At 36.9% G+C, this 72,089-nt stretch overlaps 3 protein-coding genes, 1 long non-coding RNA gene and 1 pseudogene across 4 annotated transcripts; 4 read left to right on the top strand and 1 right to left on the bottom strand.

Moving 5' to 3' along the window:
• The first annotated feature begins 855 nt into the window (after positions 1-855).
• LOC147497275 (small nucleolar RNA R71) lies at positions 856-949 on the top strand (annotated as a pseudogene).
• A 27,917-nt stretch (positions 950-28,866) lies between these two features.
• LOC147497276 (uncharacterized) lies at positions 28,867-29,229 on the top strand. The gene has a single exon (XM_086562825.1). The coding sequence runs from the start codon at positions 28,867-28,869 to the stop codon at positions 29,227-29,229; it is 363 nt and encodes a 120-aa protein (XP_086418951.1).
• A 4,569-nt stretch (positions 29,230-33,798) lies between these two features.
• On the top strand, positions 33,799-34,164 carry LOC147497277 (uncharacterized). The gene has a single exon (XM_086562826.1). It carries the CDS (start codon positions 33,799-33,801, stop codon positions 34,162-34,164), a length of 366 nt encoding a protein of 121 aa, XP_086418952.1.
• Positions 34,165-38,820: 4,656 nt separating this feature from the next.
• LOC147497278 (uncharacterized) lies at positions 38,821-39,887 on the bottom strand. Its single transcript, XR_015196837.1, has 3 exons — positions 39,771-39,887; positions 39,030-39,128; positions 38,821-38,910 (listed from the first exon to the last, which is right to left on the bottom strand). It is a non-coding gene; the product is annotated as an uncharacterized LOC147497278 (long non-coding RNA).
• A 4,542-nt stretch (positions 39,888-44,429) lies between these two features.
• On the top strand, positions 44,430-44,858 carry LOC147497279 (uncharacterized). The gene has a single exon (XM_086562827.1). The coding sequence runs from the start codon at positions 44,430-44,432 to the stop codon at positions 44,856-44,858; it is 429 nt and encodes a 142-aa protein (XP_086418953.1).
• The last annotated feature ends 27,231 nt before the right edge of the window (positions 44,859-72,089 follow it).

The raw sequence follows: 72,089 nt of genomic DNA on the forward strand, positions 1-72,089 counted from the left end.
ATAAAGGTGTCGAAACGATCCGGTTGTGTAAGTGTAGTAGTCACAGGTGGTGTGACTGGAACTATCTCACGTTGATTATTTATGGGCGGGGTGTGATAGTTATTATTGTTAGCTGTAATGATACCTCTATTAGTATTATAACTATTATAATTACCCTGACCTTGTGCTTGACCTTGTCGTGGTTTCGCTTGGTTGTTATAATTATTATAATTTCCCTGACCTTGTCCTTGACCTTGTCGTGGTTGCGCTTGGTTGTTATAATTATTATAATTCCACTAACCTTGTCCTTGTCTAGGTGGAGCTTGGTTATAATTGTTTGCTTGCCTAACATTTTGGTTATTAAACCCTGGAGGTGTAACTTGTTGATTGTTTTGCCAACTAAAGTTGGGATGTTGTCTCCATGGGGCATTAGGAATAGGATAGCTATTAATGGAGCAAACATTATCTTGCTCTGATTGTTGTTGTTCATAGGCGAGAGGACAATAGAGTCGTGGTGCTCGGACTCAAACAGAAATTACATGGGTTGGAGTTGACATTCATGACGGGGATAGGCTTTTGTTGAACAGAAATAGCCTTTACCTTTTTTAGTTAGAGATTTGATTAAATTTTTAAGTTCTGGATTGGGTTTCATCTCAAACATACCGGCGGCCTTAACTGTTGAAGCAGAACTAGCAGAGCGGGGGATATCATCACTACTCCCCCCAATTATTATTGCGCTTAGTTTGATCTTCTAAAAATTTGTAAGCCTCCGAGGCTCCTTTACTTAGGAAACTACCCCCATTCATTATGTCAAGGACTTCTTTATGGTGGTGTAGAAGTCCTTTGAAAAAGGCACGAACTAACGTGTCTTTCACTAGGTTATGATGTGGACATTCTATAAGGTGATCGGTGAAACGATTCCAAGCCTCTGAAAATGATTCATGAGGATTTTGTAGAAAGAAATGAATCTTGGAAAGCATCTCATCCATCTTTAGGGGGTGGGTAAAAATGTTCCATAAACAGCTGAACAAGTTTAGCCCACGAGTCCACAGAATTAGGCGCTTAAGCTTAACCAAGACTTACTTTATCATCTAAGGTGAAGGGAAATACCCTCAGTTTAATTTGTTCCGCACCAACCGTAGGATGGTGGAATGTTGTAAGGACTTGTTCAATCCTACGCATGTGCTGATAAGGTTTTTCATGGTTTAAACCATGAAAAACGGGTAGCAAATTAAATATGTTTGGGGGGATTCAAAAATCCCTCACTGGGTCTGCTAGAACGATGCAAGATTTAGGGCTATCGCTCAAGGCTTTGTAAAAGTCAGAGAGAGGAGTCTCTCTTTCTTCAGCCATTATGTCAGGTGTGGTGTGTGGAATAGTAGCTAGAGGTGTAGTGATTGGTATACTAGATAGACGTGTTTGTTGACGTTGACGGTTAATTACGTTCGGTGTTTTTCTCCAGCCAGACCTTAATCTCATGCAAGTCTAAGTCTAAACACGACAACATTCCAAACAATCTTGTTATACTAGTATAAACCTCTAACTGGAGATGCGAGGTGTGGAAGAAAAGAGTACCTGAATGCCTCCTTGCTTCGCTTTTGAAAAGCGTCTCTTGTTTACGCTGATCGGTGTGTATAACAAGTTAGAACACTGAAAACTTGAAGAAATGGAAAGTTTGAAACAAACCTGGGGAAATCGGACAATTTCAGCAGAGGGCGCAGGTGCGCTCCGTGTAAGTTCAAGTTACAGTGTTTGAGCTGGTCGCGCCGGTTTTGAAGCGCAGTCGCTTCGGGGTTCCAGCGCTTGAAGCAGGCGCCTGCGGTAATTTTTCGAGGAACTTTTCAATGCTGAAATGGACAACCACAGTATGAATCAAACAAGGGTGGGTGGTTTTAATGGGACTTAAAAATGACTAATTATACTATTAAACCAATGCTAAAGAGAACTAAGATGGCAGCGGCGCCATTTGATAACGGTAAAAAGAATAGTTTTACTAATGAATAAAGCAATGAAACTCTAAACGTAAGTAAAACTAAACGATAGTTTACGTGCCTAATTTATCAAAGTTTTATACTCTCAATCAAATTAAAATATAGTGAAGTAGGAAGTTCGTTCCACTCCTAGTTCTTTAGCATGCGATGGTTTCGTGTCAACTAATCAATCATAAGTCTAGTGAGAGATTTACGAGGGGAATTCTATACTACGAGGTGAATTCAATTAACAAGTTAAGAATAACGAAATGAGAGAATGCTAAGGGTTTGAATCTAGATAAAGAATTAAAGGGAATTGAATCCACCTTAAGTCGTCTTAATCTTACTAACAAAGACTCGTCGTGATCCAAATTGAATGCTTCACATATCAAAATAGTAATTCTAATCCCTAATTGTACATGGCATTTCTACCAATTCATAACTAGCATGTGAGCGATTAAACCCATTCTCATGGTGAATTAATCGTTTCTAGAGTGGAATAATTATCACGACTATTTCTAAGTTTAACAAAGATCAAGCTTCATCAAGGCTTCTTCAACCCCTTTAATGGAGGTTTAGCCTTGATTCATACAACTATCATTTCCTATTGAATTAAAACTAGACATCATATAAAAATTCTATCTTTATGCAATTTGTCTAAACATTAATTGAAATCTTAGGTAATAACTAGGAAATGAATAACAAGTAATAAAGGAATTTAGATATAAATAATTGTAAATGAAAAAAAATCAAAATGAACAAGAATCTACTATTTTATTTATCTAATGATGAAGAACGATGATTTAAGAGTTTAATCTAAAACAAGAATTGAATTGAAACTAACTTAATTAAAAACAACTAAAACTAGATCTAGAATTATCTATAGTTTAGGTCTAATTAGCTACCATTAACAAAGAGCTAAGCTTTTCTTTTTATATGCTTCAGATCCAAAAATCGTGCATGAGCTTGGAGCCATGTTTTGGGCCGGAAAATCGGGCCGAAAACCCAATTCTTTTAGTCCGAAAAGGGCTCTTCAGTTGGATTTGGCTTCAACAAACTTTTTGTCCACTTTTTCTCCTCTGATTGGGTCAAGGCTAAGACCATTGGAAATCTCTTTCCGAGCCAGTCGTTTTGACGTAAGGTAGGCCCAATTCTGAGGTCTGAGTCCAAAGAAATGGTCTTTGGAAGTTCTGCTGACTTTGTGCACTGTTTCTACCCGCGTGGACTTTGACTTTTCATCTTTTGACCGGGCTTTACAGAGGCTTTGTCTTCTTGAAAATTGGCCTTTAATCACAGAACTCCTTAGCAACCGACCTCTGCTCTTTTATCTCGCTAAAGTGGCACATTTCTACACATAATGGACTTTACTGCCTGAAATGTATAAAAACACGTAATCAGTGTTAACTCTTATTTATTACTCACATAATTAGTCTAAAAGTATGATTGTTAAGAGGTTAAAACTACAGTTTTGGGCTCTTATCAGCTGACATTGTGAATTATTTAGCGTCTGATGTTATTCCTTATGATTGTTCAAGAAATGAACATAAGAAGTTCTTGGCCAGAGTTAAGCTATACTATTGGGATGAGCCCTACCTTTTCAAGTATTGTGCGGATCAGATTATTCGTCGTTATATTCCCCAATAGGAATATAATGAGGTTCTCTCATTCTGCCATGACAAAGTGTGTGGTGGCCATTTTAGTGGTATGAAAACAGTTGCTAAAATTCATCAATGTGGGTTTTATTGGCCTACTCTCTTTAAAGATGCCCAAGTGGATTGCAAGGCGTGCATTCGTTGCCAACAACTTGGGCAAATCACAAAGTGTAATATGATGCCATTGAATCCAATCATGGTGGTAGAAATTTTTGATGTATGGGGCATTGATTTCATGGGTCCCTTTCCAGTTTCCCACGGTTTCATTTATATTCTAGTCGCCATGGACGTGTTTAAATGGATAGAGGTTATGTCTTGCCGTAGCAATGACCATAAGACAGTTGTGTTTTTTGTTAAAGAATATATTTTCTGTTGATTTGGCATTCCGAAAGCCATCATTATTGATGGTGGAACACATTTTTGCAATAGAGTTGTTGCATCTCTAGTGAAAAAGTATGGAGTTACACATAAAGTAGCAACTCCATATCATCTACAAACTAGCGGACAAGTAGAAGTTTCTAATAGGGAAATGAAAAAGATATTAGAAACAACTGTAAATCCTGATATGAAAGACTGGTCAAAGCGTCTATCTGATGCCTTATGGGCATATAGGACGTCTTTCAAAACTCCTATAGGTATGTCTCCCTTTGACTTGTATTTGGAAAACCTTGTCATTTGCCCATTGAATTGGAGCACTGTGCTATGTGGGCGATAAAAAACCTTAACTTTAATGTCGATGAGGCGGGTGTCAAGCGCAAGTTGCAATTGAATGAGCTTGAAGAAATCCGTAGCGATTCTTATGATCTCGCGAAGGATTATAAAGCTAACATGAAACATATTCATGATAAGCAAATCTTGTGCAAAAAGTTTGTGGTAGGTCAAAAAGTCTTGCTTTACAACTCCCATCTACATATTTTTCCAGGGAAATTAAAAATCCGTTGGTCTGGTCTTTTTCTGGTTACTGAAGTCACCCCTCATGGGGCAATCACCTTGGTAAATCCAAGGACAACAGTACCTTTCAAGTCAATGGCCAACGGTTGAAACATTTTCATGAGCTATTGTCCCCTGATGTAGAGGAAGTCTTCTAACAAGACCCTGTCTATAAGGACTGACCTTTTTCATTGGTGTACTTTCTTTCATTTCCATATATTGGTAAGTGCACCATTCAGGTAACCGGACCCTCTTTATGGAGTGTGTGGCTGTAAGTACCGGATCTTAAGTCCACGTTAAATATAATTCACATTTTCCACTCTTACATGTTTTCTCGGATTTTGAGTCATGTTCTTCTATGGTGTGAATTATGCATTTATTGCTTTATTATTTTTCTTATATTAAACCTTATTCATAAAAAAATAAAAAAATTGTTAAAATCATAAAAATAATAATTTAGGAAGTCTCGGGAATCTAACTTTAAAAGACCTGTTTTTAAAACAAATTTTCTAAACTTCGTTGCCAAAATTTTGTTTGGGGGTGGGGTGTTAATTTCTGTACTGGATTGTTCAACTTTCCATTTGTGTTGTATAGGCCGTTTAATTGTATTTCGATTCGGGTTGACTTTATCTATGAAATTAGAGTTCATTCGTTCGCATAATTTACGTCACGCACATACTTCGAGATGTTTTTCATCTTCTTATATGTCATCCACGGTCAGAATAGAGTGTTTTATGGATTATTGGATTGGAAATTCTCTCCTGATAATTTCCATAGCTCATTCGCAAAAATCGGACCAGTAACAAAGCGGCAATTTTAGTTTGAAGTTGCGCGAAAACTCGACAAAAATTGAAAAATCAAATTGGGCTTGGGCCCAAACTCACACGCACGCGCCACGCACGTGCGTCCCTTTCCTTCCCAGCAACAGTTCGCGATTCCATCTCCCACCACCGCCATTAACAAGTTTCAAAAACCTAACCTAAATAATAAAAAAAAACAAATCTAATAACACCCACACCAATCAATTAAATCCACCCCAAATCTTCTCCAAACTACACCCACCACCATCCCCACAAATTCCCACCACCAAAACATTAGAAAAAAACAAAAAAAAAATTTAGGAATTTGAACTACCCCGCCACCACCACTGTTTGGTTAGTGAAGTTGTCTCAAACACCATCCCCACATTCAATTTAAAGCCCCAACTCGTCCCAAATCTTAAAATGGCTCAAAGACGTCAGATTTCGCCGAAGCACACATTTATTGCCGACCACTTCGAGCCGTTTTATGGTGACGAGATGGTTAAGAGAGATTGGAGTGGTTTGTGGTACTCGACAGACGATTTTTACCATGAAGATTTAGTCTGAGAGTTTTATAGGACGAGGGAGTTAGATGGAAATAAGATTTTTGTTAAGGTGGTTGGGAGGAGGAGGGAAGTATCTACTGGGTTGTTAGCTGAGATTTTAGGCATTCTGCCTAGATGCCATCTCGATGCCACACTACAGGATTCCCAATTTACTGGGGTCGAACCTTTGATGAACGTGACTATTTCGGAAGGGAACTACAATGCGAGCTCGCATTGTGTTTGCAAGTCGTCTCTCAGAACCAACCAGCTGGCTGTGGCTCAGTGGATTGGTAGGAATGTCATAAGGAAGGAGAAAGTCAGTGACATCGGTCTGAACTGCCTTCACATTTTATGGATACTCCAAGAGCAGAAGTACGAGTTTTGTATTTTAGATTTTTTGGGTAACATGATTAGGGGAGTTGAGAAAAGTATTGCACCTCTCCCTGTTTTGATAACCAAGATCATGATGACCTTGAGATCGACTCCGACTTCTGATAGGATTTTCCTGAAAGAGCACCAAAATCCTCATATTTATACGGAGTGTATCCAAAAAGTTTGGAGGTTGCCTAAAGAGAGGGTAGTCGAAGAGGATGACTCGGAGGATGAGGAGGACACGACATGTTTTGATGCCGATGCCTTGGAGAGGTGTAGGCCGGATGCATAACGCATGGCTGTGATTCATCGTGGCATACGCTCTCTCAATACTATTTGTGAATACCTCCAAACTCGGTAGGCTACCATGCATCATAACTTTGAGACTCGTGCCCAGCTTGAGGATGAGCGGTAGGAACAGACGAGAGTCGAGATGGAAGCTCAACACAAGTTCAGAGACGATATGCTTGCATGCTTTCCACCCCAAGGGGGTGTTTCTTCTGAGGAGCAGTTTGTGAGGCACGAGCATCATCGCCGCAGGATGAATGGCTCTAGCCCATTAGGAGCTCAGGAGACATCACCTTCCCATGTCCCTTCCACTACCAGCAGCGAGTGGTTTAGGAATATTATGAGTTGATATTGTTTTGTATTTGCTTTTTATTTTAGTTCGGATGTTAATTTATGAATTCTGTATTTAATTTTGAATTTGGTTGTTAAATGTTGTTTGAATTTCCGTTTTAATATAATCCGGTTCTTTTTAAATTATGCATTGTTTTTATCATTAATCCCACCTTCTCGAATTGTTTAGGGGGGTAGTATTATGTATTCTAGCATGATTTTTGATATGATCCTCCGGTTTAGAATTTGTGTTGGAGTGAGGGTTGAGAATATTGCCGATATGGGCATCACTATGAATAGATATTGTGATAGGATGAAATCTCGATGAATTAGGTAGTTTCTATCCTAAATTCAACCTAAAAGATATTAGGTTTGTTTTGGAATTGAGAATATGGGTTATTTCCATTTTCGGGTTTGGAAATTTTTTTGTTTCTGGAAATTGCCTTAAAACTTTTTGGTAACATCCCGATTCGTTTTAGCAACTCAAAACCTATATAAACTTCATTCATTCTACACTCACAACCCATACTACACCTCACTATCATCTCTCACCTTTCACTCCCACGATTCCCATTTTCTTATCCATTTTAGCACTATTAGCATCTCGGAGTGCACCTGCGCCCTAGTGGAGCGTGACCTGTGCCCTAGGCACTCTCTAACAGAATATCATCAGAGCGCGACCCGCTCCCTACCAAGCCCTGAGCTGAGCGCGACCTGCGCCCAATACACTGAATTCCAAATTTCATCCTGAGTGCGACCCGCGCCCATCCCAGGCACAAAGTGAGCGCGACCTGTGCCCAAGTGCCTGGAACTCAAAAATTACCAAGGCATAGGTGGAGCGCACCCCGTGCCCTAGCCCCGTGGGAACGTAAATATCTGATTTTTTGTGGGTTGTTCCAGGATCCTTTGCAGTTATTCCAGGGAGTTTATTGGGGATGACATTCCCTCGTATCATACTGGAACAATCTTTTGAAGACTTTTTCCAAGGTGACACCTATGATGCGTGGTTTCGCGAAGTGATCATTCTAGCAGGCTGGGAGCCACTATTGGTAAGTCCTGATGAACTTTATTCTCCCGCACTAACATCTTATTTTTATGATAATTGTAAGTTCTTTGATAGACCAGATGGAGAACAAGTGTTCTCCATCACCATCGGGGATGAACAAATGGAAATTTCCAGGTTCTTGCTAGCCTTTGTGCTTGGACTTGCTATGCTGGCCAAAATACAAAACTCATGGGCCTATTTGGTAGATAATATGTACATGTATAACTATGATGATTTGCATGTGCATTAAGGGGCAGGAATCTTTAGGATAGAGGACCAAGGGGATTATAATGTCACCCTTGGTAGCCTATCTATGAACGTGGGCACTGTTTTGTTTTGGATTATGCTAAACATTAGAGGGGAATGACGTTATTCTTCTATGAATGACGAAACTTGTGATATTTTTCTTGCTTTAGCTGGGGGACGTATACTCTATGATATTCCCTATACCCTAATGTCTAGTTTAGCACGAGCCCATAGCGTGAGGCATGAGTACCTTCTTATGCCTGTTTTAATTTGCCGTATAATACTATGTTTCTTCCCAGTTTTTTGTGCCCGTTTCACGGATTGGGTTGGGGTTGACATCGTGAGACCCACCACTTGTATTATTTGATCGTTCCGTGCAATGACTTGGCAAGGGTGGAGGATACAACCTCATCAGGTTGCACCTTACACCCCATCCGACCAAGTGGCGCTTGACAGGTTAGCTATAGTAGACGATAAGTGGCGTGAAGCCTGACAAATTACCATGGTGTGGCAGGATGCGAAGGAACCTCATTTCTTCATTAAGGATGAGGAGGAAAATGTTTAAACGGGAGTTAAGGTTAGTTTTTATTTCAGTTAGTGTCTGTTTATGTCCCAAGCAATTTATTTCTCATTAACCCCATAACGGGTGGAACTCTTATAGAGTTGTGTCCGTTTTCTTTTCTATATTAGTATGTTTAACCTTATTTTGCAGATGTTCCAAAATTTCACGCGTTTCAATGGTATTCCTCTAACCTATTTATTTAAATATTTTGAGGACAAAGCATGCTTCTTGTTTGGGGGCTTAGAAACACGTGTAATTAAGGCATATGTTAGGATATAGATATGTATAATATGCACTTGTTTTCTAGTTAAAAAATTCACGTGAAATAATCTAGAAGTCTCACGTAGCTTTTGCATTAGAATAGTTTTTAGAAACTTAGGCTAATATGTAAGTAATAATCCTTGCATCTATCTATAAATATGTTACATGAGTATCTATGATTCTTGGCAGTAAGTTTCTGAAATCTAGGCTAGAGTACTTATTCTACAAATCCTGTGAGAATATAGCCTAAAGCCTTATATTAGTGAGCATTTGAGAAATGACACAAGGGAGAAGTAAAATCCGGATAGAGAAATCACACGTCCACTTGCTTGACTACTATACCATATCCTAAGCGAGAATTTAAGCCTTCTTTGGATCGATATAGCAAGAAATTCAAACCTATGAATTATTTTCCACTAGTCGCCCCTCTGAGCTTTTCTTTAGCCTTTCATAAACCACAAATCCTTTACCCTGTTACAAAACAAAACAAAATAAAAAATCAACCTACCCAATTCTTTGAATAAGTTTGAGAATAGAGATGAAGAATAGAAAAGAGAAAAACCTTTGAAATCAAGAATTCGTTAGTCGCTTAAAAAAAAAAGTAAGTTTCCATCCAAATAAAAAAAAAAGGAAATAAAGAGTTAGTACTCCAAAAATAGAATCAAGGAGTCAAAAGCCAAAGAAAAAAAAAAAAATATGGCTAAGGATGGAAACAAAGTGTAGAAGCAAAAGTAAAGAACAAGGATTTCTCTAGTTGTATAATATGAAGCCTCTATTATCTCAGACTTGTCCTTTTTGAATATCCATTTCCTTCCTTCTTAAACCATCTCCTAATCCCCGTAACACCTAATAAAGACCTCTAGCTCAATTAGGAATAGGTTAGTGTGATAGTAAGTAGCAGATGTGTTTGATTGACTCCGGCTTCCTTGTGTCTCATTGAGTTTCTAAGGTAAAGTGTGTCCACTGCACACTGGAGTAGCGAAACTTGACCGGAAAAATCAGAGTGGTTTTTGTCTTGACATTTATGTGAGGACCTACTTAAGGACGCTATTCTGAGTTTTCAGAAACGGACCTGCTAGTTCATATCATAGTATTACTCATTGTATATATGTTTATTCGTAGATGTTTGATTATTATGCATATATTAGCTTAGGTTTCAACTTGATTATTCTGTATTCATTGCTAGTGAGATGTATAGATAATTGAGGCATAGATAAGGAAACAATAGTTTATTTCTAAGTCGTTGTAGTATATATGAAGTTTGTGAGTACCTTCACTAGAAAACTCTCACGAGGCTATAACTCGTCTACTAGGGAATTCCTAGTTGTTTAAGGCCTTGTTGCAGATGGTCAATGCAATCGCACTCGGCGAAACAAGATTAGTTAGAACTCTATTAGCATAAGGAAACAATAGTTTATTTCTAAGTCGTTGTATTATAGATGAAGTTTGTGAGTACCTTCACTAGAAAACTCTCACGAGGCTATAACTCGTCTACTAGGGAATTCCTAGTTGTTTAAGGCCTTGTTGCAGATGGTCAATGCAATTGCACTCGGCGAAACAAGATTAGTTAGAACTCTATTTTTGGTCACTTATGCTAATTTCTCATATTTGCTTGAGGACAAGCAAAATGTTGTTTGGGGGTGGTTTGATAAGATCCCAAAACTGTAGTTTTAACCCTTTAACAATAATACTTTTAGACCAATTATGCGAGTAATAAATAAGAGTTAATGCTAATTACATGCTTTTATATATTTCAGGCATTGAAGTCAATTATGTGTAGAAATGTGCCACTTTGGTGATAGAAAGGAGCAAATGGTTGGTTGCTAAGAAGTTCTGGGATTAAAGGCCGAGACGGGCATAATAGCACACAAAAGTTAGTAGAACTTCCAAAGATTGTATTTTTGGACTCATGCCTCAGAATTAGGCGTACCTTATGTCAAAATGACTGGCTCGGAAAGAGCGTTCCAATGGTCTAAACCTTGACCCAATCAAAGGAGTAAAAGTGGACAAAAAGCCTATTGAAATCAAAGCCAGCTAAAAAGGGCCTTGTAGACTGAAGAAATTGGGCTTTGGGCTCGATTTTCCGGCCAAAAACATGGACCCTCAGCCCATGCATGAAAATATGGATCTGGTCTCCTCCATTTCCACACACAAGACTTAACTCTTAAGTATCAATTAGCTTAGGTTAGAAGGTAGCCATTAGAGTAGCCATTAAAAAGCTTAGTTCTAGATCTAGTTTTTGGATTTATTTAATTAGTTTCCATTCCATTAATTAGTTTCATTCCTTGTTTTAGATTAGTCATTTAAATCATTAAATATCATTCATTAGATAAATAAAATAGTTAGTTCTTGTTAAATTCGATCTTGTTATTTAATGATTGTTTAGATTAATTTCGATTATTGTTATTTAATGATTTCTTAGTTGTTAATTTAGATTTCAATTATTGTTTAGTTAAATTTAGTAAAGTTAGAATTTTTATATTATGTCTTATTCAATTTCATTTGGAAATGATAGTTTGATGAATCGAAGCTAAACTTCCATTAGAGGGGTTTGATGAAGCCTTGATGAAAACTTGATTTTGTTAGCTTAGAATCATTGTAAGAGTCTATTCCACTCTAAAAGGATGTTGATTAGCCATGAGAATGGGTGGATGTCCTCACATGCTAGTTATGAATTGGTAGAGATGCCATGTATAATTAGGGATTAGAACGATCAATTCTTACCGTAAGAACGTAAGAATTGGATTACAACAATCTATGCTAGTTTCTTAAGTTGGATTCAAGGTGGATTAAATTCCCCTAATTCTTATTCTCGATTCAAACCTTAGTATTCCATAGCATTTCATAGTATAATTCGTAATTCTCTCATTGACTTTGGTAGGATTGATAGTCGTAGGAAACTTGAATGTTAAAGAACTAGGAGTGGAACAAATTTTCTATTCCAACTCTACTTCAATAGTATCGAGAGTAGAAATCTTTGATAAGTCTAGTACAAGTTCAGTTTGTAGTTTTACTTGCGTTTAGAGTTTCATCTCTTTATTCATAAGTAAAACTATTTAATTTTACGATTACCATTAAGCATATCAGCATGGTTGTCAGGTATGGTTCAAATGTTATGCTCTAAGCTGCAGTGATCAAGTTGAATGGAACCTTGGCGCTTCTGTATCGATTCATAGAGCATAGATAGGGTTCACTGATGATCATAAAGCACACGCATCCCACTATGGAGTAGTGAAGACATGCAAAATTAGAAGTAGCATGATCCTTAGCATGCTCAACAAAACAAACAAGATATTCATCTTCATCCTCATCATAATCTATACCATCAGCTCTCTCTTCAGGCAATGTCCAATGCCTTTGAACACAGTCATTATATGCCTTTGCGTTTGAGTGAATCTTAATAGGAGTCCTAGGTGACTCAGGCAGGCAACCCCAAGATAACATAATCATAGTAACTAAAATAGGTAGGGGTGTAGTGGTCAGGCTTACAGCCATAAGTTCTTCACGAAAAATCAATGAAGCAAAAACCATACCTCCTATTCTGCAAAACCCAAAGGACGTGTAGGAATGACAAGCTGATGTCACTCGGCTTCGAGGTGTTACAGGTGTTAATTCTTAGCTACTATGCCACAGCCAGCTGGTTAATCCTAAACGACTGTTGTCTGGTACAGTGAGAACGATCATTGTATCGACGCTCGAGTTTCTAGGAACCGTTATGGTTTGATGTAATGATTTACAAACCGCGAAAACCCATGCGCAGCGGAATAAAGGGTGCTCACGATTTTGTTAGAAATCATACCTTTGGTTAGCTGTGATTTCTCTGAGAATCCAAGCTCTACGAATCAACAACCTCTTGATCTTCTGTTGTATTCCTATCCTTAAAATGGATGTTGTGTGGGCAATGATCTTCCAGCCCCTTCTTTCTCTCTTGGCCTTTCTCACTCTCCTAGTTTAAAACCGAATTTAGGAACTCACTTTCCTTGAGCAAAACCTAAGTATTTCGACCATAGAAAGAGGGGTTTCTTTATATAGGCTACAACATGACCATGAGGAGAAATTAGGGTTAGGCCTCCTGACGAGCTTGGGCTTCCCATGTTCGCCTAGAACACACGACCCAAGTCCATCAACAAATGGCTTATTCCACTAAAGGCCATTGTTGCACTACCGCCCTAATCCCAAATTATGTGTATGGTCTCCATATTATATGCTCGTTGATCTCCCCGTGTGTAAGATATCGAATGCCCATTGATTAAGTTAAGTTGCTGACAACTACATTAATCAACTTCTTATGTCCTTGAGTAGTACCACTCAATCTCATTGTCATGTCGGATTAAAATCCACATGCAGGTTTTACATGTCAATCCTTATTAGCTCCTCAAGGGGACATCATCAGCCCGACTTCATGTGGGTCACAAATTCCTTCTACAATCAATAACACACCTTACATACAATGTCATTACCCAATCCATCAAGTTTGTTGATTCACAAATGAATCTCACTCATTGATAATTTAAAGCAATGTACAATGCACGTAAGTGCCCATTATTATATCAGGATTAATAAGACAAGCATCCATAATAACAGAGGTGTTTGTTCTCTTATATAGTTAGTATAAAGAGAAACATCCTCACTTGGTCTTATTCAATACACACAAAGTGTACTAGTGTAATCCTGTAGTCAAGATAGACTAATACCAGATTATACTACAACCGTACCAATTTTTTGTCCAAATCAATCTAGGTTGTGAGCATTTACTTATACTTTATAAGGTACTGATGGTATGATCTTCTGTGTGTCACCACACACCATATCATCTACAACATAAAATATTAGACGCATGCATATAACTAATAACATATATAATATGCATAACATTTGCCCATATGATTCTCATTCAAAATATAAAGAATTAAAGTTAATACAAAAGTAATGCTTTTAGTATATAACCCTATCAGAGAAGCGTCTCTAGCATTAATTGATGCACACCGTCGAACTCTCTGTAAGGTCAGGGTGACCTGTTTAGCGGGTGTCCTAGTGATGGATGTGAGCAAATCGTGCATCACATCCCGCTGAACTCCGTCTAAATCCACAAACATTCTCCTTGAAGGGAGTATCCTCTTATGTTGATAAAACTTCAACACAAAATCCTCATGGTAGTACTCCTCAATATAGTACCACATTCTATCATATCCTAACCTCTAGCATGCATCTCCATACTGTAGGATGGCTGCAATATCTCCATATTAAATACGAATTCTGGCATGATTTTTATTGGTCGGGCCATTGGCAGGTTGGATTTTGAATACGGGTAGGGGTATAAGTAGGGTATGATTAGGGGAAAGTGCTATAAAAAGTTGGTGAAGGTCTGTTTCGATGGAGGTGTGGGGTGTGATAGACTTAGCTTTGGACAGGTACGGTGCATGCTGGGATCAATTTAGGTTAGATTGATTTTGGTTAGGGAAGATGATGAAGTTAGGCCGGTGTTGAATTTAAAATGGGATGGTCGATGGGGTGTAAATATCATGGTTTGGGTGGAAAAATGAATTTTGGCCCAAGCTCAACTCTTTTCTAAAATACCCATCCTGTCATGCTACCTTGTAAACTTAAAACTAAGATACCTAATTCGTTAGAGGTCCGATCTTTGCAAATGAACTATGAAAATGATCAGCATGAAGAATGCTATCTAATGATCTAGGAAAAATTCAAATCTAACTGTGGGTGACAAATAAAATAGTAGAAGAACGCCTCGAAATGTGTAAATGGAATAAGTTATGAGGGCGAAGGAAAATCTAGAAGACTAGATTGTGTCACATGAATCTATACAACTTAAAGACATAATAAAAAAAGATAGGGAATTGAGAGAACAAGGTGGGGTGATTACCCACCCCCAAACAAAATTTTGGAATTGGATGAATTTTTTTTGTTGTGGTGAAAAAGAAGGTCTTTTAAAGTAAGATAACCTAGACTTTCTAATCTATCTAATATTTATGTGTTTTATATTTTCTTATTTTTATGAATTTAATTTTTGAAAAATACAAGAATAAAGCAAGTAAAAATGTAAATCACTATAAGATGCCCATGCACACTGCAAAGCGTGTATTAGATGTCAACAACTTGGCCATATTAGTACCAACATGTCCTCGTATTAGTACCCGATGTCAACAACTTGGCCATATTTGGTCTCCTATGCTTGAACCTAGTTTGAGCTCTGCCTAACGGGGTTTCAATGTAGTTAGTACCATCATGGTTGCTTATTTGCACCAAGATGTTGAATTTTCCATGGTTCACTTGCATATCCTTGTGATTTGTTGTACAGAACATTGTAAATGAGGATGAGAGTGGTACTATAAATGTAAGGATATATTATATTAATGCAGGTGGGGGTCTGCCTAACCCTAGCTTAATTTAAAAAAAAAAAAACTTGGTCATATTACTCAACGTAATATGAAGCCCTTAAATCCCATTCTTATAGTGGAGATTTTTTATGTCTGGGGTATTGATTTTATAGGCCCATTTCCCATTTCGTATGGTTTCATTTATATTCTTGTAGCTGTAGACTACATTTCTAAATGGATTGAAGCCATGGATTGTCGTAATAATGACCATAAAACTGTAGTATTGTTTATGAAGGAGTATATCTTCTCATGTTTCGGTATGCATAAGGCCATCATTAGTGATGGAGGAAAACATTTTTGTAATATAGTTATTGAAGCTTTAGTCAAGAAATATGGAGTTACCCATAAGGTGGCGACTCCGTATCACCCACAAACTAGTGGTAAAGTAGAGTTATCCAAAAGAGAAATAAAAAAGATTTTAGAAACAACAGTTATTCTTGATAGGAAAGACTGGTCTAGATACCTAACAAATGATTTATGGGCATATAGAACGACTTTTAAAACACCTATTGGTATGTCACCCTACCGCTTAGTTTTTGGTAAACCTTGTCACTTGCCAGTTAAGTTGGAATACCGTGCCCTGTGGGATATTAAAAGTCTTAATTTCAACATTAACGCCACTGGTGTCAAGCACAAATTACATTTAAATGAGCTTGAAGAAATCTGTAGCAATTCTTACGATTTAGCGAAGGATTACAAAGCTAATATGAAACGTATTCATGATAAACATATTTTGCGTAAATAGTTTGAATTTTTTTTTTCGTAAAGACTTTCTGATTTACATTTTTACTTGCTTTATTCTTGTATTTTTCAAAAATCAATTTCATAAAAATTAGAAATATAAAACACATAAATTTTAGATAGATTAGAAAGTCTAGGGTATCTGACTTTAAAAGACCTTCTTTTTCACCATAACAATTTTTTTTTCTTCATCCTATTCCAAAATTTTGTTTGGGGGTGGGTAATCACCCCACCTTGTTCTCTCAATTCCCTATCTTTGTTTATGCTGCTTTTTAATCGTATAGATTCGTGTGACACAATCTAGTCTTCTAGATTTCCTTCGCCCTCATAACTTATGCCATTTACGCATTTTCAGGCGTTCTTCTACCATTTCATATATCACCCATGGTTAGATTTAAGTTTTTCTTAAATCATTAGATAGCATTTTTCATGCTGATCATTTTCATAGTTTATTAGCCAAAATCGGACTGCAAACAAATCTGGAATCTTAGTTTTAAGTTTACGAGGTAGCAGAATAAGATGGGTATTTAAGAAAAGATTTGATCTTTGGCCAAAATTCATTTTTCCATCTAATCCACGCTATTTACACACTACCGACCATCCTGTTTTGGTAGTAAACTGCTTCAACACAACGAGAGCAATGGTAAAGAACACACTAAGAAACAGAGGAATTTGATGTTGGGGGAGATGAAACTGAACCAAATAATGGCTGCCTACGTACCCAAGATCTATTCTCTAGGGATCAAGTTTCAACGTAGTTCCTTATGAAAAATAGTTTGGTATTTATATAGGTAGAGTAGAGAGTCCTTGTAGCTTAAGTAATCTTGTTGCTTGAGTAATTGTGATAGAATATAACTGTCAACTGATAATTATATCTTTGATAAGAAATGAATCTGGACATAAATCAATGTACATTAGTGACAAGTCATGTGGCTAAGGTTCAGCCTTAGCCACATGAGTTAATGGGCCTGTACATTGATCCATGATATTGCGAATTGGGCTTTAGCCCTGTTGATTAAATGAATAAAATAGAGACCCCTACTAATGGGTGTTTGCCACGTAGGTGGGGGTCGAAACACCGCCCCCTCTTTGTCATGCGAACAAAGGTCATATGGCAAAGAAGAAAGAAAAATGAGCGGAATGTATAACGAAGTGTCGTGCAAAAAGAAATAATTGGAAAATTAACTGTCGAAAAAAATTCGTAAATTATCGGAAACGAAATAATGTCAAACTAACGTATACGGGACGCAATGTAGTGAAATAAAAGACGGTTGAAAATGTACAAAAAAAAATAAAAGATGCACAGAAATAAAATTGCAAAATAAATTGATTGCCGAAAACTGTACCGAACGCAGCACGTAACGATACGAAAGTTGATTACAACGACGCGTGCCAGCGAAATAACGATACTAGGAATAGACCGTTGAAATTAAACGTAGGGGCAGTTTAGTAATAATAGTAATAAAAGGAAGTTAAATACGAATTGGACTCAAAGCATTCGGATGAGATAAGAATTGAGAGTAGAGATGAAGTTGGAGTTGGTGAAGAATCCCATCAGCACTGGAAAACCCGCTCGTAAACCTATATAAGTGCTGGTGCCGCACATCCCAATCCATAAAAACACTTTACGCTCATCCAATAAAACGGGCGTAAACAAAACAATTTTGACGCCGCCTGAAAGCTCGTCTCTTTCCGTATTACTGCTGGTGTGGCGCCTTCCATCGAACTAGCACTGTTTAGCTCATCTGGGATTCTCGGTAAGTTAAACTTATACTCCTTATACTCAGCTATAGCAACAGTGTTACTACCAAAGGTCCAAGCGATCATGGTAGGAAAACCTTGTTCTTGTGGTGCGTCTGGAGAATTATGTGAGCGTCTCCATCATCACGAGCATGGTAAACACAGGAGAAAACTCCTTCGGCAGTTACATTACGCACATGAACCTTTCTAATGCCAACATCCAAGGTACGACCCTCAAGCCCCACTGTTCTTCTATTTATTTATTTATTTATTTTTTGTATGCATGGCCTTGAACTGTTGCATCTTGTCCTTAGGAATACTCTGTTTCGAACATGTGTAGACGACGACAAAAAAGGAATACGTTTTGGTGTTGTGCACGACTTCTTCATGAGCTGTTGAAGAGTGAAGACGATGAAGGTGCTGTATCCAAACTAATATTAATCAAACATGATACGGTGCAACGCCTTCTAAGGAAGGGCATCATAACCGCTTTTATATAATCTGGCCCGGTGCATTCGGAAGATTTAGTAACAAACATGATACGGTGAAACGCCCTTTAAGGAAGGGCACCGTACCTGTGTCCCATTGATCTGGCCTGGTTCACCCTTGTGGACTTACTAAACCCGGTTTTTGAGCTATCTGACCCGATTTTTTTTTTTTTTTTTTTTTTTTTTTTCGTCGTAGGTTGAAACGGTGGAATTACGAGCAAAAGATATTGACGAAAAGTTTCGAACGGAAAGATCACAATGCCGTAGAAAAAATAATAATAAAAAAGCTAAATAAAGTTTTCGTTTAGAAAGTTAACATAATGCGAATTTTTGCCGCACGGAGAAACGACAGTTGGATGAGCCTCGGAAAGTTTCGCTCAGAATGTTCGGTTTAATGCCTTAGAAAAAATAATGAAGCTGTCAAAAAATTTCACTTGGTAAATTTCTCGTAGAAAGATCGGAAAAATGCCTTAGAAAAAATAATGATGCTGACGAAAATTTTCACTCGGAAAATTTTTCGGAGAAAAATCGGCACAATGCCATAGAAAAAATAATGAAGCTGACGAAAATTTTCGCTCGAAAAATTTTTCGTAGAAAGATCGGCACAGTGCCTTAGAAAAAATAATGAAGCTGACGAAAATTTTCGCTCGGAAAATTTTTCGTAGAAAGATCGGCACAATGCCTTAGAAAAAATAATGAAGCTTACGGAAATTTTCGCTCGAAAAATTTTTCGTAGAAAGATCGGCACAATGCCTTAGAAAAAATAATGAAGCTTACGGAAATTATCGCTAAGAAAATTTATCGTAGAAAGATCGGTACAATGCCTTAGGAAAAATAATGAAGTTGATGTAAATTTTTGCTCGGAAAATTTCTCGGAGAAAGATCGGCACAATGTCTAAAAAATAACGAAGTCGGAAGATAGTTAACCGAAAGCGCTAGCGAATTGGGCTTTAGCTCTGTTGATTAAATGAATAAAATAAAGACCCCTACTAATGGATGTTTGCCACGTAGGTAGGGGTAGAAACACATCCCATTTAAAATCCAACACTGGCCAATTCACTTCATCTTCCCAAACAAAATTCGACCTAACCTAAATCGATCCCAGCGCGCACCGTGCTTGTCCAAAGTAATTCCAAGCGCGCCCCGTGCCTCCATTGAAACAAATCTTCACCAATTTTTTACAGCACCTTCCCACAATCATACACTAGCCTACTTAAACCCCTACCCATATTCAAAATCCAACCATACACTGGCCCGACCAGTAAAATCATGTCGGAATTTGCATTTAACAAGAATCTTTTCTTGCCATTTTATGGCATGGAGATGTGCGCTAGAGGGTGGGATAGAATGTGGTACTCTACTGAGGAGTACTACCATGAGTATTTGGTGTTGCAATTTTATCAGAATAAGAGGATACTCCCTTCAGGGAGGTTGTTTGTGGATCTGGACGGAGTTCAGAGGGATGTGACTCCTAGTTTGCTCGCTACCATCAGTGGGATACCCGCTAAACAAGTCACCTTGACCTTACAGAGATCCCAGTTTGGTGGAGTGCATCAGTTGATACTGGAGACGCTGCTTAAGGGTCGTTACAATGATTGTTCTCATTGTGCCAGGCAACAGTAGCTTAGGATTAACTAGCTGGCTGTGACACAGTAGCTAGGAAAGAACCTCTGTAGCACTTTAAAGCTGAGTTACATCAGCTTGTCGTTCCTACACGTCCTTTGGGTTTTGCAGAACAGGAGGTATGGTTTTTGCCTGATTGAGTTTCTGTGTGAAGAGCTTATGGTTATAGGCCTTACGTCTGCACCCTGATAAGAGCCCAAAAATGTAGTTTTAACCCCTTAACAATCATACTTTTAGACCAATTATGTGAGTAATAATTAAAAGTTAATACTGATTACGTGTTTTTATGCATTTCAGGCTTCAAAGTCTATTATGTGCAAAAATGTGCCACTTTAGAGAGATAAAGGAGCAAAGGTCGGTTGCTAAGGAGTTCTGTGAATAAAGGCCAAGATTCAAGGAGACAAAGCCTTTGTAGAGCCCGGTTAAAAGCTGAAAAGTCAACACGGGCAGAAACAGTGCACAAGTTAGCAAAACTTCCGAAGGTCGTATCTTTGGACTCAGACCTCGGAATTGGGAGAATCTTATGTCAAAACGACCGACTCGGAAAGAGCTTTCCAATGGTCCAAGCCTTGGCCCAATCAGAGGAGCAGAAGTAGACAAAACATCTATCAAAGCCAACTGCAGCTGAAGAGCCCATTTTGGACTAAAGAAATTGGGTTTTGGGCCCGATTTTTCGGCCCAAAACATGGCTCCAAGCCCATGCACGATTTTTGGATCTGAAAGTATAAAAACAAAAGCTTGACTCTTTGTTAAAGGTAGTTAGGTTAGGAAGCTAATGTTAATGGAGTTTAGGGTTAGAAAAAGATAGATCTAGATCTAGTCTTTTTATATTTATTTAATTAGTTAGTTTAGAATAAAGTATTAGTTCTTCATTTCAGATCTAGTCTTTTTACATTTATTCAATTAGTTAGTTTAGAATAAAGTATTAGTTCTTCATTTCAATTTAGATTATTGTTTAAATTTTTATTTAGATTTAGTTGTCTTAAATTCATAATTAGTTATTCACAATCTTAGTTCTAAATTAGTTTTAATTTCAGTTTAATTTAATTATGTCTTGTTCTTATTATTGTTCTTGTGTTGGGAATGGTAGTATAGAAATTTCACATCAAATCATTACTCTCACCATTGTTCCTTTTGGGTTTGATTAGTTGAATTCGATTTAAGTCTAGAGAGTTAAGAGTGGATGAATCCTTACTCATTATATTGCATGATTATGTTTTGAGAGTAAGAAGAATTGATTTAAACGTAAGAACGGTAGGATTACGTATTAGTGTTGTTAACATTAATATTTAGGATTCTATTATTTTTACGGGTTTTCACACCCTTACCTATTTTAGTTACTAAGATTATATTATTATGGGGTTGTGTGCCTGAGTCACCTAGGACTCATATTAAGCTTAACTCAAATGCAAAGGCATATAGTGACTGTGTTCAAAGGCTTTTGACATTGCCTGAAAAGATAGTTGATGGTATAGATCAGGATGAGGAAGAGGATGCATATCCTGTTTGTTTTGCTGAGAATGCTATGGATTATGCTACTTCTGATTTTGCACGTTTTTTACTACTCCATAGCGGGATGCGTACGCTTTATGATCATCAGCGAACCCTATCTACGCTCTGTGAATTGATATAGAGGCATCAGGGTTCCACTCAATGTGATCACCGCAGCTTAGAACATAACATTCGAACCATAGTTAACAACCACGCTGACATGCTTAATTCTATAGAGAATATGGAAGAGGCACAGACAGCTTTTCAGGCCGAGGTCTTGAGATGTCCCCAGCCAGGAGGTTCACCTTCTTCTTCTGACTCTAGATGTGAGCGTCGTCGTCGTCGTCCTGTTGATAGTTCTAGACCATCTTCTTCTGATGGATAGTTTCTTTATTTTTGATTTGTTGTGATGAACTTGATTTAGATTTATTTTTTGTTTTGTAATAACTATTTAATTCTTGTACTTCTTTTAATTTCCGTAATTTAGTTTAATTATTTGTTTATTGAATTATGTAGTTAAGTTGATAATATATATTGTTTATGTGATTTTTCATCTTTAAAATAGTGAATATCAAGTTAAACAGTAACGAAAATGTGAGAAACAAGAATGAAAAATTAAAAGGGTAGGTGGGTTGAGAATGGGGAATTGCCCCTTGGATTCAACTAATTGAATTATTGTCTTGAGTGATTTTAAGATGGTAGCGGTGCAATTTGATATACGTAAAAACAATACTAGATTTTTCTAACTTATTCTTACGTTATCAATTATTTATTTCCTACTTTCACATATCAATATATAGAGTACGGAATCGTTCTACTCTTAACTCTCTAGACTTAACAAATTCAACTAATCAAACACAAGGAAACATTGGTGAGAGCAATATTTATGGATGTGAATTGAATTTATAATACGAAACTAAATATATTAATTTAACTTATACTAATTCAATTTAAACAATTGAATATAACTTGAATAAATATTGAGAAGAATAGAAAGAGATAGAAATCCACTTAATTAATACTTAACATGCTAGCATAGAGTTGTTGCAAAACCCTAATGTTTACTTTTAAACACAAGGTTCAAACATAAAGTTTAGGCCTTTAATGGTCCCTAATCAATTATGGTATCTCTAGTGATAACTATTTAGCATGAGATAAAATTTGTTTTCCATTCTCATGGCAAAACTCACTATTCTCTAGTTTAGATTAAACTCTTTTTATTACTAAGTCAAGAAAAACCTAAACTTGAAGTTATAACCAACAATTCTATACAAACAAATTAAGTCCTCATCAAAGCTTCATTCAAACCCCCTCTAATAGAGGTTTAACTTTGATTCATTGGACTATCATGAATAAAAGAATGAGAAGAAGACATAATACAAATAGATGCAATAAATTGAATAATAATAATAACTTGAAGGTATTTTAATGGAGGTTTTATGGAGGCTACAATTATAAACCCTAATTAGTTAAACTATATTAAACTAAAGAAAGGGGAGCTAGGAGAGAAGGTTATATTAAACCCTAATGAAACTAAACTAAGTATGAGAGAGATCGAATAGAGTTTTGCCATAACCCTCTTTATATAGGAGAGGGTTAGGTTTACAATTTTGTATATGGGTTTTGGAGCTGTGATTTGGGCCACTAAGTCAATCCCAAAACCTAATTACTTAAGTCTAAAAAGGGTTTTCTCTGTTGGAATTTACTATAATACCCTTTTCATCTACTTTTACTACTCTTATTGGATTGAGGCCTGGATCATTAAAAATCTCTTTCCAATCTGGTCATTTTGACATATAATAGGCCTAATTCCGAGATCTGAGTCTAAAAATACGGCCTGCGAAAGTTCTGTTGATTTTTCTACTCTATTTTTGCCCGTATTGACTTTGACTTTTCAGCTTTGACTAGGCTTTAAAAAGGTTTTTTCTCTTTGAAACTTGGGGTTTAATCATAGAATTTCTCTAGCAAATAATTTGACTCCTTTCTCTTGCAAAAGTGATGTATTTCTTCACATAATTGATTCCAATACCTGAAATACACAAAAGCACGTAAACATTACTAACTCTTATTTATTATAAACATAATTGGCCTAAATGTAATACTATTAAGGGGTTAAAACTTAACTACAGTCTTGGAATCATTATTCAATTCAATTGCTTCTCTTTCTATTATGTCTTCTTCTCATTTTTTTATTCATGATAGTCCCATGAATCAAAGCTAAACCTCCATTATAGGGGATTTATTGAAGCTTTGATGATGACTTGATTTGTTAGTATAGAATTGTTGGTAGAACTTCAAGTTTAGGGTTTTCTTTACTTTGTAATTAGAAGAGTTTAATCTAAACTAGAGAATAATGAGTTTTTCCATGAGAATGGAAAACAAACTTTCTCTCATGCTAATTAGTTATGACTAGAGATACTTTTTTTGCTAAAAGGTAATTGATTAATAATAAAAGAATAAAAGTTACATGGAAATGAAATACAAGTTATGACTAGAGATACCATAATTGATTAGGGACTATTAAAGGCGTAACCTTTATGTTTGAACCTTGTATTTAAACATAAAGATTAGGGTTTTGCAAGAACTCTATGCTAGCATGTTAACTATTAATTAAAGTGGATTTCAATCTCTCTCTATTCTTCTCCTTATTTTATTCAAGTCATATTCAATTGTTTTATTTAAATTAGTATAAGTTCAATTCATATATTTAGTTTCGTAGTATAAATTCACATCCATAAATATTTCTCTCACCACTGTTTTCTTGTGTTTGATTAGTTGAATTTGTTTAAGTTTAGAGAGTTAAGAGTGGAATGATTCCGTACTCTATATATTGTATGAATATATATGTGAGAGTAGGAAATAAATAATTGATAATATAAGAATAAGTTAGAGATTGAAATCTAGTATAATTGGTTTTACGTTTATTAGACATCCTTTGTGTTATCACTCAATAATCATTTAGAAAAGGCTTTTGGCTAGATTCTCATAGGATATGGAACTTAATTGTTTTAACCTTGGTCTCGAAAACTCACTACTATATACAATCAAAAGTTATGCATACCATTTATGAAAAGATGCAAAAACTATTGTACGTATATTTGTCTAAGTTCGAAGAACAAATCATTACTATATTGCTATAATGAGACTTCTAAATTTTTTATTTATTATAGAAAAGGGAAATAATACTTTTAATACTAAATAGAAAAATATTTTTGGTATTTTTCAAAAAAAAAATTAGAAAGAAAGAAATATACTATTATATCTAATATAAAAAATGCGTAATTTTTGCAAAATGTTACTATACCACCCCCAAATAGAAATATGTTTTGTCCTCAAAGTAAGAAGAGATAAGGAAAAAGATTACCATAGAACATGAGCAAAAACGATGATACACCTGTATTATGTTCTTCATGCTGAAAATATGCCACCCCCAAATAAGTTTGGGGCGTGGGTTGTTTGATATAGAACGAGAAATACATAGTTTATTGTACTAGGGATAATTATTCTACTATGAATTTTTTTGTATTTTTGAAAACATATGAAATGTAGAAAAGAAAAGTGGAAAATTTTGGCGTGATGCATTTATATTACCTTCTACTCATATACCAAATTCCATTAGAAAACAAATAAAACAAGCAGACAATATTAAAATTGCCCTACTAGTTATAATTATACATAAGTGCTTAAAAGAAAATAAACTTACAATAAAACATAAACTATAACTATCTAAACGGACACTAGGGAGCTGCCTAGTCAGAATCCTTGCGTGACTCATCACGACGTCGAGAAGATCCTTCTCCAAGCTGACGTCGGGTCCAAGGGTGTCTATCGCTACACGGGAGTGCATCTCTAATGCTGTGCAGTGTCATTGTAACACTGTGCTGAAATCGTCGCTGCTCCTGCTAGAAAGACTACTGCTCCTCTCTAAGGTTCTACTGAGCCATCTTGATAACTTGCTGACCTTGCCTAAGGTGGTTGATGTGCTAGTGCAGAATCGTCTAGCCCTCATGGAGGAAGTGAATTCTGTCCATGGGCTGAATGAACTGTTGAGTGACACCTTCAGCGAAGTAATCCACAGGCTCGGTAGGGCGTGCTTTCTAGGTGGCTCTGGCTGTAGGTGGCTGCCAGAGTTTTTGGATGCAGTGGGCATAGATAGGACCTATCGAAGCATCTTTTACCTCCACTAAAGCATCTGCATCATTGAACCCACCCCAAGTGCTGCATGATCCTAGTTACAAGCACTGGTAGAGGGGAGGTGAACCTCTTGGGTTTGCAGAGTTGCTCCCAAATTAAGGAGACGATGCAGAAGTTGTTCTTCTACTCTTGAAGAATCTACATGATGTGGAGCATTGCCTTATTGATATCAGAAGGCTTGACTGAGCCTATCAAGTTTTGAAATGCGTAGTGTGACGTGGGGTTTCCTACCATCAAGAAGTGTTTCTGCCATCATCACATCGATAGTCTTGTTGTATGGGGACTGTTCCATGTGAATATAAGCCTTTAGAGGAATCCCCAGAACCTCACTCACCACATCCTTAGTGAGCTCAAACGCATGGCCATCCATGACAACCATGATGCGGTCATCTTCCTATCGTTGCACACGGTTATAAAATGAAAGAGTGAGAGAAGGAGAATAACCCGCACTTTCCAACAACACCAAAGATTTCCATCCTCTTCTTCTAATCTTAGCCTTGAAGTGCAGTTCAAACAGATCGGAATTAAAGAGGTTTTGAAAAAATTTCTCCGGCACGATTTTTAGAACTCGAGCCATTTAGAGTAGCGATTGATGAAATTGGGGTTTTAGTTGGAATGGGGGTTGAAAATGGAGCAGGTTGTAAAAAATTAGAGTGGTGGTGTGTATAGGTGGGTGGGCAGTCGCGAGCTTATGAGGGGAGAGAGGGAATTGACTGGGTGCGGCTAGGGTTTTAGAAGGTTGGGGACGATGATGTCGGTCGGGCGATTGTGAGTTATAAAAAAGTTTGATGGCACGTGCCTCTTTAAGTTAAACAAATTTTTGGCCCAAGCCCAAATGAAATCAGATAATTCCGATCATGTCCTTAATGCCTTGCCAACTGCAAAAGCCGATCTGCGCTTCGTTACTCGTCCGATCCTAACCCGTGAGGTACCAAAACGATCAACATCGAAAATGCTACGCAACGGTATAGGGTACACTCACATACAATAGTGGATGAAAAACAAACAAAGTAAAGAACATAAAAAAACTGAAGGGAAATATATTCAAACAAAAGAAGGAAAAAATTTAATTAATTTTTTTCGGTTTAAATAAGTTTAACTGATATTTTAAATGGTGGGTCATTTTAAGTCATATTCTGAAGACTTTGAAGTTTTTGAAAACTTAAGTCAATCCCAACCACATGGTTGGATTACTCTCTTCAACTGTGGTCAGTACGCAGGTGGCTGGCACATGAAAACCTTGAAAACTAAATTTTCACTATGAGGTTGAAGACCGGGGCAAGTTGGTATTTGATAGTTCGGGCACCAACCTTCTCTCATAGCTCGTCTCTTACGTGCATATGAACTCTTACCCAAATCAGGAATGATTTTTGGTATATGTGTCCATATCTTCAGCTGCAGTTCTCTAGGAATTGCTTGCACACGATCATTGAAACTGATCCATCTAGTCTTACTAGATGGAAGGGTTTTTGTTCATAACAGAAGACATTTTTGAAAGTTTTTGAGGGTTTTGAAAAAGAGATAGATTGAGAAGGAGAAAGCTTTTTGGAAGAAAGAAAGAATTTTTGAAAATTTGTACAAGTTTGAGTCTTTTAATATCAGATTCTCGAGACAAAATAGAGAAGTGGAGGCAAATTAAAAGATAGAATTAAACAGAGAATAATATCACTTTGGGTTACTCTATTTGTTTAATTCTCATTTGGAGATTTTTTTTTTTTTTTTTTTTTTTTTTTTTTTTTTTTTTTTTAAGTTGGTTTTCTCAAACAAAAGATATCTCTAACCATGTATAGGTTATGACAAGAAGATAAAATTATACGTGAATCCGGTATCATTTTGGTTAGTCCGGGGTGTATAATTTTCATTTTTATATCCTTTAGTTTTCAAAACTATGGAGAGATGTTTTAATATATTCATACTCAAAAGTTGTGAGTCTAAATGCTAATTGTTAAAAAACAAACCATAATAGATAATCTTAGGCAACTTTTATGTCAGTTTTGGGGCGAACCCAATCTAGACAGACAAAGCTTCAGCTATGCGAGTTGGGGGATTTACTGTGCAAGACATGAAATGTCCTGACCTGTGCGAATGGCGCGATGATATAGGCGACCCTTAATAAGCAAAACTAATCTAAAACTTCCCTTAGATTGCGTTGTTCTAGGGGTTGGTCTATGTAGAATCCATTGCCCATTTTGTTTTTGGAAAATCACATAACTATTGATGTATCAAGAATCTAGCATTAACAGAACGGAGAAAACAACTGTTTTTAAAAAAGAAATGTAAAATATAGAAAATAAAAATTGTATACTCACTCCACAGGTTCACAGTTACTTAAGCGTTGAGTACAAAGTGTTTTACAAAGAATATGCGACATATACGTGGACTAAGGCTCCGACACTTACAACCACACACTCCAAATAGAGGGTCCGGTTACCTTATTGATGTATTCCTTTTAAAGCAAAAGATGGAATGGAATGGGGAAGGAATACATAGAGGGAAAAGAGGATTTAATCCTCATAGATAGGATGATCATGAAAGAATTTTTAGCACTCCAGCTTCATTCATGTCACTTGTTGCTTCGAAGGGTGTGTTTGTTGGTTTAGGATAACTTGAATTGTAAATTGTAAGTCTGTTTTCTCTAGAAAATTTGTGAGGCGATTTTATGAGTGATTTCTCTCAAAGGCATAAGCATAATCAGGTAAATTTTTTTACCCTTTGTAGCTATATTCTATCCTTTCACGCAGATAGAATATGGAAACGTAGCTAAAAGTTTCCCGCCGGGGGGGGGGGGTGGACTGTTGGAATTTGAGTGTCATCCACTCCCTCGAGTGTGAGAAGCTAAAGTGAGAACTCTAACAGATAAAAGGCTGGTTGTTTCTGCCCCAATCTCTGCTGAGACTCAACCACAATGTATGGCCTCCTTTGTTGACAAAGTTTAAGGTGTGCAACCTTAACATATTGATGTTGAGGACTTACATGTACCAGAAATAAAAGGAAACATGCCATCAATTAAACTTCCCAAGAAAGTTGTGGAAAGGGGCCGCCTTTACTGCAAGTATTGCTTAGTGGGTCATTTAGATATGCAGAAAATCAAGCTGGATGAAATTCGCTCCATAGCAACAGCTAAATGGAGCCCTCAAGGAGATTGGAAAATTATTTCATTGGGGAAAGGATTCTTCATGATTCGACTTACAAGTGAGTCTGACTGGAGGAAAATATGGGGAGGGGTCCATGGAAGTTTGGGGAACAAACTCTTCGACTCTCAAAATGGACACCGGACTTTGACCCTGATGTCCACACCAAAATGAATGCCCTTCTATGGATTAAATTTCCAAAACTGAGCCAACAATATTGGGACTATGAGATTCTAATGTCTATGGCCAAAACTTTTGGCTACCCTATTGCAGTGGACAAACACACTCTAGAGAGAGATTTTGGATTCTTCGCCAGTGTTCTGGTTGATTTCAATATCTCCAAACCCATACCAAATCAAATTTGGGTGGAAGAGGAAGAGGGAATCTCCTTTGTGCAGGACATTGTAGTAGTTAAAATGCCTAAGTATTGTGGACATTGCAAATAAGTGGGCCATCTGGTAGCCGAATGCAAGGTTCTCCAGAAAACTGCTAGAAGAGAAGAAACCACAAAGGAACCTAGTCTTCTAGAGATAGCCCCTGAAACAAGGAAGCAAAAAAAGAAGAAAAGAAACAAAACAACCAGCCCAATGGCACCAGTGGCACTAAAGATTCAAATGAAAACTACATCTCTACTCCACCAGCAGTAGTCCCAATTGGAGCCATAACTATGATTGATGTAGAGGTTGAAGCTATGCAGACTAGAGTTGAACCAGAAGAAAAAAATAATAAGGATCAGGTCTTCCAAGAGGCTCAAGACACTTTCACTTATGGGGAGAATGCAAGAGATAAGGAACAAATAATGGCAGAAGATGAGAATGAGCTTGGCTATGTTGAGGCCCAGGAGAGGTCTGTTAATACAGTTTCCTCCTTAGAATTAGTGGGTTTCAACCCTGCACATGAAAATGATGCTTTCCAAGATGGCACCTCTGTGACCATTCAACAAAATAGCGTAGCTGACCATTCTACTTCTCTACCATTCTCTCCAAATCGGTCTCAGATTCTTGCTGAAGCAGACACTCGGTTGAAAGGCAACTAGCCTGATCAGGTCAAAAATGATAGATGGCAAGTCAGCTCAAAGAAGGGATACAAGCCCTAGTGGAAGGTCCAGGATTTGCCTGTACTGAATACAAGGGCTAGGACTGTATCCTCCTCAAAGCAATAAATATATTGTACTAGAATGTGAGGGGAGTTAAAGGACAAGAACCTTGGTGTCACATTGAAGAGCTAGTCTCAACTCATAACCCTAATCTTCTCTGTATAGCAGAACCTCTTATAAAGCCACCTACTATACTTCCCCCTATATTAAGTAGGTATGGCTTTAGTGCAAATTTCTTAGATAATGACACCCCTCAAAGGGTCAGCAATCTTTCAATATTTTGGAAGAATGAATGGGCCATTACTTTTGTCAGCCTATCTCATCAGTAGATCACAATAAGGGTAAATAAATTCCTCATTTCTTTTGTGCATGCAGTTATTAGCGACTTCAATATTGTCACCTCAGTAGCAGTAAGAAAAGGTGGTTGCTCTCCCTGTATATCGGCTATGAATGACTTTAACAATTTCATCCACTCAAATGCTCTCCTCGACTCTACCTCATCTAGGAACCATTATGGTCGCATCAAATGACAACGAACCGCGAAACACCATGTGCAGCGGAATAAAGGTGTTCACGGTTTGGTTTAGGAATTCATACCTTTAGATCAGCTAAGATAACTCTGAGAATCCAAGATCTATGAAACAGTAACCTCTTGATCTTCTGTTGTATTTCTATCCTTAGAATGGACGTTATGTGGGCAACGATCTTCCAACCTCTTCTTTCTCTATTGGCCTCTCTCACTCACAAAGTTAGAATCGATTTTGGATCTATCCTTGAGCAAAACCAGAGTTTTTCTTTAGTGTAAAAAACGGCTAGAGAAAGTGGTTTCTATTTATAGGCTACAACAGGGACCATGAGGAGAAATCAAGGTTAGGTCTCCTGATGGGCTTGAGCTTCCCATGTTCTCCCAGAACACACGGCCCAAGTCCGTCAACAAATGACTTATTCCACTAAAGGCCATTGTTGCACTACCGCCCTAATCACAAATTATGTGTTACGTTTATGGGCTCCATATTATATGCTCGTTGATCTCCCCGTGTTTAAGATATCGAATGCCCGTTGATTAAGTCAAGTTACTGACAAATACATTAATCAACTTCTTATGTCCTTGAGTAGTACCACTCAACCTCATTGTCATGTCGGATTAAATCCACCTGCAGGGTTTACATGACAATCCTTATGAGCTCCTCAAGGGGACATCATCAACCCAACTTCCTGCGGGTCACGGATTCCTTCTATAATTAACAGCACACCTTACATACAATGTCATTACCAAATCTATAGAGTTTGTTGATTCACAAATGAATCTCACTCATTAATGATTTAAAGCAATGTACAATGCACGTAAGTGCCTGTTATTATATCCGGATTAAGAGAACAAACATCCATAATAACAGAAGTGTTTGTTCTCTTATATAGTCAGTATAAAGAGAAACAACCTCACTTGGTCCTGTTCAATACACACAAAGTGTACTAGTGTAATCCTGTAGTCAAGATAGACTAATACCAGATTATATTACAACCGTACAAATGGTTTGTCCAAATCCATCTAGGTTGTGAACGTTTACTTATACTTTATAAGGTACTGATGATATGATCTTACGTGTGTCACCACACACCATATCATCTACAACATAAAGTATTAGGCAGCGATGCATATAACTAATATCATATATAATATGCATAACATTTGCCCATATGATTCTCATTCAAAATATAAAGAATTAGAGTTAATACAAAAGTAATGCTTTTAGTATATAACCTTATCACCTCATTGGGCTTTAAGTACTCATGGTGTAATAACAGATGGGGTAGTAAAAGATTGCTTCAGAAGCTGGACAGAATGTTGGTTAATCAAGGATGGCAGGAGGGGAATGTTGGATGGAGGAGTAAAATTCTTACTAGAACACTCTCAGATCACAGCCCTATTGTGGGTTGGAACACTTGAATCCCCAAACCACATAACATCCCCTTTCAATTTAGAAAGGTTTGGATATCTCACGAATCTCTTAAGGATATGGTTGAATCAAGCTGGAATGAACCTCTTTAGGATGTGCCCAGTAGAAAAGTGGTAAATAAACTCAAAAGACTCAAGCAGAAGCTGAAATCCTTGAGCTTTGATGTCTTTGGCAACCATGCTCAGCATCTCAAGCAACTTGTAGAAGAAATGGTCCAGATTCTCAAGGACCAAGAAAATAACCCCTCAGACTCCAATTTACAACAAATGGAATTCGATAAAGCTATGGAAATGGAAGAAGCTGTCAAGGTCTCCACTGCCATGGCCAAAGAGAAATCCAAATTGTCTGATGCATTCGAGGGAGAACGTAATATTGCCTACTTCCATGTCACTATCCAAATGCGTCTTGCAAAAGGGCAGATTATAGAAATAACAAAAATAAGGAAGGTACTTTACTTAGGCACCAAGATCGGATTAAAGAGTACATTGTTGAAGCCTACCAAGAAAAGTATAAGTTCCAAGGCGTGGAAATGGATGAAGCTGTAATGAGCCTGATTCCAAATTTGGTAACAGAGGCAGATAATGCCACCCTTTCAGCCATTCCAACTAGAGAAGAGGTGAGTGTAGCAGTTTTTTCCATGGATGCAAATAGTGCCCTGGGCCCAGAAGGATTTCAAGGCATCTTTTTTTGTACCTTCTGGAGTATCATTGGACAGGATGTAAGGTATCCATTTATATCCTTTTTCTGAGATAATGTTCTCCCAAAAGGCATGAGTTCTAGCTTTCTTGTCCTAGTGCCTAAAGTAACAAATGCTATTGATGTAAATCAGTTTAGGCCTATATGCTTGTGTAATTTTTTGTTCAAGTTTATCACTAAGATTATGTCCCTGAGAATTAACTCTATAGTGAGCAAAATCATTAGCGGAGAACAGATGACTTTCATACAAGGCAGAACAGGCACAGTGGTCATTGCTCTAGCCTTGGAAATGATCAACAAACTGGACAAGAAGACCAGAGGAGGAAATGTAGGCATGAAGCTAGATATTACTCAAACATTTGACTCTCTCAGATGGGAGTTCTTAATTGAGGTTCTCAAAAGGTTCGGGTTCTGTGAACAATGGTGCTCTTGGATCTCTACTCTTCTCCAAAGTTCTAACATCTCAGTTATGATTAATGGTGGACCTTGTGAATTTTTTGAGGCTAGTAGAGGCCTTAGACAGGGTAATCCTCTATCACCCATTCTCTTCGATCTAGCGGAAGATGTGCTAAGCAGGGGTGTTAATTGGCTATTCACTATGGCAAGATTAAGCACATGATTACAGCTGGAAAGTGCCCAGTCCCACTCACATTTTATTTGCGGACGATGTATTCATCTTTGCAAATGGCGATATCCATGGACTGGGACATCTTAAAAAACTTCTCACCGCCTATAAAAAGTCAGCAATCCAATAGTTCAACTCATCCAAAAGCAAGTTGTATTTAGGTTCCATGAATAGAGGCAAGAAAGCAAGAGTAGCTGAACTCTTCGAATTCACTGAAGGATCCCTTCTTGAGAAATACTTTGGTGCCCCGATCATCAAAGGCAGGGTAACTAGAGCCAACATTTAGGGATTGGTGGACAAAGTTAAAAGACGAGCGAGCGGCTGGGTAGGCAGAATACTTTCTTTTCAAGGAAGGGTGGTCATTGCTCAGTCAATCCTTAACAGTCTACCAGTGTACAAATGGCCCTCAAACTTCATCAAAGATTGTGAAGCTGCCATTAGAAATTTTGTTTGGTCGGGCAATCCTATGGTAAGATAAGGCATCACCCTTAAATGGGAAAAGGTGTGTAAACCTCTGGAGGAAGGGGTGTTAGGCCTCAGGAAGGTGTGTAAACCTCAAAGTGCTCTACTCGTGAAGCTTGCCTGGGCTTTTATCACAGGATCCACTAAATGGAGTCAATTTATGCAAGCAAAATTCATAATGGCTTCAGAAGATTGGCTAACCTACTTCAAAAAATCTTTTATCTGGCCGGGTATAAGATGGGCTATTAAGGAGATGATGCCTCACTTGGGTTGGTCTATGGGCCAAGGGAAGAACATCAGATTGTGGAAAGACAACTGGACTGGTATTGATCTAGAGGATATAATCCAAGGCATCAACTGGAGGCTTTTAAAATCCAAGGTCCCAGACATCATTATTGAGGGCACATGTAATTTTCCAGTCCAAGTTCAACAAGTCTTCATTAGAGCTGGCATAGACCTTAGCACTTTGCCACCGCCTTCTGGGGATGAAGAGGACTCTAGAATCTGGAAACCTACAATAGATGGAAGATTCACAGTTAAATAGGCCTATGACACCGTCAGACGCAGAGGTCAAGTAGTGAATTGTCATAAATGGGTTTGGAACAAATACTTACACCCTAAAACGACAAGCATCACCTTAAAGCTCATCCATAAAGCAGTACCCATAGATGATAGGATCAGAAAGAAGGGCATACACCTGGCATCAAGATGTAGACTCTACAAAAAAGAGGAGGAGTCAGTAGAGCACATGCTCTGGGACTGTGAAGCCACTTTAGAGCTATGGGAATGGCTATCTTCTCTTCACAAGGTGCAACCACTCATCAATTTTCAAGGTATCATCTCTGCTCCTAAACTTCTTAGCCCCATCAGAAGAGAGCTATGGAATTATGCCGCTGCTCACTTCATGTCTCAGATATGGAAGATGAGAAATCGAATATACTTTGAGGACAAGAGCTGAAACAGTGCATTCATAAAAAATAAAATGATTAGAGGAAGCAAAGACTGGGGTAAAGTAGCCACAGGGTACATGTACAACACTATTGATGACCTGGCTATCTTACACTCTCTTAACTTAAAGGGAAGTGCCAGACCAAACCGAATTCAGGAAGTCATGTGGTTTCCACAGGAGCCGGGAATAGTTAAAACTAATAGTGATTGCTCCTCCATTGGTAATCCAGGGATCGGTGGTGCTTCCATCATCTTCAGGGACCACTTGAAACAAGTTATGGGAGTTGTAGCCATGGGCTTGGAATCACCACAAATTTTGTTGCGGAATGCTCTGCCATTGTAATAACAGCGGAATCAGCAGTATCAAAGGGATGGTTACATCTATTGGTCAAAAGAGATTCAATAGCTACTGTCATGGCTCTTGGTAGGGACATTTCTCCTTGGATACTCAAAGCAAGATGACTTAGAGCAACCCAAAATCTTTTTTTTTGGAGATTGTCCCACACATACCGAGAAGCCAATTTTGGTGCGGACTTAGTAGCGAAGAAGGGAGCATCTATGAACCAAGGAGAGAGGCTATGGAGTTCTACTAGACCAAGCTATATCATAAGATTAGAAACTCCGAACATGCCTTACTTCCATTTTAACTAGTCCTAGTTTGTCAAGTTGTAAGCTCTCCTCTTGCGATGTAACATTCTTTATTATTTTAATACAATATCCCTACTTGTGTGCAAAAAAAAAATTAGGATTTGAAATAGCTTGTCCTGTGAACACACCTTTTTAGGTTTTGTCTTGGGCTAACAAGTTTAGAGATTGTTGCATGCAGGGTAGAATATAGGTTTGTTGTTGCATGACAGTTAGTATTATCTTAGTGGGCTTATCTGTTTGGACACTAGTTGATAGTGAAACTAGAACTAGGTCTCTTTTGTTATTGATAGGTGGGTTTTGGTAGTTCTGGCTAAAATGGGATGGAACCAATGCTCTGTTCTAATTGTTATGGGTACATTGTCCTTGTCTGAATGTATTTAGTGGTTTATTGAAACTTGGAGGTGGTTGGGTTTCTTGATTGTTAGTCCATGCAAAGTTTGGATGTTGTCTCCATGGTGCATTTCATACATTGAAAGCATATACTTCTTGTTGTTGAAGTGATCATAGGGTTGTGATCAAGGGACAAGTGGCATCTATATGATTTAAGCTTAAACATAAATTGCATGGTGAGGTATATATGTTCATGATAGGATGAGGGGTTTGGTCTTTTTGTTTGGTTGTGAGGGCATCTATCTTTTTTGTGAGGGTTTCGATTAAAGTTTTGATTTCAGGATCGGATTTCACCTCAAAAATACCACTAGCCTTAGATGTACTGGGTTGGGGTGTTATGACATTATTTATATCGCCCCAATGTGTAATCTTTTCAGTTTGGTTTTCAAGAAAGGTTAAAGTTTCGGTTGCACCTCTATCCAAAAAATTACCATTACTCATGATGTCAAGGGTTACTTTGTGTTCTTGGAGAAGACCTTTGAAGAAACATTGGACAAGAGTGGATTTTTCTAGTTTATGGTGAGGACATGAATGGAGTAGGTCAAAGAATCTATCCCATGCTTCGGAAAATGTCTCAATTGGACTCTATCTAAAGAATTGTATCTTACTTCTTATCTCTTCTATTTTCTTCAGTGGAAAATACTTCTTCATGATGGAGAACACAACCTTTTCCCATGTATCGATGGAATTGGGCTTTTCAGAATGAAGCCATGCGTGACTCTTACTAGCTAGAGTGAAAGGAAACACTCGTAGCTTTACTTGATCGTCTGTGACTCCCGGATGGTGGAAAATATTACATACTTCATGTATCCGGCGTAGATGTTCGTACGGTAACTCGTGTTCAAACCCGTGGAAGATGGGTAGAATATTGAACAAGTTTGGTGGAATACGAAAATCGCTCGTGAGCGGTGTTAGTCATATACAAGATGGAAGTTCATCTTGTAACAGTGTGTAGAATTTGGAGAGAGGTTCTTCAGCTTGCACTACTTCGTCGGCCATCTTAGTAGGTGGAGGATGAGAAATTGGAAATTGTCTAGGATGACGTGCTCTCTTACGTGAGTAAGTTTTATTCTCGCAAATACTTATAGTGCCTCAACGCAGTATTATGCACTTTTAGCAAGATCACAAAACTATCCAAACATGTGCAAACAATGCAGTGTATGATTAAGGTATCGAAATTCATTTTTGCAAGTTTGGAGTTTTGAAAATCTTTGCTAGTCTATAAGTTACTATGCCCTGTTCAAGAGAACAATTGGGCACAAGACTAGGATGGATCTACTACACAGCTCAAAAAAGTAAGCAATCATTTCACCAAGTGGTGTGCTACCAAGAATCTCACTCACAATGAATCTGGGGGAGGGGAGTGAGGAAGGTAGTTGGTCCACCGAAATCTGGTAACTAATTACTCTAAATCATCGTGGCTATATTTTTGTCCTTTTCTGGAGGAGCGTGACTACTTTAGGCTCTAGTTGATTAATTTTAATTTGTTTGTTTGGTCTAGGGCTTCAATAATCAAGCAAGGTTCGATTTATCTACATTGGGGGAATGACTTCCCAATGGTTGTTATGTGCCTCAGGTTTATCCTTGCTCATGAATATAAATTGCAGTGTGGAAATTAAAATTCAAACAATCACGTAAGCATGCTTGAACACATAAGGTATCCTTTTACATGGGCTTCGAGGAGGTTTAGAATTTACCTCTCAAGCCGTTCTTACACGCTGCTTGAGGAGAATGCAACATTGGTTGGCGCGTGATCTGAGATCAAGCCCAACCGTTCGAGCAGTCCCTATTTTAGGTTACAAAAAAGGTCCACTTAACAAGCCCACAATTTGGGTTTTTAATAATTAAACAACTTTGCCCTCGAGGGCCCAAAACATAAAAGTCACTACAAAAAAAACGACTTTACCCGACTGACTATGGCTGTTGCCGACTGACTATGGCTGTCACAAAAGGTATTACCCGACAGACCAAAACTGCCGCAAGACCGTCGGAAAATGCTCGGTCGTCATAGGCTTCCGACGGTTAAAATCAGTCAGAATAGGTCGTCGACATTGATGATCTTTGCCGACGGACATTCCTACAGTTTTGGACTGTCGGATATTCCTGTTGTCTTTGATCGTCGGGTATACCTGTGACAGTTTATGTCTGTAGGAAATTAGTTTTTTTTTAAAAAGAAAAAAAAAAAAATATATATATATATATATATATATATATATATATATATATATATATATATATATATATATATTTTTGGGATAAAAAAGATCCCAACATCACATTCTTTTTCAAGCCAACATCACAATTATTACAGAAGAGCTACACTTAGTATCTAGCACATGTGGAAAGGACGTGTAACAACAATGATTCGATGAAATTATAACACCGTCTTTCCATACTGTTGTAATGCCCAAGTCTACAAGGATGCCAAGCTCTTTACATAAAACAAAACGGAGTCTTCTAACACTTTTTAACTTCCCATGCCAAACCATGACAAAAACCAAGTAGATTTTAACTTTCTACCATTGTTTCGATCCAAGATGCAGTTTTCCTTTGACTTCAGTTTCCTACTAACAAAAAGAAAATGTCAATGGGAAATTATTTACTCTGATTACAATTACATTCAATCACTTGAACCCCACATGATAAAAGAACATTAAGGAAAAGGCGTAAACTACCACTAATCATAGTCGTGGATAGCTCAAACATTTTTATCAGACTTCTGTAATCTTAATCTCAAAATGATTCCAGGTACTCTGGGCATGAACATGCTAATTCTTATTTTAGTTAGTGTAAGAGCTAGAACAATTATCTTGATATCACTAGACAACAATAAACATGTCACAAGAACAAGACTAATATACTCCCTCGTTACAGATGTTTCCTTAGTACAAACTCAATACGGTTACATAAGCATTCCATACCATATTTATGTAGAAATTAAGGGACCCACATCATTCCTATGAACAAAGTTTTCACTGTACACATTTATGTAGAAAAAGGAATAACCGCAAAATATGAAAATGGTATAAAACAAACGTCTGATGGTTCAGAAACTTGTAATTAAGAGACTAAGACTGCTATATAACTACCCAGAGGTTCACCAAAACTTTAGCTAAAAGCCATTTAACTACCCAGAGATGATAATTGAACTTTTTTCAAAACAATGAGATCAATTTAGAATTCTAAAACTTTTTTAGCCTTAGCCAAAATAACTAAAAAGAATGAGATAAGTATTACCTCAACAAAGACGGCAACGATTTTAGGAAGATATTGATTATTAGGGCCTAAAAGAACCGCATTTGACCTGTAGATAAACACTAAATATGCAGTTGAATTGAACACGCTCAAAATAGAATCAAGAGCAAAATGAACCATGGCACAATGTATAACAAGGATAGTTAGGACATCGTGACTCTGCTTTACCTTTCAAGTTTCAACAATTGAACATAGCTGGTCATGCACAAGTTTTGCTTCGATTAAATCACCTTTTATTGGCAAGCAACTTAACCAAGCAGGAACAACCTGCCAAGAACATAAGAGGGCAACGATTCATTATGGTTCATGTACTATACCCTAGCTTAAAGAGGAGAGATGGGATATGACAAAGACCAAACTTGCTCTGAAAAAACATGTAATGGAAATTGAAAATTCACCTGGGTAACATCAATACTCTCACAATGAAACTAACGTCAAAAGAATATAAAGAATAGCGACATATATTCCTAAGTGCTGAAATAGCATTATCATATGCCATCACACTATCTGAATGCATTGAATTAGGATGTGCCATAACAACATTTAGTCTGGAAAGAGCCTCTGTACAAAACAAATAGGTTCAGTTTTTGATACCGAGTATAGTGAACAATTCAATGAATTAACATACAAAATACAATTCATATATTCCCAAGAGCTGATTCTTGACATTGCTCCACAACATCATAAAAAATACAGATTGGAATCCTCCTTTCTTAAGTTGTTTTATCCTTTCCTTGTAAATTCAGATCCGTAAGATAACATGTGAAAAATCTTAAGGCTCTTTCAAACGTACTCCAATCATCTCGGATATTAAGATTTCTAGTCAGACAAAATACAAAGGAGACAAGCACACACACACACACACACAATGAATAGAGGAACTCTTAACTATGTTAGAAGATTACTTACCCACATAGGTGTTATATATGACGAAAGTTCATTGATGAAAGGCAAGAATGATGCCTTGAATGTTTTAATCAAAATGCCCAAACAATCACCAACCTGAGGAAGAACAAAATTATTAGAACAAAGATATTGAAAAAGTTGTATGCTAGTAAATAGAACCAACTGATAAATGAAATATTTCAGTAAAAGGATCTATGAGAACAAACTTGATCAAACACTTCTTCTTATTAGTAATACCACAGGAAGAAAGGAGTAAGTTGGTGTAATACAATCAAAATACTCGTCGGATAAAGAAAGAGGAAACAAGATGCAGGTGATGGGTGAGATATTTATATTTTGAGTTTCAAGTGAAACTCACCTAGGAAAAAACAAGGGTAAAAATACACAAGATAACTACCCCTAAATTAGATAAAACAATTATCAATGAACTTCATATCTCATTGAAAGATAACCCAGCATAAATGACAAACCTGTATGCATGGATTCAAAGCATTCAGCATGCTCGCAAAGATTTTTGTCTCTGGCTCCTACAAGCCAAATGAGATGATATTTCAGTTCCCACACAATAAATATGCCGACAAATCTAGAAGCCAAAAGGGTATGCAAAGAGCAACAATAGCTTAGATAGTCTGTAGCTTAAGAGTATTAAATGTAAATTGTAGTGACACAACTTTATATAGTCCAAAACAAGGCTGCTCAACTTCATCACTGCATCTACTTATTAGTAACAAGAACCCAACACATATCATCAAACATTTTGTCCAAAAGCACAACACATTTCAAATGCTAGGTGTGTAATAAGATTGAATCATATAAGAAAAAAATAGAAAAAATAGTTCAAATAACACATACAGTGCTTACATTTCTTGAAGGCAATCAAGCTCTTGCTCTATCCGACTCATTGATGTATTTGCTAAAGAAAATGCACCATGCATGAAAGCTTTCTTGGTATGAGATGGATTCCAAGTCCATTTGCCTGTAATACAAATGCACACTCATTCATGATTATACAAACTCACCCACAAATATGTGAACAAGCAAAAAGAAACTGGCATTAAAAGAAAAGAAAAACATGAAAATCACACAAGTCAGTCAGATAAACTCCAATGTGCTTGCAAATTCCTTGTTTGAGAATTTCAAATGAACCATGGAATCATCAGCAATATGAAGCAATTAAGGTATGATCGTCGCACCAATTATGATTCTTTCAACTCTGATTAGACTTCTGCAATGTCTAGCACGTCAAAATTCCTTGAAACCACATCAAGCAAATTGAAAAACTTACGAGAAAATATGGCAAAGTAATTGGAAAACACACAAATCTTTCGTCTTTAAATGGATTGTAGTTTAAATCAACTACGAAAAATCCCATATAGAAAATTAAATATCAAATTTTAACTAAACCTACAATTCATAGATAATCAAAATTTATTAGAATATAATGAAATTAACCCCAATTATTTACCTTTAAAGTTTCAACTTGATTAAGTATTACAAAACAACCTATAAAATCACCGAAACAAAAGATTAATATAAATCAAATCAAATCTTAATTTTAAAAACACTAAAAATGAGTAAATTTGTATTTCATTGAGTGTGAGAGTGAGTGATAGAGAGTGAGAGTGAAAGATTTGAGATTTGAGAGAGGAGTGAATCGGGCAGCAAGTGGCAGAGACAAGACTAAACAGTTATCTTTTTTCTTTTTGTTCGATGCAACCTAAACAGTTAGCTTTAGGGTCTTTTTTGGTTATTTTTCTAATTTTCCAAAAAAAAAGGTGGGAAGTGAAATTAGTTTGTCGCATGGTATTTAGAAGAGATATGCCGACCTTAACAGCTCTTGTAGAACCGTCGGGTACCCAGGGAGATTACCCGACAAATGGTCATATTATACCCGACAGACAAAATGTGTTGGTAACGTCCTACCGACGGAATCCGTCGGGTATTCTTTATGGCATCTCTCGAGTAAACTCATTTTTTTGGTAGTGAGTAAACTAACACTACTACTCAGACTAAAAGATTAACTATTTTAGCTAGATTAACTAGAGTTAATTGTAATTAGAGTGTTGATTACCAAGTTGATTCAAAGTGCACGAGCATATGATTCACGACTTGCCTCGCACACTTGAACTTCCTAAGGCAATGAAAACTTTAACTCTTGGTAAGTTTCACAACTTCAACCAAGTTTTCAACTCATGTTCATCCACATAATCAACCAAAACTTTTTTTTTTTTTTTTTTTTTTTTTTTTTTTTTTTTAAGTGAAAATTTTGTTGATAATGATAACGAGTTTTATAAGTAATTAGGACAAGCATGCAACAAGCTGCACCGCAAGTCCTTTCTGAATGGCAAATCCTATCTTCCTAAATACTAACTTGTTAGAAACAGCTGTCATTACGTTGCAGTCCATAACTTTTTGTAATCTTTTAAGGAGCTCAACAGATTGTTGTGCCAAGAAACCAAAAGTGTCAAAACTGAATGGAATGAAACAATGTTGGTTAGTTGTACAAGCCACCTCGTGTTTCTCAATCTTCCCTGCCGCTACTCTATTAGCTACTTCTCCTACCTCAAAGACTCCATTCCCAAACCCTACCAACGGAGAGGCTCCAGTTACATCAACACATGCATGCTCCCATCAAACCAATTGTAGATCAATACATCCACAGGCCAAAGTGTAGATTTTCCCTCATTCGGATCAGTGAGAAAATTCATGGGAGCCTCCTTCTTCACTTGTACTCCAGCACTCTAAAATGCATCACATAAAATTACAACAAAGTCCACTGATTTAAACTACTCTATTACAAAATCTAGGTTCTTAGTTGCAACTACGAATCAAAAATCTTCGAACTGTGAAAAAATGAGACACCATTGTGTTGAGGTGGCTGGGCAGTCGGGCGCCATAACTAGGGCGGTCGCCTGGTCGGTTCTAGCCAACTTGCTCTGTCTTCCAGCAACGGCTTTAGCTCCTCTCCAATGGTTGAATGTCAAACCTGGATTTAGAATAAAACAGATTAGTATTGAAAAATAACAAAATATAACAACAAATTTTTTTAAAAAACAATAAATGAAATGGTGAGAGTGATGTTTCCCTCCTTAGATGCTCAACCAAAGTTCCATGCTCTTTCAATCCATGACGGCGACGCAATTTGAAGTATCTAGTGGTTAGTATTCCAAAGTTTGTTGAGTGAGGTTCACCATAAATTGTTTGGAGATTGAATGAATGGGAGTTTAGAAGGAAGGAAGGTAGGTTTCTTAGATTTTAGGACTTGTTTTGTTAACTCTAGTTGTATTGAAGAACATTAGAAAGACTTGTTGGTTTGAATGATTTAAAATACTAACTTGAAAGAAATAACTTGATTGAAAAGAAGAACACAACTTGAAGGAAATAACTTGATTGAAATGAAGAACAAATTAACTTGAAAGAAATAACTTGATTGAAAGGAAGAACACAACTTGAAGGAAATAACTTGATTGAAATAAGAACAAACTTGAAAGAAATAACTTGATTGAATTGAAGAACAAAAAGTAAACAACTTGAATGTAAATGACTTGAAAAAAAAAATCCTACACTACTCCTACAAGACACTAGAATAAGTCTAGGTGCATTATCCCATCCTACTTTTGAGTTCTTATACCCTTACTTTTACAAAAGACTGATTTGCGCTCTCCCTGTACAATCAAGACACCTCACCAAGTTTGCTTTATGCTTTTCCTTTTTCCTTTTTCCTTTTTCTTTTTCATTCCTTCTTTATCAAGCTAGGTTTTAGAGAAAGCCTTCTTTAGTATCAAGGACATCTATCTCTGGTCTTCTAAGTTAAGGACTTGACTTTCATCTTTCTAGTTTGGAGTCCTTGACCTTTGACCTTGACTTAGATGATACTTGGCACTGATGATAAGATCCAACAATTAATACATTGATACAAGGTATGTCGGACCACCAGAGGCAGCATGACGCTTGCTTGAATTTCATTTTCATAAAGAGTACCCAAAAGTTGAAAGATTAGCAGTTCATCTAGAAGGAATGCATTAAGTCATTTTCAATGCAAAAGACAACAGGGATGAAGTTCTTGCTAGAGCAGAGAGATAGAAATCAACTCTAACAACTTTCTTTGAACAGTGTGCTTGAGATCCAGAGGCCCGTGTAATTACTTACCAGGAATTCCCACAACACTATGTTTGGAAAAAAAAAGATTTGGAAGAAGAGAGATCAGTGTTACACTAGTAAGAGAATGTACTTTGTTAATCCAAATGCTAGAAAACATTTCTACCTCTGCTTACTCATGACAGTTGTGAGAGGTCCTACATCTTTTTCAGATCTTCGTACTGTCAACTGATTTGAATATAGTACATTTAAAGTTGCATGTGTTGCTCGTGGTTTGCTAGAAGATGACGATGAATGGAGACAATGTCTACAAGAGGCGTCTATAATCAACACTGCTATCAACTGCTTAGGTTGTTCAACATTATGCTTTTGGAATGTTCCCCCCCAAGTCTTGTATTATTGTGGAATGAATTTGCAACAAGTATCTGTGATGACCTTGTAGAAAAAATACGTAACACTTTTCCGATTCCTAACCCGGCTGAAGAACAAGTAGTTGATTATGGGTTATATTTGTTGAACCAATTACTTTTTGAAGCAGGAAGAACATTATTTGATTTCCCAGACATGCCTAAACCCAAAAGAAACTGGGATGAAGTTACAGATAACAGATTCATTTGGGAGCAAAGACAACTCCAACATGATGGGCTCTATGCAGAGTCCAAGTCAAATGTCTTGCGCCTGAATGACGAACAACGTGACACCCATACCAAGGTAACAGATTCAGTGCTAAATAACCAGGGAGAAGTTTTTTTCTTGATTAGAGCAACATGTACTGGTAAAACATTTGTGTACAACACAATTGCTGCAACTTCCCGCAGTCATGACCATATAGTAATAAATGTTGCTTCATCTGGAATTGCAGCGTTGTTGTTGTCTGGCGGAAGAATGATGCATTTGACTTTTAAAATTCCTTTAAATGTGATGGATGAAACATTCTACAATTTTACCAAGAACTTAATACATGTTGATCTTTTCAAAGAGAGAAGAGCCTAATAATTTGGGATGAAGTCTCGATATAACATAGACACTGTGTGGAAGCTATGGAAATGACAGTTTGAGATATCAGGGATAATTCAAATCCATTTGGTGGAATAACTGTTGCTCTTGGAGATAATCTTAGACATACCTTCCCTATTATACCGAAAGGGGTTCGGGAGCAATTTGTTGGTGCATCATTGAGGAGATCTCAGCTATGGATGCATGTGAATGTTGTGCACTTGGTCCAAAACATGCACCTTGTTATGTCAGACCCTAATAATACAAGCTTTGCCAATTACTTGGTCGAGGTAAGTTGTTAATTCAAAACTTTAGGAATCGTGTTTTACTATAGATATATCTTTAGTCAAAGTTGAACGACGACTAATTTTTTTTCTTCCTAAACTTTAAGATTTGAATGAGTCCTACAGAAACGGTCAAGCTGCCTACAGGCATACGTAAGTGTGGAAATAAAAAAGAACTTATTTCATATGTTTATCCAAATTTGGATGTGGTGGGCACAACATCACCAACTTTTCTAAATTAACGAACTATATCACCAACTTTTCTAAATTAACGAACTATACTCTATGCACCAAATGACGACATCAGTGTAATCAACGAAACAACTATAAATTTGTTTCCTGGAGAAAAGCTTTCTTAGTTAGCGGTAGATAAAATCATTGATGATGCTAACAATTTTGAAAACAATGGATCCCGTTATCCAAGTAAGTTTCTGAGCTCTCTTGATCCCCTGAGTTTGCCGCCATTTAATCTGCAACTAAAGACGGTTGCGCTATAATGCTGCTTAGGAATATTGCCCCAAGGGATATACTCTGCAACGGGATATGATTAATCATACTTCACTATGAAAAAAAAGTAATTCAAGCAATGATTTTAACAGGGGCAAAAGCTGAAGATACTGTGTTTATTCCTAGAGTATGTTTGTCTCCATCTACTATTGAGATGCCGTTTCAAATGTCAAGACATCAATTTCCAGTGAGACTAGCATTTGTTATGACAATAAATAAGTCCCAAGGACAATCGGTGAAGTACATTGGGATTGACCTACAAACACCCGCATTCAGTCATGGACAGCTATATGTTGCACTATCAAGATGTACATCTTCCAAGAGGATTAGTGTTCTCTTGCCACCAGGTCCATCTAACTGTACCACCAATATTGTCTACCCGGAAGTGTTGCTTTGATATTGCACAAGGGAAAACAATTTATGTGAATATATTAATTAGACAAGTGTCATTCAAATAATGAACCACATGATGTAAATTTGAAAGGAGCAAATCGAATGCTTTAATCCCTATAAAGACAATCCTCCTTTTTCTTTTTTCAATTTTGTCAAACTTTGCATTAAATTACAGTATGCAATAAACCATGCATCATAAAGTGACACGTGTGCCTTTATCCCTTAACAATAATTGATCTTACATTAATTAAAACTGACTCTATCATATAAAACCACTCATAACATTGACACACATGCGTTCGCAATGAATTTACGAAGTTAATGACGCTTTTGCAGAAAAAAAAATTATATTATATTGAAAAACAAGTGTCAAAAAAAAGTTTGGTTGACAAATTGATGTTTATGTATTAAATAATTCTTTTACAATCATGCCTAAGTAGAGCTTATGTTAAATAATTCTCCAACTGTGTTAAACAATAGACCAAAATTTTGAAATCCCTCATGCGACATCCCTATATATATATATATATATATATATATATATATATATATATATATATATATATATAATATATATGTTAAAAAGGAAAATAAGGGTCACAAATGTTTAAAAAAAAAACTTTGCGGCCGACGCGTCGAAAGTACCAATATAAAAAACACATCTTCTTATCCCCCCTCTCTAAAAGTAACTCCAATCACCTATGCACACACCCATCTGCAGCCTCCTCATTTCTCTTTCTTATCACAAACCTAACTTATCAATGGCCCAAAATAGACGAATTGTTCCTCAGCAAATTTTTTTACAGAATTACAATAAAGGCCTATTTCAACCTTTTTTTGATATCGAACTAAAATGTAGAGGTTGGTTACCTCTTTTACATCGCCCCGATGCTGCATATTCACCGGAATTAGTTTTAATCTTTTACAATAATGGTAAATCGAAAACAGTTGTTTTTTTGTTCGTATCAATGAACACTAGTTTGAGTTGACTTAGAAATTGATTTTCGAGAGCAGGCACATTGCAATGAAAGACAATGTACTCACACTCAGGAAGTCGACGTACGATACTATCAAAACATTGATGATTGACACAGTCATTAATGGTGAATACAACCAAGGATCACGTTGTGTTTACCAACACTCCCTAATGCGAAACCAACTAGCAGTGATAGTGGTTGACTCACAATGTGATCGGTACATCAAAAGCATGCGACATTACGAAAACCATCTTCCACCTGCTATGGGTTTTGCAGAACAAAAGGGATGAATTTTGTATGGTGCAGTTTCTTTGGAACAAAATTACACAGGCTCGAAAGAATTCTGCTCCCCCACCAACCTTAATCACACAAATCATGTTACGTTGGGGTTTTTATACTTATTTTCCTAGGCTGAAGATTCCAACGACAGGCAACATCGGCAACTACAAAACTTGCGCTATAGGTTTTTGGACTCTTGCTGAGATGCCAAATACTTAACATGAGCAAGAGGACTCACCTCCAGCCCAAGTAGATTACTTTGTTAAAGATGCATTAAGGAACATAGTTAATCCTACAGTTGGTATCCATTTTTTTTACCAGGTTATGAGGGCAATGTATGAACGTCAGGGCTTCATTCATGCATAATTGATGAATTTACAAGAGCATGTGAAGGTGTATGGCGAAGAACAATTACAGTTCTTGCAGAATCACGTACAATTTTTAGAAAACCACGTGCAAATTTTGGGGAACCAAACACAAATTTTTGAGAACTAGGGAGACCTTCAGCAACAGGTTTTACAACATATTGATCAACTACAAGCTATTGTAACTACTTTGATTCATCGAACTACCCATCGTCGTTGTCCACTAGGTCCTTCGTCATCTGATTCTGACTCAAGTTAACATTTGACAACTGTCTATTGCAAACTTATTGTTAGTTATGTAATTTCGAAGTTGTGTCATATTTTTATTACATAAATTTATGCTTTCAATTGATGTATGTAATCTTTATGTGAGGACCACCAACTTTTATTTAGCACTTAGGTCACCTAGACAGAAATACATTTAGCACTGACATCACCACACATAAAACCTCACTTATGATAGTCAACAACACAACAACATTCATTACCACACACACAACAATCTAGGACAAGTATGATCTTCTTCTCATTAGGAAACATAGGTTGGTTGCAATAAGTATATTGCATCTCCTTACTACACCATCAATCCCAATCGCATTTGAGCCACATTTCAACTACTTTGTCTGATCAATCCCAAACTTTGACCAAATACATAATGCCTATGCAATTTCCCTCCCTGCATATTCGATTAAGGTAGGGACAAGTTGGACATGTGTGTACTTCTTGCTCACATAGCTGACAAATCTATGAAAAATACACGTTTAGAAAATGTTACAATTCAGTACGTGTCATAATATCATCATTTAGGAATAACCCTCTCCTTTAAATGGGTAAATTAGGGTTTGGTATGGCTATTTTTGTTTTGCTATAACCGAATTTGGAATTAAGTTTTTCAATTACCTTTGGTGCTACGAATGTTCAAACAGGAGGTCCACCCATTTTTGCTTAAGTGATAAACAAGTTTGGAAGATTCATGTAGAAAAAAAATTATTCTAGGAAAGAAAATTGATTGAACTCTTATAGTACAACAACTGAGACAATCCCCAACGGCAATTAATTTTTGTCCCTTGGATGAATATGCAAATTTATTACAGTTGAAAATTATATTTTATATGTGACAACTTTAGGTGACTATTGTTTAAATGTTGTAGCCGTTATACTTTTGTTATTCATCTAAGAACAGTGTCAACTTTTTTATTTTATTTTATTTTGATTGGCAAGCGAGGTTCTTAGAGAGGTCCCCTACCCTTTTTCATAAATAAAAAAGTGAGTTACAATCGAATGTAAGTTTGTCCCATAGCATCATCATATACAATTTTCTTTATATCCTCAGAAAATGAGCTAGGGATAACTTCAATAAACCTAATAGAAGGAATATTACATGCTAGAGCATCTGCTAGCTTATTACATTCTCTATAAATGTGCTTGATTGCGAACATTTCTAGCTGGCCAATAATTTCTTGTGCACCTGTTAGAATTTTCCTTGCTGGCCATGGAGCTTTACTTCTTTTGTCCATGATCGAGATAACATTGGCCGAGTCAGTCTTGACTTCCAATCTTCTGATGTGATGTTGTTATGCTAGCTTTAAGCCTTGGTATAATCCCTCCAGTTTTATAAGTGCAATAGAGTTCAATCTAGATCTCCCTTTTGCTGCTGCCTTTACATGCCCTTCATTATCTAACAATGCTACTGCCCATCCTCCAATGATGCCTTATAGCATTCCATTAGTGTTTAGGACAGTGATGCCTTCCTCAGCTCTTTACCTTTTGCAAATGATACATACTTTCGTTATACCTTCCACATCCAAATTCCAGAGTTGCATGAATTTAGCTCTGTCAGGGTCTTCCTCCATCTTCATCTCCATGCTATGAAGCTTTAGGGCATCATTGGAGGATGGGTAGTAGCATTCCATTAGTCAGTGTTTTAATTCCATCTTAAAACAACATCCATGAAATAAATGAGTGCCTTGGGATTTTATTAGCAAACCATACTAGTCTCCACCATGTAACTGGTTGCCTCTTTCTCCTCTGATACGTTTCCTTGAGCTCAAACTCCATATGCTCTAATGTAGTCCAGACAACTTTATCTTTCCCTCCGAACACTTCCACCTCATCTTCAACCTCTTGGATTACCTCTGGCATGTGTATCCTGAGTGTCAACTGATAAAGCTTTTGGTTGAACATGCATGATTGTTAAATACAGCTGTGTGTATAAGAAATAATATATATATGCTTAATTTCTTATGGTTACGTCTTTTTAAATTTTTTTAGCTTTTTGAAATTTGTCATACTGTTAGATACAATTACATTTAAGTACATAAACAAATGTGTCTGACGTTTTCTTTGCACGCCTTTTAATGCCTTTTCAAAGTTTCAAAACTATTTTTGAGTCTTTAATGTCGAAATCAATCTATGCATATTGTCTTTTAACACCATCAATGAAACAATGATAGTCTTCTTGCAGTATGGACTGATAGGACTACTATCTCAAATAGGCTTATGCTATCCAATCATTGTTGGGGAAAAAAAAAAAACAAAACAACCCACTTTAAAAAAATGTGCAAACTTCCAAACAAAACAACGTCATCCCTTCATCAAACATTACACTTTTTAAAACCTATCATAACTATCTCCAATAACCCATTTTAATATATTATCACTCTACTTTTGTGTTCATCAATCTCTCTTCATATTAATCAAACCAATACTATTTCTCGAAAAGAGTATCTACTCATCTTAACTTTTTATTAGTTTGAATCTTGCAAACTAGACTTCTTCTGCTTCTCAAAGCTTTTTGACTAAAAACTACAGTCTATAGGCTTCCACATTAATCAATTCTTGTAGTATGGCCTGATAGGACTACAATTCTTAACCTTTTTTGGGTACGCCTTTTAATGCCGTTTTAGCTTTCTCCAATTTTCAAACTATTTTCAAGTCTACAACCTTCAAATCAACATTTTGCATATTAAACAAATTAAAATAAAATCCATAACGGTCCTAATCAGACCCCCAAATGTGCATTTTATTACCTTTACAATACTTTAAATATGTCATTCTTATGCTTAATAAACAAACAACTCATAACTTTTGTTACCCTTTACAACTTACATGCCTTTTCAGACTACTTATCTAAAAGATGCACTTTAGTGCCAAAAGAAGCTATATTAATGCTGCTTAGGAAGATTCGAGCTTATATGAGGAAGTGCTGAAAAGTCAAAGTCAAAGCCAACGGTTAAGGACTCAAACCCAAAAGACTAAAGATTATGTCCTTAGCTCAAAAGACTGAAGATTATGGCCTTGTCTCAAAAGTAGCATTGCTTAACTAAAGCTTGCCCAAGAAGAAAACCAAATACAAAAAGCATAAAGCATAAATGAAAAACAAACTCATGAGGTGTCTTGCATCTAGGAAAAAAGATAAATCAAACTCATGAGATGGCTTGAATCCAAGAGAGGAGGGCAAATCTATAACTTGTAAAAGGTGGAGTATATAAACCAAAAAGAGAGAAGAGAGAGAGGCACCTAGAGCTAGTCTAGTGTCAATAGGAGTAGTGTAAAATTTTAATTCAAGTCCTTTATTTTCAAGTATTTTATTTGCTTTATTTCATTTGTTGTTTATCAAGTTTTTAATTCAAAATTTGTTTATCAAGTTCTTCATTCCAATTTTTACTCTCAAGTCCTTATGTTTGTTTCCATTTGACCTCTTCTCTCAACATTTCATTTCATTGTTGTCATTTAAGTATTCATTTAAAGTTAAGTCATCTTCTTCTTGCAAAACCAAACCAAAGTAGGAACTTAGAAATATCAAACCCATTGAAACTACCTTTCCTCCTCTAAAAACTCTCCATTCATTCTCCTTAAACATTGCATGGTGAACCGTAAATACTCCACTCAATACTCAGAAGATTAAAATGGCGGTGCTACTGGGGACTCAAAAGATTAAAATGGCGCTGCCATCATGGATTGGAAAAGATTGGATTAATGGTTGAGGTCTAAGGAAGGAAACATCTTTCTCCCACCTTCATTTTTTTTTTTATAGTTTAGTGTTATTCCCTATTGATGAATTATATTGCAAATCTAGGGACATAGTGGAGGAGCTGGAGCTGGAGCTGTCGACAAACATTGGAGCTTTTTCACCAAAACGAAAGCCACGACTACACCTCACCAAAGTCACGCCCGCCCCTACCACGTCAGCAACAACACCAAGGTTTTCGGTCGGTCAGCTTGACTCCAATTGGTGAATCCAACTAAGGACTCCTATTTTGTAATAGTGTAGTATAAATCTATAGTGTAATTTCACTAAAAAAAATAAAAAGTAATAAGTATATTTATATATTAGGATAGGGAAATCACTTGGTTGAAGTTGTGCAACTTACCAAGAATTAGAGTTTTAATTACCTTGGGCCGTTTGAGTGTGCGAGGTGAGTCATGAATCATACGCTTGCATACTATAAATCAACCTAGTAATCAACACTCTAATTACGATTTTCTTTAGTTAATTTAATTAGTTATATTAATAGTAGATTTACATTTCTGTACTTGGGCCTTTGAAGGAAAACTTGTAGAATTATTTAGGCCTGGTTTGTGGGTTTTTAAGTCAGCTTTTGTAACCGAAAATGGAAACGCTCGAACGGTTGGGCTTGATTCTTAGATCACACACCAACCAACGTCAACTCCACCTCAAATAGCATGTAAGCACGGCTTGAGAGGTAATCTCTTAACCTCCTCGAAGCCCCTGTAAGAGGATACCTTGAGTGTTACAAAACATGCTTACCTGATTGTTTAAGTTAAATTTCGCACTGTCTTTTAAATTTTGCGCATAACGCTAAACCTAAGCCAAATAACAACCATTGGGGGTCATGACCTAATGTATTAACCAGACGTTGCTTGTTACTTGAGGCTTAGACAAACAAAAATTAAAATCAATAAACTAAAGCCTAAAGTAGTCACACTCCTCCAGAAAATGACAAAAATAGCTAAGAGGATTTAGAGTAGATACTTACCAGATTCCGGTGGACCCAACTACCTTCCTCACTCCCCTCCAGATTCACCGTGAGTGAGTTTCTTGGTAGCACACCACTTGGTGAAGTAATTATTTTACTCTTCTGAGCCGTGCAATAGATCCCAGCTTGTTTCGAGCCCAACTGTCCGATTCGAACATGGCATTTTATGAAATCTATAGACTTTTAAGGTTCTTATATACAAATTAAAAAAAACAAATTTATGCTATTTGTGCATCATCGTTGTTTGAGCATCCATGGCATATCAATATGTATCGCAACCATCATGGAATTATAATGCAAACCATGAACCTTGTTCTTGTTATTTTAATCTGTATTATTAGGCGTCTCAATGCCCATCATATACCGAGCTCAAGCCTACTATGGAAAACTTTTACAATTATGAGCCTCAATTTTCAAACTTTCCTAGTACCCCATACACTCAAGAGTTTTCTAATCATGCAAACAATTCATAGAGTTCCACCACAAATATTCAACCACCATTCATATATCCACCTGGCCAATTAGAGTACGGCTTCACCCAAAGTCTATTACCATTCATATCACCATCCATGTCAAATTCATATCCCACTCCACCATCTATTACAGACCAACATTACCAAGCAATGGCTGAGAAAATACTACTAATTCAACAAATATCAACGACCTTATGTTTTCTCCAATCTGGTTCAAAAGATGCCACATCTAAGACTAATATTCTTCCCACCAGTCCAGAACCCAACCAACAAGAGAAATAATGTGTTACTTTAACAAAGGCAATTGCTAAAGCCCATCATGATATTAATGACCGATTAAAACCCCATCACCATCCACATAAACTATCATATAAATTCCAGATCTTAAGATGATGATTACATGCCTAAAGTTACAGTTTCTCTCATTTGTCCTAGTACAACATCACCTATGCATGAGAAAATTATGGCAGAGAAACTCTAGAACATGTGTTGGAATCGACACACTTGGACAAAGAAAATCAAGTGCTGGGAAAAGAGGATATAAATTCTATGGTGGAAAGTGGATCTCAATTTAGTCTGGCCGTTAAAGAGTTAACGATAGAACAAATTATTGACATCCTTAATATTGCTGTCAAGAACCACAATTTTATGGATACGCCAAAACTAGATGAAGAATTCTCTGAGTCCTCGAGGTCATGTGAAGAACCACCACCCGACCATCATTCTCCCAAGTTAACACCTCTTGAAAGTCAACCTCCATTGATCATGAAAAATCCTCCAAATTTTGAGGACTACACCACTAAACTGTTTCAAAGAAACCTCAAATTCGCACTTAAGCGAATTGCCTTTGAGATCGCTCCGTAATTTTTTAAACCTTCCAAGTAAAGAGACTTTGCCCAACATACAAACTCACAAGTCTATCATTCCAGTTGATGAGAACTACACTTTGATTCAAGTGCCAGAAAAAGAGGAAATAAAATCTATGGTGGAATGTGAATCCCAATTTAGCTTGGCCATTGTAGACTTAACGATGGACAAAATCGATGATATTCTTAAAGATGTCGACACTGACTCCAATTTTGTAGATACACCCAAGCTAGATAAAGAGTTCCTTGAGTTCTTGGAAGCATGCAATGATGAGCCCATCATTCAAGTGGTTGAAAAGCCTAGTATGTCATATTTTATATCATCTAAGCTTCATGAAGAACAACTACTACCACACTCACACTCTCTTCGACAATTCAAACATGATGGGCAATTGCATAAGTTCCATGATGGGTTATGATCAGCTCCCAAATGTGCATTTTCTTACCTTTACATTTCTACATTACAACACTTCTTACACATAATAAACAAACAACTCATAGCTTTTACTACCTTTTGTAGGTTATAGGCCATTTCAAACCACTTATCATAAATTAGTGCCAAAAGAAGCTTTATTAACGCTTCTTATGAAGACTCAAGTTGCTATGAAAAAGTGCTAAAAAAGTCAAAGTCAAAGTTAAAGTCAAATCTTAAAGGTCAAGGACTCAAATTAAGAAGACTGAAAATCATGTCCTCAACTCAAAAGACTGGAGATGGATGGCCTTGTCACAAAAGAAGCCTTGCTCAAAACCTAGCTTGTTAATGAAGAAAGAGAAAAAGCAAAACTATAAAGGAGAAAGGAAAAGTAAAAATCAAATGAGTGAGGTGTCTTGATTATAAAGGGAGATGACAAATTAGTCATTATAAAAGTAGGAGTATAAAAGCAAAAAGTAGGGAGAGAAAACATTATCCAATTTTTGGTTTGACAACCCAAAAATTTAGATCAATTTTATCATGCTTTCTTAGGTAGATTTACATTATTGCAATTTATTTTCTTGTTTTGTTATTTCATTTTTTCAATCTACTTACTTTCTTGTTTTCATTACATTCAATACTTGGTTTCAAATACTTGTTTTCAATACTTGTTGCTTTCAATATTTTCATTCCAATCAACTTGTCTCTACATTTCTTGTCATTCAATATCAAGAACACTAGTTGAACTCATTGAAGTCATCAATGAGTTTAACTTGGTGATAAAGTTATCTCATTTCCTCTTCTTTCTTTCATGTTTTAATCTTATATAACTTCATGTTTTCAATGTTTTCTTTTCTCAAACACTAGTCTTTCAATACTTATTAGAAATAGAAGAAAAGATTAATAAGAAAGGTTAAAAAGTTCTTGTTTTCATTCATCACCATTTCTCCCATCTTAAGATTTAGAATAAAAACTTCTAATACTTAACACTCACTACTAATATTTCAGGTTATATAAGCTTTCTCTTATCATTCTGCATCTTACATTCCAAATGCATCATTTCATTCTGTTTCAGGGTATATGCTTTAATATATTTTTCTATATTGATCCCCAACTATTTATACTACTAGTTTATAGCTAACAACATATCATCCATCTTACGCATAGTCTTGGGGAATCTGACTTAAAATGACCCCACAATAGTCTTGAATATCTTACTATAAAAGATTCATGCATATTATGTTTTCTCGATGCATTCCATGGGAATCCATCTTTAAGGTAATCGGGCCCTCCTCTTGGAGTGTGTGGTTGTAAGTGCCGGATACCTTAGTCGACATATATCTCGTGCATTCTAGTATATCTAGCACTTTTTACTCGTAGTTTGAGTAAGTGTGATCCTATGGAGAGAGTATACTATTGTTTTTCTTTACTTTACACTTCTTTTTCAAAAATATTTGTTTTTCCCCATTCTCATTATAGAAGATTCTCTATACAACAATAGTTATATGCTTTTCTACCAAATGATAAGAGCCCAAAACTGTAGTTTTAACCCCTTAATAATCATACTGTTAGACCAATTATGTGAATAATAAGTAAGAGTTAACACTGATTACAGCGTTTTATGCATTTCGGGGCTTCAAAGTTCATTATGTGCGAGAAATGTACCACTTTAGCGAGATACTGAGGAGCAAAGTCAGCTAACTTCCTCAAAGCCAGATCTTTGGACTCGGACCTCGAATTGGGCATACCTTATGTCAAAACGACCGCTCGGAAAGAGCTTTGTAATGGTCCAAGCCTTGACCCAATCAGAGGAGCAGAAGTGGACGAAAAGTCTGTGGAAGCCAACTGCAGCTGAAGAGGCCTTTTTGATCGAAAAGATTGGGTTTTGGGCCTGATTCTCTGGCCCAAACCCTGGCTCCAAGCCCATGCACGAATTTTGGATCTGGATGTATAAGAACAAAAGCTTAAGTCTTTGTTAATGGTAGATAGTTAGGTTAGAAAATAAATTAGATTAGTTAGCCTCCATTAAACCTTAATTCTAGATCTAGTTTTCATTAGATTAATTAAGTTTAATTTCATTTCAATTCTTGTTTTAGATTAAACTCTCAATTTATTGTTCTTGATTGATTAGATAATAAAAAATAGTTATTTTGTCCATTTCGATTTATATATCTAAATTCCATTATTGTTTGTTATCATTTCATAGTTATTAATTAGATTTCGATTATTGTTTAGTGAAATCGCATAAAGTTAGAATCTTTTCATTATGTTTAGTTTAGATTTAATGGGAATTGTTAGTTTGATGAATCAAGGCTAAATCCTCCATTAGAGGGTTTGATGAAGCCTTGATGAAAACTTAGTGGTTAGTATAGAATTGGTTGTAGAATCTATTCCACTCTAGAAAGTCGTGTTTTAAGCCATGAGAATGGGTGGACGACTTCACATGCTAGTTAGTACTTTTCGAAAATGCCATGAACACTAGGGATTAGAACTCGAATTTCTTGCCGTAAGAACGGAGAATCGAGATACAAGAATCTATACTAGGTTATTAAGTTGGATTCGAGGTGGATTCAATTCCCCTCTAATCCTTTATCTAGATTCAAAACAAGCATATTTCCATAGTATTCGATAGTTAAATTCAACGTAGACTCATTTTAGTTTCATCGTGAGTATAACACCCTTCGTGAAAAGCTCTCATTGACTTAAGAGCGACTAGTTAGACTAGAAAACAATCCGTGCTAGAGAACTAGGAGTGGAACGAACTTCAGACTCCATTTAGTGCAATTCGCATTGAGAGTAGAAGCTTTGATAATAGACACGCGTAAAAGTATCAAGTTTAGTTTACTTACGCCAGGATTCAGAGTTCATTTCAGAGGTAAACTATTCATTTTATACTTATCAAATGGCGCCGCTGCCATCTTAGTTGCACTTTAGCATTGTTTTCTTTGTAGAAATAGTTATTTTTAAGTCCCATTTCACCCACCCACCCTTTGTTTGATTCATACCGTTTGCCGCTTCAGTTTTGGAAAAATTCCGCGAGAAAACGACTGAAGCGCCAAGCTTAAAGAAAGAGAGCGACCCCGCTTATCTTACTGGACTTCTCGCTTATACATCGAAGGCCACCTCGCTTCAAAGAGAGCGACCAGCTTATCTTACGAGCTCGACTTTGCCTTGAAGGCCGCTTCCTCCTCTCAAAATTCCGTGATTTCCACAGTTTGATTTAAACTTCGAATTGTCAAGTTTTTCAGTGTTCTAATCTCTTATTACACTGAAACACGCTGCATACAAGACGCTATTCATAAGCTTAAGCAAGGACGCTTATCGTATTCCTTTCTTCCATACCTCGCGATTTTCCAGTTAGAGGTTTTATACTAGTATATCGTAATTGTTTGGAGTGTTGCATGTTAGTTAAGCTCAACTTAGTCTTGCATGAGATTAAGGTCCGGTCGAACAAAACAAAAAACGAATTACACCACAACAAACAAGTCTATCTAGTACACCACCCACGACACCTCTAACTACTATCACACACACCATACCCGACATAATGGTCAAGAAAGAGAGACTCCTCTCTCCGACTTCTACAAAGCTTTGAGCGATAGCCCTAAGTCTTGCATCGCTCTAGCAGACCAATAACGGGGATTTTCGAATCCCCCAAATATATTTAATTGGTTACCCGCTTTTCATGGGTTAGACCATGAAAACCTTACCAACACATGCGTGGGATTGAACAAGTCCTTACAACATTCCATCATCCTACCGCTGGTACGGAACATTAAACCGAGGGTATTTCCCTTCACCTTAGTTGATAAGGCGCTTTGGTTAACGCCCAAGCCTAAATTCGGGACTCGTGGGCCAAACTTGTTCACCTGTTTATGGAACATTTTTACCCACCCCTAAAGACGGATGAGATGCTTTCCAAGATTCATTTTTCCGACAAAATCCTCATGAATCATTTTCTCGAGGCTTGGAATCGCTTTCACCGATCCGCTTATAGAGTGTCCACAACATCACCTAGCAAAAGACACGCTTAGTTCGTGTTTTTCAAAGGACTTCAACATCACCATAAAGAAGTCCTTGACATAATGAATGGGGTAGTTTCCTAAGTAAAGGAGCCCTCGAGGCTTACAAATTTTAGAAGATCAAACTAAACGTAATAACAATTGGGGTAGTCATGATATCCCCCGCCTCCTAGTTCTTCTTCAACAGCTTAAGGCATACCGGTATGTTTGAGATAAAACCCGATCTAGAACTTAAAAATTTAATCAATCTCTAACTAAAAAGGTTTAGGCCATTTCGTACAACAAAAGCCTATCCCCGGCCATGAATGTAAATTCAAATCCATGTAGTTTCATTGAGTCCCGAAAGATCCCGACTCCCCGGGTCCCTATAGCCTATGAACATTCTTGTTCAATTAATAGTGAACCTAACGCCCTTGAGACAAAATCCCAACTTCGGGTTGGAGAAATAACCAACAAGTCACACCTCCGTGGTACAATAATCAATATGTTAGGCTACCACACAGCTACAACCAAGCTACACCAGACAAGGATTGTCGTCGGGGTAATTATAATAATTATAACAACCAAGCACAACCTCGACAAGGTCAAGCACAAGGTCAATATAGTTATAATAATTATAATGCTAATAGAGGTATCGTTCCGTAAATAATAACTATCACAATCCGCCTATAAATAATCAACGCGACATAGTTCCAAATACACCACCCGTGACTATTACACCCACACAACCGATCGCCTTGACACCTTCATACAAGTGAGCCAACAACTTTTCCAAACCATGGCTCAATCTAACCAACACATTCTACAATCTGTTAATAATTTAAACCAACAGTTAGCCCAAGAGAAAGCCCAACCAAAAGGCGGTTTCCAGGCCAAGCGATACCCAACCCTAGAACAAAAACACAGCCTTTGAGGTAAACGGTAATACTAGTAATGAAACTACAAACGTGGGTGAGCTAAATGCCATCACCACTCTCCGCTCGAAGAGTGGTTGATAACAAAGTAACTATGCCTATAGTCACCCCATCAAGATTCTACAACGGATATCGAACTAGATACCAAATAGAAACCGTAGAGGTACCAGTTAAAACCACAACCTAAGAAACAAAAGCCAAGGTTAAACATCCCGTTGATCCATATGCTAATTATAGAGAGAAAACACCGCTTCCCCAAAAAATTAGCCATGTTAACTAGGGATACAAATTATGAGGAGATTAGGAACGCTTTTCAAAAATCTAACTATAAACCTTCCCTTTCTCGGCTATTAAAAAGCTACCACACCATGCTAAGTTTCTTAAGGAGTTGTGTACTACTAGGCGTAAGACCAATATACCTAAAGACGCCTTTCTAACTGAACAGTTCCCAACTTTATCCGAAAATAATGGAATTGTTAAGTACAAGGACCCCCTCGGTCGCCCTATCAGATAATGCACCTTAGAGATTCTCACACGACGCATCGCTTACTAGACACGGGGGCTAGTGTTAACTTATCCCGCTTTATTTGTATAAACAAATAGGTCTAGAGGAGATGCAACCTACTAAAATGACATTGCAATTAGCTGATCGGTCTATTAAGTATCCAAAGGGTGTGGTTGAAAACGTGCTAGTTAAAGTCCAAAATTTTACTACCCAAACGACTTCGTTGTCCTAGACACGTAACTCACTAACGACTCAGTACCTATCATTTTAGGGCGTCCCTTCTTGGCATCGCCAACGCGCCATAAACTGCCGCCATGGTTCGATGTCCTTGTCCTTTTGGCCATCTTTCCGTTGAGGTAAATGTTTTCAAAACTAGGACACAAGATCCCGATTCACCTACAAATGGAGAGGTTAGCATGATCGAGAGCTTAGCTCAAGATTACTTCAAAAAAACATGTTTCCGAGAAACAGATTAACAAATTCATTTCCTTCGAAATTCGACTTTAACAATGACTCCCTGGTAGTAGACGAAATCGGGAAGAATTCCTCGCAACTCTTTTGCACCACTTTTTACCACTTCACAGTCCCCCTTGCCAACAACCATTCATCCCTTGATGCTATGACGGAAGATGAATTTTTCAATCTTTATCCCAGTGATCCTTTTCACCCACCTATTGAGGAATGTCTTGCATATATCAAGATTTCATGATATGGACTTGAGAGCTTTAGCTGAGAATCATTCACCTTCCATCACCAATATTCCCCACCCTCCACCTTTTCAAAGGAACCTCGAAGTTTGCACTCGATCCTTTAGTTTCTCCCTGCGGCTTCATGATTTTTAAATCCACCTAGTAAACAAATACTTCCCAAGGATAAACCACTTGACACCTTCATTTTCAGACTTGAGAGAAATCCCTAACTACACCATGAATGAGTTTTGTGCTAAACCCACATCCTCATTTTTCCATGCTCTCCTCTAAAACTTATCCCAATCCACCATATCTTCCACAACCATTCACTTTTCCACACTTATTCACTAGGACACCCTCTCGCTCAAAGATGAAACATAAGGTGCATGCTCGGTTATGTTATAGGTCTATTCTACTTCGCTTTCATTCCACTAGGGTCAGCGTCGAGGGAAATCTTGGTGCTTGATTGTGTTTGGATATGTTTTCTGTGATATTTATTTATGGAATGATCCACAACTATTTCGTTGTTGATATATGATAAACCGCATGTTCATACATATGTTTAGATAAAGTCTCGAGTATCTGACTATAAACGACTCAATTTTTGTGTTTGGTACATTTCCTTTCATTTCCATATATTGGTGAGTGCACCATTCAGGTAACCGGGCCCTCCCTATGGAGTGTGTGGCTGTAAGTACCGGATCCTAAGTCCACGCTTCACATAATTCACGCTTTTCCACTCTTGCATGTTTTCTCGGTTTTGAGTCATGTTTCTCTATGGTGTGAATTATGTCTTTACTGCTTATTGTTTTCCTTTATATTAAACCTAATTCATAAAAAGTAAAAAAGTGTAAAGATATATAAAAATAGTAATCTAGCAAGTCTCGAATCTGACTTTAAAAGACCCCCGTTTTAAAACAAATTTTACAAACCTCGTTTTCAAAAAAATTGTTTGGGGGGGGTGTTTGGTTTTTCCATTCTTGATCACTTAAATTCCTATTCTTACCCCACCTCGCCCCTTGAAGAGTAGCTAGATTTCTACTTGTTTGTTGTTTTGATGTTGTCTTTTATTATTTTTAGTAGATAGGATGTTACGTTGTTAAATTCGTGAGTTAATTTTGACTTTTGTAGTGAAATGTTGTTTGAATGACAATATGAATATAATGTCGTTATTTTCATTGTCAGGATTGATTAGTTAATGTTGATCCCACCTTCCCAAACTGTTTGGGGGGTGGTGTTATCTATTCCAAAGATGATTTTATATAAACTTCATTCATTCTACACTCACAACCTACACTACACCTAACTTCCATCACTCACCTTTCACTCCCACGCTTCGCCTCAATTTTTCAATTTTCAGTAACTCCGAAGCGCACTCTCAAGGCTTCTGCGCTCAGAGCCCTACCAGATATTTTGTTCTGAATTTTGCTCGAGCCAAGCTTCCAGCCGACCCGCCTCATCTATCGGACCTAGAGCGCCACGCTTCATGTTGAGCGCGACCACGCTAAAACACTGGAATTCTAAAATTTCAGAGCGACTTCAGCTTTATATGAGCGCCAGCCTGACTTCCGTGGACCAGAAAAAAAAATTCCAGTTTTCTACGGGTAGTTTCCAGATCATTCATAGCTATTCCAGAGCGTAATTTTGAGATGACATCTCCTATAATAATACCAGAACAGTCTTTCAAAGATTTGTTCCAAAGCACTACTTATGGTGCTTGGTTTCGCGAGGTGATCACACACGTAGGCTAGGAACCGCTTATGGGTCTTGCTAGAAATTGTTCTTGGACTTGCCATGCCCGCTGAAATACAAGACCCATGATGCTATTGGGTAGATAATATGCATGTCCGGGAGTGGAGGTAAGTTTTAGTTTCTGTTAGTGTCCGCTATGTCCCAAGCAATTTCATTCTCTTAACCCCATAATGGGTGGAACTCTTATAGAGTTCGCGTCGCTTTTGTATTTCCTATATTAGTATGTTCTAACCTTGTTTTTGCAGATGTTCCACAATTTCGGCGCTTTCCATGGTATTTTCCTACCCTCTTTATTTAAATGCTTTGAGGACAAAGCATGCTTTTGTTCAGGCATAGAAACACGTGTAATTAAGTCATCCGCTAGGATATAAATATATATAATATGCATTTGTTTTCTACTTATAAATTTCAAAAATTTAAAAATATAAATAAATAAGTTATGCTATACACTTAGGAATATTGGTATTGTTCTTTCTCCATGCTTTTAACAATCTAGAAGTCTCACATAGTCATTTGCATCGTAATAATTGTTAGAAACTTAGGTTAATACGTGAGGTAATAATCTTTGCATCTATCTATAAATATATTACATGAGTATCTATGATTGTTAGCAAAGAAGTTTCTGAAATCTAGGCTAGAGTACTTATTCTACAAATCCTGTGAGAATATAGCCTAAAGCCTTATATGAGCTAAACATTTGAGAAATGACACAAGGGAGAAGTAAAATCCGGATAGAGAAATCACACGCCCACTTGCTTGATCACTAAACCATATCCTAAGTGAGAATTTAGGCCATTTTGGATCGATATAGCCGTAAATTCAAACCTATGAATTATTTTCCGCTAGTCACCACTCGAGCCTTTTCTTTAGCCTTCCATACACCACAATTCCTTTACCCCTGTTACAAAACAAAAAACAAAAAAAAAAAAAAAAAAGAATAAATCAACCTACCCAATTTAGAATAAGTCCGAGAATAGAATGAGTGAAGAAAGAAGAAGAGAAAAACCTGTGTAAACAAAAATTGTTACTTGCTTCAGAAAATAAAGAAAAGAAGTTTCCATCCAAAGAAAAGAAAAATAGAAATAAAATAAAAACTCCAAAAAAATAGAATAAAAAGGAGTCAAAAGCCAAGGAAAAGAAAAAAAAAAAAATACTAAAGGATGGAAACAAAGTGTAGAAGCAAAAGAAAATAACAAGGTTTTCTCTAAGTTACATAATACGAAGACTCTATTATCTCAGACTTGTCCTTTTGAATATCCATTTCCTTCCTTCTTAAACCATCTCCTAATCCCCGTAACACCTAATAAAGACCTCTAGCTCAATTAGGAATATGTTAGTGTGATAGTAAGTGGCAGATGTGTTTGATCGACCCCGCTTCCTTTTGTCATTTGAGATTGTAAGGTAAAGTGTGCCCACTGCATTAATCGGAGTAGCTTAAACTTGAGTGGAAAAATCAGAGTGTTGATTCTTGACTATTATTGTGAGAACCTACTTAAGGACGCTTATTCCGAAGTTCTCGAAACAAAACTCGCTAAACATTTGATAGTACTACTCATTGTATATATGTTTATTGTAGATGATTGATTATTATGCATATATTAACTTAGGGTTTTGACTGGTTATTCTTATGTAATTGCTAGAGAGATGTATAGATAGTTGAGCATGAATAAGGAAACAATAGTTTTATTTTCTTAGTCGTTGTAGTATAGATGAAGTTTGTGAGTACCTTCATCGAAAACTCTCACGGGCTATAACTTCGTCCACTAGGGAATTCCTAGTGGTTTAAGGCCTTGTTGCATATGGTCAATGCAATCGCACTCAGCTAAAACGAGATTAGGTAGAACTCCATTTTTGGTCACTTATTCTAATTTCTCATCTTTGCTTGAGGACAAGCAAAAAATGCTTTGTTTGGGGTGGTTTGATAAGAGCCCAAAACTGTAGTTTTAACCCCTTAATAATCATACTGTTAGACCAATTATGTGAATAATAAGTAAGAGTTAACACCGATTACGCGTTTTTATGCATTTCAGGGCTTCAAAGTCCATTATGTGCGAAAATGTACCACTTTAGCGAGATACAGGAGCAAAAGTCAAAGAGAACTTCCGAAAAGCCGTATCTTTGGACTCAGACCTCGAATTGGCCATACCTTATGTCAAAACGACCGGCTCGAAAGAGCTTTGTAATGGTCCAAGCCTTGACCCAATCAGAGGAGCAGAAGTGGACGAAAAGTCTGTGGAAGCCAACTGCAGCTGAAGAGGCCTTTTGGATCGAAAGACTGGGTTTTGGGCCCGATTCTCTGCCCAAACCCCGGCTCCAAGCCCATGCACGAATTTTGATCTGAATGTATAAGAACAAAAGCTTAAGTCTTTGTTAATGGTAGATAGTTAGGTTAGAAAATAAAATTAAATTAGTTAGCCTCCATTAAACCTTAATTCTAGATCTAGTTTTCATTAGATTAATTAAGTTTAATTTCATTTCAATTCTTGTTTTAGATTAAACTCTCAAATTATTGTTCTTGATTGATTAGATAATAAAAATAGTTATTTTGTCCATTTCGATTTATATATCTAAATTCCATTATTGTTTGTTATCATTTCATAGTTATTAATTAGATTTCGATTATTGTTTAGTGAAATCGCATAAAGTTAGAATCTTTTCATTATGTTTAGTTTAGATTTAATGGGAATTGTTAGTTTGATGAATCAAGGCTAAATCCTCCATTAGAGGGTTTGATGAAGCCTTGATGAAAACTTAGTGGTTAGTATAGAATTGGTTGTAGAATCTATTCCACTCTAGAAAGTCGGTTTTTAAGCCATGAGAATGGGTGGACGACTTCACATGCTAGTTAGTACTTTCGGTAGAAATGCCATGAACACTAGGGATTAGAACTCGAATTTCTTGCCGTAGAACGAACGAGAATCGAGATACAAGAATCTATACTAGGTTATTAAGTTGGATTCGAGGTGGATTCAATTCCCCTCTAATCCTTTATCTAGATTCAAAACAAGCATATTTCCATAGTATTCAGAAGTTAAATTCAACGTAGACTCATTTTAGTTTCATCGTGAGTATAACACCCTTCGTAAAGCTCTCATTGACTTAAGAGCTTACTAGTTAGACTAGAAAACAATCCGTGCTAGAGAACTAGGAGTGGAACGAACTTCGTACTCCATTTAGTGCAATTCGCATTGAGAGTAGAAGCTTTGATAATAGACACGTAAAAGGATAAGTTTAGTTTACTTACGTTGTGGATTCGTAGTTCATTTCGTAGGTAAACTATTCATTTTATACTTATCACCAAACAAAAACACGGGCAATGGATTCCACCCAGACCAACCCTTAGAAGTACTCAATCTCCATTCTTCTAAAGGCAGTTTAATTGAGGATCAATTATGTGTTTCTAAGGGTAAACCATATCACCATATTTTTCATAAAAGACATCTTACGTCTTGCACAGTAAATCCCACAACACATATAACTGAAGCCACAGTCTGAATGGATTTGGTTCAATAAAGAGCCGACACGAAAGTTGCTTAAGATCACTTGGTATGGTTTGTTTGCAAACTTAGCTTTAGAAATCACAGCTTTTGTCAGAGTTATCTTTATAACATCTCTGAATAGTTTTTCAAAAACTTGAGGATATAAAAAATGAAAATCTTTCGTCCCAGAGTAACCAAAATGATATTGGATAAACGTATGATTTTGTTCTCTTGTAGAAACCCTATATATGGTTAGAGATACCTTCTGAGGAAAACATTCAAAAACCCCCACACACACATTTCATATGTACCTGTATAGATAGTTTTTTACACACTTTCCATTTCGCCAACATTTTTGCACTACGTATGTTTTCAAAAATACAAAAACCCAAACATTTCACAGTAGAATAATTATGTAACTTACTATTTAGATAAACCATGTATTTCTTATTCTCTATCCAGCAACCTACGCTCCAAACTTGTTTGGGGGTAGTATATTTTCATCACAAAGAACAGAGTATAGGCAGGGCCGGCTCTGAGATTGTGGAGGCCCTAGGCGAACTTTTACATGGGGCCTATAGACATTTCCATAATAAAAAAGCCTATAATATTTTTTTCTACAAAATTTTATATATCTTGTGATATATATAATTTTTGAAAATCATAACATAAGAACACGTTATAGGAATTCGGGTGGAAACTAACTCTCCATCGGCATTATGAATGACTGTAACACCAGATTTCTTAGGGACTACATGAACTGGGCTCACCCACTCGCTATCTGAGATGGGGTATATAATGCCACCGCATCAAGTAATCTCAAAACTTCCACTCTTACTACCTCTTTTATGGCAGGGTTCAAACAACATTGTGGCTCATGGGAGGTTTTTGCATTATCCTCTGAACGTATGTGATGTTTGCATACGCTAGGGTCAATACCCTTAATGTCATTTAAAGACCAACCAATGGCAAAATGATGTTCACGAATAACCCTAATCAAATTTTCCTCTTCAGTAGCAAAAAACTGAGATGAGATAATAATCAGATGAGTGCCATCTGGATCTAAATGAATATACTCTAACTCAGTAGGAAGAGGTTTAAGCTCAGGGGTGGGAGGAGTGAGAATGAGGGATTCAGGAGTGTCTTCCTCCTTTACAACACAGATTTATTCATGAATGAGTTCTTCAAACTCAAGAGCTAGATCATGAATAGGATTAGATTCTAAGAGGGCATGTACTTCTTGTATGTAAGAATTCTCTGTACTTCCAAAGGAAAGCAATTGGTGCATCTGATTATCTAGAAAAGTTTTGTTAAAATAATCTTGGCGAGACTTTCTATCATGCTAATTTCGCTATCTATTGTCGTGTCTGGTGTCTGTTGCATCACCTTAAAAATATTTACCTTAACAGGGAAGGTTTCAAAGGAAATGGACATCGAACCATTGCTGTAATTAATGAGGGCATTGGAAGTTGCCAAGAAAAGACTTCCTAAGATGAGAGGAATAGAGTCATGGGCGACTTCTGTGTCTCGAATGACAAAATTGGCTGGATAATAGAAGTCTTGTACTTTAACAAGAATATTTTCAACTACGCCCTTAGGATACTTAATCGAACGATCGGCTAATTGCAAAGTCATTTTAGTTGGTTTTAGATCGTGTATACCTAGTTGTTTATAAAGGTAAAACGGGAGTAAGTTAATACTCGCCCCTAGATCTAGAAGAGCAGTTGTGGTGAAAGTATCTCCTAAGGTGCATTGTACAGTGGGATGACCAGGGGTCTATGTACTTAACGATTCTGTTATCTTCAGGATAAAGAGGGAAACTGTTCTATTAAGAAGCCTTCTTTAGGTATGTTTGTTTTCCTCTTTGTGGTGCACAAATCTTTAAGAAACTTAGCGTGTTTTGGAAGACATTTTATGGTATCGAGGAAGGGTAGATTTATAGTAAAATTTTCGAAAACTTCCCTAATCTCTTCAAAATTATCGTCCTTCTTTAGCATAACTAGTCTCTGGATAAACGGTAGTTTTTCTCTATATTTAGCATAAGGGTCAATAGTTGTATTGTCCTTGTCTTTAGTTTTTGTTGGTTTCCCCTTCTTCCATAAATAATTCTACTAGTTTTTCCCATGTATCGACAGTGTTCGGCTCAGCATCCACTTTGTCAGCTAGGGTGAAAGGAAACACCATGAGCTTTATTTGTTCAGGTCTTACGTTAGGATGATGAAATGTAGTAAGAACTCGTTGTATCTTATGTAGGTGTTGATATGGCTTCTCATGGTCTAACCCATGGAAAATAGGTAGCATATTAAATATATTTTGGGGGATTCTAAAATCTCCCATAGCATCTACAAGAATTATGCAAGACTCAGGTCCATCATTTAAAGCCTTATAGAAATCAAAGAGAGGTCTCTCTGCTATTTCTTCACCCATTGCTACAAATGTAGTGTTGGTGGGTGTAGGTGGTGTGTGTGTGGTGATTGGTGAATTTCTAGATAGGCATTGATTTTTGCGTCTACGATAAACTAATATGGCAGGTTTATGCGTACCATATCTTAATCTCATGCAAGTTTTAAGTCTAATAGGCAAATCCTAATGAGCATGCAAAAATAAGCCTGATTATTGCTAGAAATAGTATCCTCTGACAGTATAATTCAAGAATGTATAAAGGTGTTACTTGGAGCGTCCTTTCTACGCGTAAAATAGCGTCTTCAATACCCTTGAAACATGTTTAGTGTTACTTGAACAATTATAAGAGTACACGGAGTGGATTGTGAAGTCTTGCAAAAAGATTAACCTCATTAGTGTTAAAGTTTAAGAATAAGGTTTAAGCTAATTAATATGGGCTTCGTGTTGGGCCTATGAAACGGGCTTTGGTAGTGGGTAGGTTTACTTTGTAAACTAATATTAATTAATTATTATTATGATTATGATTATTATTGTTATTATTATTATATATATATATATATATATATATATATATTTTTTTTTTATTTATTTATTTTTTCAGTATTTTTGAATCAAACTAACGGCCAGGCCACTTAAGAATTGATGGAGGTTGTTCGTGCATGCACGTTCCTTAATTAGAGAACCCCAATTCTTTGAGTTTTCTAGACACCATTTAGAATGAGATTTTTTATTTTTATTTTTAATTTTTAAGTTGATAGCATACGAGTACTATACTGTACTCGGGAGATAATATGGAAAACAATATTAAAAACTTAATTTACTATATTTAACCTAGGGTGCGTGCACGCTTAGAAATAGGGCAAATTAGGCGCTGTGCGTGAGTTAAAAGAAGGTGTGGGTCGCGCTCGGCGCCGCTTTGACTGGGCTTGAAAAAGGCTTTTCTTCATGAATCTTGGGCTTTAAACGTAGAACTTCCTCAGCAATCATCTTAACTCATTTTCCATGCAAAAGTGGTGTCTTTAGTCACCTAATTAACTTCATGTCTTGAAATGCACAAAAACACGTAAACAGTACTAACTCTTATTTATTATAAACATAATTGGCCTAAGTAGAATACTATTAAGGGGTTTAAAATACACTTTTGGGTGCTTATCAGTCACTATGAGGCCATATTCTCCATGAGAGCGTGTAAAGAATTCAACATGCTCATAAAAATATTTAGTAAGGGTAGGAGAATAAGTTTGATCAGGTCTTACCAACAGGGTGTCCCAATAGTGCTCCATTACCATATCATCAAAGTATGCACCGTACTTATCATTGAGAAATAGGTCCTCAAAAGATTGTTCTGGTATAATTTTTGGAGTAGACATAGCAAACAAGCAATGATCTTAAGTACAAGAAGTTAGAGAAGAAAAACCTTCAATCCAAGACTGGAAGCTTGCGGCGAGGGCACGCGCGCGCTTAGAGTATACCTTCGAGGGGCCCGTGGCGTGATTAAGAATGCTGATACCAACTTTATACGAGGGCGGTGCCGCTTAGTTTGCTATAGGATGGGGTGCGTGCGCGCTCTGAGATACAACGATGTGTTTAGGGTTTTCAGTTATGAGACTACATGCTTAGAGATTGTTTTTATAGTGTTTGGTTGCTAAGTCTGAGGCCGGATGGTTGCTAAATAAAAAGATGTGCAAACACATGAATTCTATTTCAGTTTTTGGAATTTCTATATATGATTAGCTTGTGAAATCCCCTGAAATTTTGACATTCCATGAAATTTTAGGTTCCTAATTACATTATGGATCCCAATTGAATGAAACAAGGCCCATGGTTTGCATATAATGGGTTTTCTCTATTAGATTAGCTTCTGAAATTACACAAAACTTTGAAATTCCTTGAAATATAAGGTACCTAATTACATTGTGGATCCCAATTAAACTAAACAAGGCCCAAGGGTTGTTATATTTTGGCCCAAAACTTATAAAAATGTGATTTAAAGCATGCAATTTCATACGTGCACGTACATTGTGCTAAAATTAAAATATACCAACCCCAATCACTTTTAGGGGTTAATGCAATAATTCAATAAAATACCTAAACATGTTGAATTGCAACAGAAACTATATGGTAAAGAAGTTGTGATTAATCATGCATTAAATTTAACAATATGTTCATAGTAGAGCAATCACATAAGAAATAAATACTTACTACTTAACTAAAGAAAATGCAATTAGAAAATAATTAGACTAAGGTACTGAAATTAAAACAAGTACGGAAATTAAATAGTTATTACAAAACAAAAATAAATCTTAATAAATTTCATCACAACAAATAAAAAAGAACTAAGCTATCCCTGGGATGAAAATGGTCCATAACCATCAAAAGGACGATGACGACGACGACGCTGACGTCTAAAGTTAGAAGAAGAAGGAAAACCTCCGTGCTAGGGCAAATGTCTCAAGACCTCAGCTTGGAAAGCTGCCTGCGCCTTTTCCATATTCTCTATAGTATTAAGCATGTCAGCGTGGTTGTCATCTATGGTTCGAATGTTCTGCTATAAAGTTTGGTGATGACGTTAAATGGAACCCTGGCGCTTCTGTATCGATTCACAGAGCGTAGATAAGCTTCGATGGGGATCATAAAGAGTACGCATCCTACTATGGAGTAGTGAAAAATGTGCAAAATCAGAAGAAGCATGATCCATAACATTCTCAGCAAAACAAACAGGATATTCATCCTCTTCCTCATCCTGATCTATTCCATCAGCCCTCCCTTTAGGCAGTGTCCAATGCCTCTGAACACAGTCCCTATACGCCTTTGCATTTGAGTGAAGCTTAATATGAGTTCTAGGTGACTCAGGCATGCAACCCCAAGATAACATAATCTTAGTAACTAAAACAGGTAGGGGTGCAGTGGTCAAGCCTACAGCCATAAGCTCTTCACGTAGAAAACCAATGAGGCAAAAACCATACCTCCTGTTGTGCAAAACCCCAAGGACGTGTAGTAACGACAAGCTGATGTCACTCGGCTTTGAGGTGCTACAGGTGTTCTTGCCAAGCCACTGCGTCACAACCAGCTGGTTAATCCTAAGCGATTGCTTCCTGACACAGTGAGAACGATCATTGTAACGACCCTCGAGCAGCGTCTCTAGCATCAACTGATGCACACCGTCAAATTGGGATCTCTGCAAGGTCAGGGTGACCTATTTCGCGAGTATCCCAATGATGGTTACAAGCAAATCGTGAGTTATATCCATCTGAACTCCGTCTAAATTCACAAATATCCTCCCTGAAGGAGTTATCCTCATATTAAGATAAAATCATAACACCAAATCCTCATGGTAGTACTCCTCAGTAGAGTACCACATTCTATCCCACCTTCTAGCAAGCATCTCCGTACCGTAGAATGGTTAGAATATCTATGTGTTAAATGCGAATTCTGCCATGATTTTTGCTGGTCTAGCCATTGGTTGGTTGGATTTTAAATACGGGTAGGGGTATAAGTAGGGGATGATTAGGGCAAGCAGCTGTTAAAAGTTGGAGAAGGTCTGTTTCGAAGAAGGTGCGTGGCACTCTTGGATTTAGGTTTGGATAGGCGCGGTGCGCGCTGGTCTCGATTTAGGTTAGTTCTAATTTCATTTGGGAAGTTGAAGTGAATGGGCCGGTGTGCGAAATTAAATGGGATGGTCGGTAGGGTGTAAATATCATGGGTTGGGTGGAAAAATAAATTTTGGCCCAAGCTCAAATCTTTTCTGAAATACCCATCATGTCCTGCTGCTTCGTAAAACTTAAAACTAAGATATCCGATTCGTTAGCGGTCCGATTTTTGCGAATGAGCTATGAAAATGATCAGCATGAAAAATTTTATCTAATAATATAGGAAAAACTCAAATCTAACCGTGGGTGACATATACA

Source organism: Coptis chinensis, chromosome 5, assembly GCF_015680905.1.
Source record: "Coptis chinensis isolate HL-2020 chromosome 5, ASM1568090v1, whole genome shotgun sequence".
NCBI classification, from domain to species: Eukaryota; Viridiplantae; Streptophyta; class Magnoliopsida; order Ranunculales; family Ranunculaceae; genus Coptis; species Coptis chinensis.

Bases quoted from the DNA above. Each gene is read 5' to 3' on its own strand.
- LOC147497279 (XM_086562827.1), top strand. From the start codon at position 44,430: ATGCCTAAACCCAAAAGAAACTGGGATGAAGTTACAGATAACAGATTC.
- LOC147497276 (XM_086562825.1), top strand. From the start codon at position 28,867: ATGGGGAGGGGTCCATGGAAGTTTGGGGAACAAACTCTTCGACTCTCA.
- LOC147497277 (XM_086562826.1), top strand. From the start codon at position 33,799: ATGGCTTCAGAAGATTGGCTAACCTACTTCAAAAAATCTTTTATCTGG.